Genomic DNA, 72,089 nt, shown 5'->3' on the forward strand with positions numbered 1-72,089 from the left:
CTGTCAGTTTAGTGTGTGTGTGTCATAATAAGACGAATGGATGTTTGCCTTCGTGACAGTATGTTGGTGGCCGTCACCGCAGCAGTAAGCAGGATTTACCGCCAATGTCATAATGAGGGCCTTATTCTTTTGAAAATTCATATCTTGACTTGTGTATGTTGGATTTTTTTCATTTTGGTCTTGTTTGGTTTAGATAAATATTACCTATTTTTCTAAACTAGTGTGGTGTCCATTTTTTAGTGTTTTTACTGTATTACTGTATGTGCTGGTACAAATACTTTAAAGATTTCTTCTGAAGCCTGCCTGCTCGTGCCAAGCTACCAAGTGGGTGAGTGGGGGTTAACTGAGGGGGATTCTCCTTTACCCTGACTAGAAAGAGGGTCTTTGCTTGGATAGGGGGTAACCTGGCTGCCAACCAAAGACCCAATTTCTAACAGTTGTTCAACTACATCATGACTTTTTAACAATTTTCTCTTTTGATGATTGAAGGAAGTCCCTTTAGTTTGTCAAAAGCTAGCAGATTGTTAAGCAAAATTTTGTACCCAATTCCTTTATCAGAAAGTTAACTATTAGCTGGACACACTAAAACGTCTGGTAAATCTGCCTGACACAATACAGACAGATCTACTCAATCTCCGTTCCAACATTTTGGCCCTCATTACAACATTTGTGGTAAAAACCGCCAACCTCCGCGGCGACGGCCACCAAAAGACTGTCGCCGCGGCTATCAGCCAACCGCCATATTATGACCTCAGCCAAATTTCTGCCAGAAGGATGGTGAAAATCAGGCAATGGCCATGCCAGTGGATGGCGGTAAGGTGGCGCTGCTGTCAGCAGCAGCGCCATGCCAGTAGACCGCCGCCAGCCATATTTTGAGAATTCATTTGACCTGGAAGTGTTCTGCTGGCAGATGCTGCTGCTGGCAGCAACGCCCTGTCCCGTCTCCTGCCGGAGGACCCCCTGGACACAGGTAAGTCGGTGTTCCGACAGGGGAGGGGGTGGGGGGTGTTGTGTGTGTGGGGCGGTGTATGTCTCGGCGTGCGTGTGTGCAGGTGTGTGTTGCATGTTGCATGTTGTATGTTGTATGTGTGTGCATGTTTGGGGGTGTCAGTGCGTGTATGTTGAGTTGTGTGAATGCGTGTCTGTGTGTATGTATGTAAGGGTGTGCAGATGTGTGTGTGAATGGATGTATGCATGCGTGGATGAATGTGGAAATGGGTGTGTGTTTGTGTGTATGTGTGTGTGTGAAGGGAGGCGTGTGTATGAAGGGGGTGCCTGGAGAGGAAAGGGGGCTGGGGGAACCTGTCGAGGGAGGTGGGGAAGACCCCTATCAGTGACAGGGAAGGGATTCCCTGTCACTGATAGTGCCTACCGCCGTTTTTGTGGTGTTAAGGAAGCCATGAAAACCATGGCATAGGCAGGGTCATAGTCCTGCAGGCAGTACAGTGACTGCCACCGGGTTGAAGATTGATGTCTCCAGCCCGGCGGCTGTTACCGCTGTGGCGGTTGGTGTGGTACATTGGCGGTTTAGCTTCAGCCAAACCGCCAATGTCATAATATGGAGGAAAGTACCGCCAGTCTGTTGGCAGTACTTTCCTCCATATTACCGCTGACCGCCAGGGTCGTAATGACCCCCTTTGTGTACTTGATATAAACTCTTAATATTTACAAATTCACATCTCCTTATGGTAGACATTTTTACTCACTGACAGATGATAATTTTTTCACAGTTTCGGAATCCTGCAACAAAAAAAATATTTTGTTAATTTACAAGGGTAGTACAACATACTTTTTTATTTAATCAGAAGGTATTTACTTACTGGATACATTAAAAATGTTTAATACTTCATCGGGGTCAACTAAAATGCAGAATTTATATCACTTTTGACATTTCCGACCAGAAAAACGTGTGAAATGATGTGGTGGATGCTTAACATTAGATTCATACTCGCTATACAAACGATAGCGGCGGCCATATTCTTTCATGATGATATGAGCCTAAGTTGCCATACGATTTTTGGGGTCCATAGCATCACTAATTTTTTTACCTTATTATTTCGCCTTGTGCAAGGTTTCATGTTGGTATCACACTTTTCGCGATTCGAATACTAAGCTACCTCACTACATGGCGTTCTGCGAAGTTGTGTCCTCCTCGCGGAGAAGGCGGTGGGACAGAAGAGCTCTGTGTGTGACGCATTACTGGTTGCATCAGCACGCCATTCCAGAAATAGTTAATTATTGTTCAGGATTATTGATAAGCATTTATTTGCTAAGTGATGATTTAATTGGTAAATTGGTAGTAATAAATTTACACTTTGGGTTAGAGAGAGCTAATTTATTGTTAGCATTAGCCAGAATAAGGATCATTTTATAGAGTGATATGTAAATGCTGTAGTATAACTGACTGATATTAGTGGAGTTGTTGTATACTAAGGATTGAGATTCAACAGAGGTCATGATCTGATGTTAGTATTACGAACAAACGTATTGCTACCATGAATAACCTGCTGTCCCATCTAAGTTGCTGGCAGTGACTACTTAATAACCCTGCAGGTATCAGGGCAGGTTGGCTGTCTCAATTAGGAAAAAGCAAGTTTATGATTCATTCTATGTTTCTAAATGCACAGGCAGACAGGCATAAATGCTATGCTAGCTCCATTACTGACAGCGTATGGAGTGGGATAATGTAATACATTCCTCATGCTGTGTAACTCCATTTCCAAAATTAAAAAAAATCTGCACACAGAAGTTCCCTTTTCATACCTCCTGCTGCTATTCCACACTCATATCAACAGTGAAATCAGTAATACTAGCAAAGTTACAAGTGAGATATAAATACTTTCTATAGCAGATGCGCTTTAAGTAGCACCTTCTGAGCAGAGAGGTAACATGATTTTATTGTTCAGTATCACGGCTTTGGATGAAAAATTTTACTGTTCTTCTAAGGAGATACTACTTGCAGCAGAACAACTGCACACAATTTATTAACTTTTACCATTATATTTCGCGTTAGTACCGTTAATAAGGTAATTCTGTGTGAGTACTCGCTGGAGCCGCGAATAGCGACCAACTTCATTACATAATTAGTGAAAAATATAGTATGATTGTATGGTAATAATGTTATATTGTGAATACATTCATAACAAATAGTCACTTATGGTTTGTATCTCATTAGCCAGCATTGCATTTTATCTTCCTCCAGGTTCTGACCCCAATTGCAGGACAATTGGAGCACCTCTTGTGGAACATTACCAGAGCCTACAGCATAACAATGATGACATAAAGTGGCAAGTGACTGAACATGTGAGGATGGGACCAAGCGGAGGCGACATTGATGTTCTTCTATCCAAGAGAGAGCTGTTTTGGATGGACCGGAGCAACACAATTTCATGAGGATTGAACACATTGGAGGATTGGAGACAAGCTTCTGCTACATAACAGGATCATGGACTTTATCACCTTGGCTTGTGAGATGAGCTTTGACTGTATTTTGGTTATACGTACCACTGATTTTGACTTTATTAAGTATAACAGAAGGTACGAATTCATATAATACGAACATATATACAACTCTTTTGGATGGTTCTATTATGGGAACTAGGAATACAATATTTCAATCAGGACTGCATTGCCAATTCAAGGGATCTGTTTATTTAGCATCATTTGATAGCAAATACCCACATGCACTGTGAACTAAGTATAAGTCCTCGTCTACCACATGATGGGACTTTTCTTAAGAGTTTTCAAGCCAAAAATATCTTTAGCAATGAACTTGGCCCTAGGGTAACTATTAGCCGTCAAAAACATATCATTAAGAACCATTACAGCTTGGATAAAATCACAGTCGGTAATTAATACAGACAAAACCTTAAGATGCATTCATGAAAATGGTTTAGTATAGAATCATAACATACAGGTTTATGTTTTATCACTACATCATTTTAGTTTTGCCTCCACTGTCTTTTTGGCCGAAGTAATAGAATTCTTATTTTGTTTTTCATAGACTAGAAAAAGAATAGCCATTATAACACTAGACTTTCCTCATTTTATAGAGGAGCAAGCTATTTTTTTACCACTAGATGGCAGCAGAGGCTATCCTCATGCACATTACGCAAGGTTGGCTTCCTCATCTATAAATAGAACGAGATAGGCAGCAGGCTCTAATGGATTCACCGTGCTGCTAAACTACCAGTCAAGTAAGTAGATGGAATCAACAGGATTGCTTCAATTTTTAGCTGGCAGAGACTCATTTATCTGACTTCATTATGTTTTGTTTACTTTCTTCCAAAGAATAGATCATATAACCTGATTACATCAGGTCTGCAGATTCGTAACTTTAACATAGGACCAACAAGTTTTTAAAAAGGACTTTAAACACTTGGCTCATTTTCATTGAACGATCTAAGACCTCCCTGAAGCCATTGGGTAACTATAAAGCAATTTTCAGGTTTATTTTCAAACCCTATACAGTAGCCTTGACCTTAGAAACAACAAGACAATTAATTTTATGTATATATATATATATAATTTTTCTCTAGATGGCAAATTAAAAAAGTGGTATTGTTAATAACACACCAGGGCTACATGAGATGGAAGACAAATTGGCATAGTTTTATTGTTAACATGACTAGGATGTGTCTGAGTATAATCAAATAGGGGTTAGTACATCTTCAAATTATTTTATTTTCTAAATAAATTAGGTACATTTTGTTTCTATCTCTTAAGAGGTCGACTAACTATTGCATAAAGAAGTAGTGACCTCATATTAAATATGGATTTGATAATATAACCATACAATATGTTGTACTGTTAAATTAATAGATGCTGGCCAGATGGAAGGCAAAGTACTGATACATTCTTTCTGTATTGCATTCTAGGTGCTTCCTATTTCAATATTGTGTCCTGATGATGACCCGCCTGAATTAATTTCTTTGATTGGGGTCAAAACGTCAACATTGTATTAGAAATTGTGGATTGACTTTTTAAAAGTTCAGCAGGTTCACCGTACCTATGGTTATAGGTGCTTATTTGAGACCTCACGCTTTGAACCACAGTTTGGTTTTAGTTTTCATGTAAATAGCACTGCAACAATTATACTAACTCATTATTCACTCACACTGCACCGTTATACAGAGAACCTTGATTACTTTACTTTAAATTGTTGAATTTAAGTTTCTAATATATGTGATATATTACTCACAAACCTCATGGGTACAGAAAGTTCTTTATGGTTCAACCACTGTTGTGGAGGTTAATTCATGGCCAGCTTGCTAAAGGCAGAAGTGACCTTCGGCACCCAGTCACACTTGCTAGCCAAGAAACGCTACCAGGTCCCATGACAATTCGCCAACTCAGCACACATACAAGACACAGAAATTTCCCATAGCAACAACCAGACTCTCAGTCTGGTCTCGGCTATCTGACACAGAGACCCAATGGCAGGTGGGACACTACAATGCATCCAATCAGTACTGGTGTCGTGACTCAAAAAGTAAGGTGGCTCCTGCAACCTCTTATCCCGCACAGACAACCAATGGCAGGTGGGACACTACAATGCATCCAATCAGTAAGGTGGCCTCCCACAACTTCCTATGACCAATGGAAGGCTTCCATTCCTGGACTTCTAGGAATTGTGTGAGAATGCATCTGGCTGTTCAAGTGGAGCCTGGTGGAGGAGAACAGAGCTGGACAGTCTGAAAAGCCACAGGAAAAAGTTTCATGAAGGAGGCCCACTCATGGGCAGCACTCCAGAGAAACCACTTGAGTAGACCGCAGTAGCGAACTCCATAGCAACTTGTCGTCATTTCAGGTCTGTGATGTTTTCCGTAAAATTGTCACCCACAACCACCTTGCGTCATCATAGATTCTACCTACTGCAGACTCTGGGACAAGTGGTCAATGTGCCAGTTTGGTGGCTCTCCTCCTCCCCCCTGTGCCAGGATTCAGCCTAGGGCCCAGCTTTCCTGGAGAGAGAGCAGGCCTGCGCTCATAACCATATAAGGTGCTACGGTGTGTATTTAGTGTCAATGAGCTGGTGCTTCTACTCAGTGGTTTGTCTCAGTGGGGTCACTTAGGTCGGCCACACTGGATCAGGTGTAAGGGAGAATGGGGATACCAGAGGGCCAGCACCTCGATGTTGGTCAGAATAAAGAGCCAGTGCTCAGATGGCCAGGCTGGTGGTTTGTGGGTTTTGACTGTTCTAACACCAGGATTCCCAGGTTTTAAGAACTGTGTAATCATTAACAAATCATTGCATTTTCCTGTGCCTCATTTCACCCATATGTCTGAAAAACATCTCTGACAACCCTTTGTGCTGTGCCACACCCTCTTGGAGCACCCATCCCTCTACTGCCGGCCTGCACCTCTCCCTCTGCAACAGCTTGCTGCTGATAGTAGAGTCACTGTGGTGTAGGCTGGTCTCGGCCTTGTCATTTGTCATTCGTTTAGTCCACTCTGGTTTTCATTCACTAGAGCTGTCCAGGGGCAGGGAGGAAGGCAGGGAAACGAATTCTTTCATCCGTGGTACTTGGTGTATCACTGCTCACAGCCTCGCCCTCGGAGACCTTGTGGTCACATGCTGGGGGGTCAAAGAAATACGGTTCTCATCATGGGATCTCTGACAGACCAGGGGCTTTGTCACTTTCCTATTTTTCTCAATTACCGTGTATGCCCTTCATTAGCTCTGTATCTTGGGTCCGACAATACTTTGCAGAAATTGGTCACCTATTGCTCATTTTGTAGCCATCTAACAGATGAAGGTGAAAAACAGCAGTAAAACGCATAATGATGTTTGCTCTGGAGTAACAATTAATTGTACTATACATATTGTAAATCAATAACAATAAAGAACACAATACCACATGAATGTTAACAGAGAACGCACTTAAAACATTTAATGAAAATAAAACACCATCGATCACTGTATGATCACGACAAGTGAAACATGTTCAGTTAGCAAGAGCAACAAAAATAAAGCTGGGCCCTCTGATAAACATTATCTTTAATATACCTATCACTTAAACATTTCAAATACTGATACAGGGCTTGACACTGATGAACATGGTGACAATCTCTTTGATGCTCCAGCAGGGTTTGGGGCAAATTTAGAAAGTTGCCACCCTTTTCTCCAGCTCTCTGGTGGCCATTCACAGATGCTGGCCACAGGACAGCCTTCAGCCCTCCGTGGTAAAAGTGTGAATGATTCCCAGGAAAGTAAACAATAGAGGCCTGTTGTTGGAAAAGGTGTCACCTTTCCCTTGAGGGAAGCTACATAGAATGTGAGCCCAAAATGCAAGCTTCAAAGGAGAAGCTACCTTTGAATGACAAATGATAGACACACATGAGAGAGTCTGCCCTTTGGTACTGGTAAACAGGTTGCCCTCGGGAAAGAGAGGGGAAGACAGTTGCCAAACCTCCTTCTTCTTTGTTTACTTTATTTGGTGCAAAAAGACCATAAAAGACATAAAATATATAAATAACATACAGATTTCACAATCATAAAAATTTCTAAAAGCGTTGTTAATACATTTTCCAAACACCAAAAGCAGCGTGTATAAAATTTAGTACAGCCTGGATTATGTCCATATTTCCCAAATCATGTAAGTGGGAGTAAGCAAGTTGGCTAGTTCTAATACTGTTAGACTGAAATAGGGGACGTAAAAATATTTTTCTTGGAGCAGTATATAAAGTGCAAAAAAGCATAAAATGTAATGTACTTTGAGATGTCTTTCCATCGCAGCAACAGGGAGGAAGGTTCTTAAACCAGGTTCCAGCAACTGGGAATGCTACCAGATAGTGTAGGGTGTTTAGACATAGTCTTGTGAGTAAAAACCTTTGTCGCTCATGATTAGTGATGGTCAGATACAGCTTTGGTTGAAGTTGTTGTGTCTCATAACTTGTCCATAGTCTCGTTGAACTAGAGACTGGGTCCATGTCCTGATTTTTCTGCCAGAATATGTCTTTGACCTTCTTAATGTCCTGTCTTGTTAGAGTATCTGGTTTGAGGAACAAATCTCCTAATCCTAATGATAGGAGAGAAAGATAAACATATCTAAGCCAGGGTATATCTAGAGATCGTGACAGAAGGAGACAGTCCTGTATCACCTTTCTACATAGAAGCGCTTCAGGATTAGTCCAGATTTTTAGCCACAGTGTAAGAGGTTGAAGTTTTATATAGCTAGATATATATCTTAAACCTACTTCTTTATGACAGAACTTTACTGGTGTAGATTGGGGGGCTGATAGTAGTCTTCTTAGAAATTTATTTTCTATAATCTGGAGCCCTGAACATTCTGCAAGCCCCCAGACCCCAGCTCCAAATGTTGCGACAGAGAGGCATTTAGAAGTGAAGACAGTCATCATTTCCTTGACAGGTTTATGCCGAAGACTTCTTGCAAACCTAAAAACAGCTTCAATGGTTTTTTGGAATTGTGTTGAGCGTATATTAACTAAAAACTTCCAGTTAAAATCAACATCAATAGGGACCCCCAGATACGTAAAATGTGGGACCTTAAGTATGTCATGCCCATTTTGTTTTTGCTAATTTAGGACCGCACTTCATAACAAATGACTTAGTTCTGTTAATTTTAAGACCAAGGTTCCCCATAAAGGTATTAAAAGCATTCAATAAAATCTGGAGGCCATTTGCTGTCCTTGAAATTAATACTGCATCATCTGCATATAAAAGTACAGGAATTGAGGAGTTATTGATAACTGCGGAATCTTTCCCTAATTCGCAAAGAAATTTCTCCAGCCCATTTATATATAGGAGAAAGAGGAAGGGGGCAAGAACACATCCCTGTCTGACCCCTTTTAGTGAGGGGAATTTCTCTGTCAGGCCTCCCTCCCGGGAGTAACGGACCCGAGCCTCTGTGCAGGCATGGAGTTTACTAAGTAGTATAACTATGTCTTTATCCACGCCCATACCCAGCATTACCTTCCACAATTTCTCCCTGCTGACTGTATCAAAGGCGCAGGAAAGATCCATAAATGCTAAGTGTATACAGCCCCTTTTGGCTTTAGTATATTTCTGGACTATAAGTGTCAAATTAAGAGTTTGTTCGACTGTGCCCACCCCTGGGCGAAAGCCAAATTGTATTTCTGAGAGGGAGTGAGTATCAGTCGCCCATTCTTCTAGCTTATTTAAAATTACTCGGCCTAAAATTTTGACTGAACTGTCCAGCAAAGAGATTGGGCGATAGCACAGGGGGTCTGCCCTATCTCCCTTCTTGAAAATCGGGACGATGATCGCTTCTTTCCAAGAGTCTACTAGAGGGCCTACCACAGCCAATCTCATGACATTGGTTAGCAGTGGACCCCAAAAAGTCTTGAAGTGCTTTGTATAAGTCAGCAGGAATTCTGTCTGGGCCTGGGGCTTTCTCAGATGGACTATCTTGAATTGCTTGTTTAACGTCATCCACGCTTATAGTATTACTAAAAGCCAAACTTAGCTGATCAATGCCTGCAGGTTTTAGACAAATTAGTATTTCTGATTGGGTATTTGTCTCTATGGTGAAGGTTTTTTTAAAATAGTCCACCCAGGTCTTGGCTGGGATGACAGTGTCCATGGGCGTCTCATATTTATCGCTCAATAGTGGAGAGTTAACCACACGCCAGAATGCAGTTGTATCTTTGGTTTTGCTTGCAGCCATCAATTCCTCCCACGCAGATTCACTTAGTTCAACTTTCCTTTTGGCAAGAACTTCTTTATAGTTTTTCCTGGCAATCTTGATTGCTTGTAGATCTTTGGGAGATGCTTTAATTGTTTTTTTTAGCTTGCTTAGGGATGTGGTACATGCGTGGTTAAACCATCTTGGCCCATGGGCTTTATTAGCTCGTTGAGGCTGTAGTTTCTCCGCCATATATTTTGTCAGAGAGGAGAATGCACAAATAATTTCACGTGGGGCCTTATTTTCATCCAGGGACGTCATAACGTCTGGCCATTTATTCAAAAATAAATCTCTAAAAAAAATATTACTGTTTATCTTCCCCCATTTGATTGTAAGCCCTTTTTGGGATGAGAGCTTCATGGCAGGGTATTGCTTCCCTCTTCTTGAATCATTTGTCAGATCTAAGTTAATCACAATGGACAAGGGATTATGATCACTAAAACAGGTCGGGGAAACCCTGAATTGTCCTGTCATAGGGGACAATTCTCTAGAGTAGATAATGTAGTCAATAGTGGTGTGAGTGTCCCCCCTTACAAATGTTGGTATACCTCTAAAAGCAGGTGTGAGAAAGGACAGAGAGTTTACTGTTATCAAATAATTAAGAGCGTTCCCGTACGGGGAATGTTTGAAGTGTTGAATGGGGTTGTCACTCTCATCCAGGAGTCCACAGCAGTCAAGGAACTCTGGCTCGCAGAGGTGGGCATTAAAATCACCAACCCAGACTATTCTTATGTCCTTTTTACTGGATACTGTTACCTTATGTATTAAGGTCTCCAAACTACTGACCACGCTAATTTCCGAGTTATCAAAGGTGTTGTTATAGTAGTTGATCAGTAGTATATCGAATGGTTCTTTTAGTTTCAGAGATAGGGCCAGAAAAAAAGGCGATATGCCTACAACACGTGCCTCCATCCCTCCAGACTTCATAGATAAGAAGATGACCAGACCGCCCTTAGCTCTACCTGCAAGGGCCTTGGTTGCAGGAATATAATATGTGATATAGCCATTAATATGTGGTGGTTCTGTGAGCCAGGTCTCCTGGCAACAAATAATAAGGTTTCCCATCACTAAATCTATCCAATCAGGGTTTCCAATTTTTGATTTTAGACCTGCAACGTTCCGTGAAATGATCCCTAGGGGTGTCATACCCTGTATATCACGTATATCAGGGACTCCTTTTGATTCTAAGGGGGACTGTGGGAGTACGTTTGTCTCCAGGGGGCCTTGCAAGGATGGCTCAGTTAGTGATGGTCAATCTAGATGCTCTAGTGAGGTCAGGGTCTCATACCTATTAGATAATGTCAGAGCAGTGTCAGAGGGGTTAGAGAGACCAAGGTTGCTGGAATTCTGATTCCCAAAGTAGGTTGAATCAGAATAGCATGGGTTTGATAGTGGAGGGATAAACTTAGTGAGACGTTGGACTCTTCTAGGCCCTACAGATGATCTCATAGTTGAGAGGTGGTGATACAAAACATTAACAGTCCAGGGGGTTCTAAAGTTTATTATTATACAGTCCCCAGGTGATGTTTTAGTGGATGAGCCAACCCAAGGTACCCTTCTTACAGTTAGAATGTCCCTGTGGAAATCAACCCGCCCTCCCGTGTGTTTTCCTACCCAATGAGTCACCTTATTCAGTAGTGACATATGGGACTCGTGGAGGGTACTATCCAATATAGGGGCATTTTCCAAAATTAGAACGTAGGGGGCACATGCCAGTGGTATCCTTGGGCAGGCTACCTGAGTACTTATATTCTGCTGGCCCAGCCGGCCTTCCCGTTTGATTGTGCCCCACTGATACTGTAGGTTTGTAGAATCCTGTGAAGCCTCTACGTTCAGAGGTTTTTGGGTTGGGTTCTGGGCAGGAGATATTCTAAGGTTCTGGTGCTGATGAGTAGGTGGAGCTGGTAAGCATTCAGGGATGGAATGGATGTTCTGAGATTCTGCCTTCGGTGGTTTAGATTTTATATTCGTTATAGATTCAACCTTCTGCTCGAGAATGGCCACTCTCTCCAGAACTGATGAGCATAACTTTTTGATGTCTCTAAGTTGATCTTCAATTTGCAAAAAACAGGTTTTAATTGGATCCGAATTTTTACAATCTTTTGGTTGTTTCCCAATAGTTCGTTTTATTTTTTGGGTTTTAGAAGGACATTTGCTCTTGGTCTTCTTAGTTCCTGATGAGGACTCTCCAAAGCCTTCCCTATCTACAGGAGATCCCACTCGGTGTATGGGGGTTGCTGCCGTATGGGGGAGAATTATTTGCCTGCTTTTTTTTGAGGGTGGACTCTCTGGAGTTGTAGGAGTAATTAGATCAATTAAATCAATTTCTGTTATTACACAAGGGTTTCTTTTCTTAGTCTTACTCGGCAGCAGTGTTGCTGGCGGATTCCGTCCCCCGTCCCCAGCCATTCCTGCTTTCTCAAGGGACGACTCTAAAGTAGCTTCTACCCTCCCTATCTCTGTCTCGATGGCACCCATTACAGACGTTAGGTAACTTGTTATTAGCCTAGGTGGGGGGGCCTCCTGAGTGGGTTCCCTTCCCCCGTTGTCTCATTTACGTTTTCCCATTTTGACAGGCTAGTCCCTTTTATCCAAGATAGGGCGCCGCAAATTTCTTTAACGGATATATCAGAACCTACTTGGTTCAAATGTCCAGTCATAGCCTTTTACCACACCGAGTCCCCTGCAGTTGCGGAGTGGTAGGCCTGACTTACGCCTTACGCGTAGTTCGCCTATGTCAGTCCTTACGTGAGGGGGGCGCGTCCTTCAATTTAGAAATCAGTACTTCTTCACAGCGGCACCAAAAACGCACTTCCTGAAGACCCTTTTTTATTTTAGAGAATAATCACCGGTACAGTGCCTTTAGGTAGCCATGTACGTTTGGGCTGTCTGGTCCAGACGTCTTTGGATCGATGTCAGGGGGGTGGCCCTGCCCTGCATCTTCCTGGCAATGACGGGCAAAGAACGGGTCAGATTTTTAAAGGGCTCCTGCCCCTCCTCTCCTCACAAATCGCTTCCCGCGGGGCGGGAGCGCGGTCAGATTTTTAAAGGGCTCCTGCCCCTCCTCTCCTCACAAAGCGCTTCCCGCGGGGCGGGAGCGCGGTCAGATTTTTAAAGGGCTCCTGCCCCTCCTCTCCTCACAAAGCGCTTCCCACGATGGCGGGAGCACGGTCAGATTTTTAAAGGGCTCCTGCCCCTCCTCTCCTCACAAAGCGCTTCCCGCGACGGCGAGAGCGCGGTCAGATTTTTAAACTCACAAAGCGCTTCCCGCGACGGCGAGAGCGCGGTCAGATTTTTAAAGGGCTCCTGCCCCTCCTCTCCTCACAAGGCGCTTCCCGTGACGGTGGGAGGGCGGTCAGATATTTAAAGGGCTCCTGCCCCTCCTCTCCTCACAAAGCGCTTCCCCAAACCTGTTTTCCAAGGGCATTTAGGCCTCACGTAGTCATGCCTCTAGGTTGGGCTACCAAGCTTCACACGCTGAGAGCTGTTCTGCTATCTTTGGAGTGGGCAGAATGTTATACTCTGGGATATCTAGGTTCCACACATCACATGAAGTTATCATCAGGCTAGAAGAGATCTGGTTGCCTATTGACTAGTAACCACCACGACCCCTGAGGACACTTGCAGGGAATAAATATAGACCTACTGGCATCCAGACTTCAGATCAGGTGTGCACTGGAGAGAAGACCACAAATGGCCTGCACTGATGATCCCTGGACCTGGCAACAGAGGCTGCACCATCGTCTCCACAGCACCTGCTGAGCCTTGGGCAAGCAAAGAGAGGACTGTGTCTGTAGTGCCTGACTCATGGAAGAGCCATCCCTGAGTCCCAGACTGAAGAAGTGAAGTACAAAGTTCAGTTTACTGACTTCCTTTTACAGCTACAGAGCCACAATGGTGGAGTAGCCCACCTTGGCAAGTCAGTAGCCACAGGCCATTGACCAGCACTGACTGACAATGTGCAGTCAGGGAGGCCAGGTCCTGACACTGAAAAGTTGCCCCTGAGTCCACAGGACTTAGGAAAATAATAACAGTGCAGTTTAGATGTCCAAAAATTACTTTTTTGCCACCAATGGGAGCAACTGGTTTCACTGTGACTGGGGACCAGTAGACCAGTGATAACTGGACTTTTGCTGGACCTACCACAACTTGGTGAGATTTCAACCTGTGTGGCCACACTTTTTCCACCATGACCCGGGACCGAGGAGTATCCCAAGGAAGCCCCCGTTGACCGCATAACATCCTTAGTATCGATTAACATCCTGTACCGATTGCTTGGAGACCACGTCATTAAAGTCTATTTATTGCTGAACCTGAGTTCACTGGATCTGGCAGAGAGGTGTTAGGTCAAAGTTTGGCTGCTCAAGTAGGACATTTGCCGCCACCAATGGAAATCACTGGTATTGGTGTAACTGGTGATCACTACACCAGTGGCACTGGGACTTTAGTAGGACTTATAAGGACTTCAAGGGACATCAACCCCTGTGGCCAAAGTCACCCTACAAGGGACATGTGGTAGTCATGAGAAACCTGCACTGACCATACAGCATCATCAGCGTGTTATATCTTGGTTTTAGTGGTTAAATATATATATATAGAAGCAGAACGTGGTGGTGGAATGTGGAGTTTTGGAATGTGGGGAGGTTTCGTGTAACTATTCATTCGAGGGTGGAGACGGAGGAGAGAACAGGACGTTTGAGCTTTCAAAAATAAACTTTGTTTGCTTCTACCACTGTTTCTGGATTATTACAGTGGCGACGAGAGTTTGAAAATATTTCCTTGGTCTGGCGAACAGATAGTGACATTTGTCTCTCGCGCGTCCTTAGGATTTGTTTTCCGACTGTAACTTCGTTATGGAAAACTTTGGAGCCACCCGACGGCACCTGGCGGTGATATAAAGCTGTTCTTCGATGTGGTGACTATAATTTATTTTCTGACAGCCTCCTATTTGTAGAGAATTAGTGCTACGGAAGTTTGAAAAATTCTGTACACCGTTAGTTATACGGCGACATTTGTAAGACGCCGCGCACGTGCTGTTCTATCCCGCATGGCATTCTTCTTCATTTGAAATTGCAGCTTTACGCACTGCGCGTCTTCATGTTTGAACAGATGGTGTGAATAGATTTCACTTGCGCGCTAAAGCAATTTGTTTGCACAGCAAACAGGAACAGTTTACACAGGAATTGCTTACCTTTGTTCCTGTTGGATCGTCTTCCCTGCACTTTTAATCTTTTATTGACTTCCTGTTTCCTGGCTAGCGTTGACATGAAAAAAAGACTATAGGAAACTATCTCAACAGTGATTTATTTCATATATATGGAAGAAAGACCCACGCGTTGAACTGTTTTATTTTTTTATAATTTGGATTTCAAATTTTTAAGTACTTTTGTCTTATTTTGTTGCAGGGCAAAAAAAAAAGGATAATAACAAAATATATATATATATTTCTCAAAATTTTTGATTCCTGGTATTCAAAATGCAATTTGAACCGCCAGCAAAATGTTTGCAAACCAAGGGAGATCCACCAATGCCTTGGACTAGGTGGAAGGAAGAATTTTTGAGCTTCATGAAGGCTATGGATGACGAATATGTCTCAAGAAAGAAAAAATAAAAATTTGCTGCATTGTTTAGGCTCGGAAGGTCAGATGGTATTCAGAACTTTAGCGCCTATTGTTATCCAAGGACAAGGTGATGGAGAATTGGATGTTTTTAAGGAGGCATGAATGAGATTGGAAAATAGATTCACGCCTACACCGAGCATAGCATTGAATAGATTCAAGTTTTACACTAGAGTACATCATTCTGAAGAAACTTTTGATGATTTTCTGACGACACTGCGAAGCTTATCGGTGCATTGCAATTTTGGTGAAATGACTGATGAAATGATACAAGATCAAATTATTGTGCATGTGAAAAGTAGAAAGATTCAAGAACATTTGTGGGTTATGGGAGACCCTAAGTTACAAGATGTTATCTCAACAGCAAAAGCCTTAGAGCAGTCAGAAAAATGGATGAAAACGATACAAGACTCTGATAAAGCAAAAAATGTAGATTTGGAAGTTGTGGGTGCTGTGAATGGTAATTCCAATAGTAATTTAAGTGCTAGTAACAGTGTAGCAGGGAGAAAAGAAAGGTACGACAAGTTGGATAAATTATCATGTTTTTGATGTGGTAGTTTGAACCATTTAGCATCGTCATCTCAGTGTCCTGCAATTGGGAATGATTGTAAGAAATGTGGTAGAGTGGGGCATTTTGCTAGAGTGTGCAAAGATTTTAAAAGGAATAATAGCATCTCGAAAGGAAAGATGGCGTGGGTGAATATTAGGAGATGTGAGGAAGACGGGCGGAAGTGTGATGTGAGGGGTGACGAACAAGGTGGTATGGTGTTGTCGCTTAAGAGTGGTGATGGTGAAAAGGGCAGTAGGGCAAAACAACCTATGTGTGAGGTACTAATTGGAGGAAGAAAGTTGGAACTTATGGCGGATTCAGGATCACCTTGGACGATTGTTGTGCAGGATTACTTTGAGCGAATATTTGAAGGAATTTGGAGCACAACTGATCTAAATGAACCTGACATTTTAGCTGAGAGTTTTGATGGCACAACTATTGATCTAGTGGGGTTTGTTGAGACGGAGATTGTGTTCAAGGAGAGACGAGCTAATATTAAGTTGTATGTGGCGGCAAAAGATGTGAATGTTTTAGGTTGGAGAGACCAAGGTAAATTGGGAATAATTTTGAACCCCAGAAGCAGTGAACCTGGCTTGGCTGTAGAAGGTTGCAAAAATAGAGAGTGGATTATTTCCAAGTTTCCACAAGTCTTCACCAATAAGTTAGGCAAATTGGTGAATTACAGCCACAAAATAAAAGTTAAAGCAAATGCAAAACCTGTAGTGCAAAATCTCCGGAATGTGCCCATAAGTGTCAGAGAGGAATTAAAACACATTCTATCAGAGATGGTAGAGGAAAATGTGACAGAAGAAATTGAATCCTCAGAATGGGTTTCTCCAATTGTGTTGGCCCGTAAACCTGACAAATCCTTGAGGTTGTGTGTGGATTTGAGAGAGGTGAATGCTAACATTATTGTAAATTGCCATCCTTTACCTAAGATCAATGAGGTGATTAGTCTGCTTGTGGGGGCGAACATCTTCACCACCCTGGACTTAAGGTCAGTATATCATCAAATAGAATTGACAGAAGACTCAAGACATCTCACGGCTTTTATTACTCCACAGGGTTTGTTCCAATTTAAGAGAATGCCTTTTGGATTAGTGTCTGCTGCATCAGTTTTTCAAAGGGCGATGTTTCATCTGTTCAAGGACATGGATAAATATGTCAAATGCTTCCAAGATTACATTTTAATATTTTCAAGAAATCAGAAAGAACACAAAGAGCATGTGATAAATGTTTGCAGTGTTTTGAGTGAGAATGGCTAGACCCTAAAGGAGAAGAAGTGCAAGTTCTTTTCCGAATCTGTTGAATATTTAGGTCATACTATATCAGGAGAAGGAGTAATCCCAAAAAAATCTTTAGTGGATGCCATTGTCAATGCTCCTGCTCCTGATAATCGGGAGAAACTGTTGTCATTTACAGGCTTGTGTTATAGTAAGTTTATTGAGAATTTTGCTGCAAAAATGGAGCCGTTGAGGGAACTCACGCGGAAAGGAGTCCAGTGCATATGGACGGAAAGACAGAGTTAAGCTTTTGAAAGAATAAAAAGGGAAATTGTGGGGGCCCTGTAGGAGGCTGGCCTGTCTTGTAGTGGTACCAAGGGGTACTTACACTCAGCACCAGGTCCAGTTATCCCTTATTAGTGTAGAAGAGGTGTCCAGCAGCTTAGGCTTATAGAAAAGGGTAGCTTAGCAGAGCAGCTGAGGCTGAACTAGGAGACGTGTAAAGCTCCTACTATACCACTGACGTCATATGCACAATATCATAAGAAAACACAATACACAGATATACTAAAAATAAAGGTACTTTATTTTTATGACAATATGCCAAAAGTATCTCAGTGAGTACCCTCAGTATGAGGATAGCAAATATACACAAGATATATGTACACAATACCAAAAATATGCAGTAATAGCAATAGAAAACAATGCAAGCAATGTACAGTCACAATAGATTGCAATGAGAGCACATAGGTATAGGGGCAACACAAACCATATACTCCAAAAGTGGAATGCGAATCACGAATGGACCCCAAACCTATGTGACCTTGTAGAGGGTCGCTGGGACTGTAAGAAAACAGTGAGGGTTAGAAAAATAGCCCACCCCAAGACCCTGAAAAGTGGGTGCAAAGTGCAACTAAGTTCCCCAAAGAGCACAGAAGTCGTGATAGGGGAATTCTGCAAGGAAGACCAACACCAGCAATGCAACAACAATGGATTTCCGGGCGAGAGTACCTGTGGAACAATGGGACCAAGTCCAAAAGTCACGATCAAGTCGGGAGTGGGAAGATGCCCAGGAAATGCCAGCTGTGGGTGCAAAGAAGCTGCCACCGGATGGTAGAAGCTGTGGATTCTGTAAGAACGAAGAGGACTAAGAACTTCCCCTTTGGAGGATGGATGTCCCACGTCGGGAAGAAGCTTGCAGAGGTGTTTCCGTGCAGAAAGACTGCAAACAAGCCTTGCTAGCTGCAAGGGTCACGGTTAGGGTTTTTGGATGCTGCTGTGGCCCAGGAGGAACCAGGATGTTGCCACCTGCGTGAGGAGACAGAGGGGGCACCCAGCAAGACAAGCAGCCCACTCAGAAGCAAGCAGCACCCGCAGAAGTGCCAGAACAGGCACTACGAAGAAGAGTGAACCGAAGCTCACCCGAAGTCACAAAGGAAGGTCCCACGACGCCGGAGGACAACTCAGGAGGTCATGCACTGCAGGTTAGAGTGTCGGGACCCAGGCTTGGTTGTGCACAAAGGAAATCCTGGAAGAGTGCACAGGAGCCGGAGCAGCTGCAAATCACGCGGTACCCAGCAATGCAGTCTAGCGTGGGGAGGCAAGGACTTACCTCCACCAAACTTGGACTGAAGAGTCACTGGACTGTGGGAGTCACTTGGACAGAGTTGCTGAGTTCCAGGGACCACGCTCGTCGTGCTGAGAGGAGACCCAGAGGACCAATGATGCAGTCTTTTGGTGCCTGCGGTTGCAGGGGGAAGATTCCGTCGACCCACAGGAGATTTCTTCGGAGCTTCTAGTGCAGAGAGGAGGCAGACTACCCTCACAGCATCCACCACCAGGAAAACAGTCGAGAAGGTGGCCGGATCAGCGTTACAAGGTTGCAGTAGTCATCTTTGCTACTTTGCTGCAGTTTTGCAGGCTTCCAGAGTAGTCAGCGGTCGATTCCTTGGCAGAAGGTGAAGAGAGAGATGCAGAGGAACTCTGATGAGCTCTTGCATTCGTAATCTAAAGAATTCCCCAAAGCAGAGACCCTAAATAGCCAGAAAAGGAGGTTTGGCTACTTAGGAAGGGGGATAGGCTAGCAACACAGGTAAGAGCCTATCAGAAGGAGTCTCTGACGTCACCTGCTGGCCCTGGCCACTCAGAGCAGTCCAGTGTGCCAGCAGCACCTCTGTTTCCAAGATGGCAGAGGTCTGGAGCACACTGGAGGAGCTCTGGGCACCTCCCAGGGGAGGTGCAGGTCAGGGGAGTGGTCACTCCCCTTTCCTTTGTCCAGTTTCGCACCAGAGCAGGGCTGGGGGATCCCTGAACCAGTGTAGACTGGCTTATGCAGAGATGGGCACCATCTGTGCCCATCAAAGCATTTCCAGAGGCTGGGGGAGGCTACTCCTCCCCAGCCCTGACACCTTTTTCCAAAGGGAGAGGGTGTAACACCCTCTCTCTGAGGAAGTCCTTTGTTCTGCCTTCCTGGGCCAAGCCTGGCTGGACCCCAGGAGGGCAGAAACCTGTCTGAGGGGTTGGCAGCAGCAGCAGCTGCAGTGAAACCCCGGGAAAGGTAGTTTGGCAGTACCCGGGTCTGTGCTAGAGACTCGGGGGATCATGGAATTGTCTCCCCAATGCCAGAATTGCATTGGGGTGACAATTCCATGATCTTAGACATGTTACATGGCCATGTTCGTAGTGACCATAGTGACACTATACATACGTCGTGACATATGTATAGTACACGCGTGTAATGGTGTCCCCGCACTCACAAAGTCCGGGGAATTTGCCCTGAACAATGTGGGTGCACCTTGGCTAGTGCCAGGGTGCCCACACACTAAGTAACTTAGCACCCAACCTTTACCAGGTAAAGTTTAGACATATAGGTGACTTATAAGTTACTTAAGTGCAGTGGTAAATGGCTGTGAAATAACGTGGACGTTATTTCACTCAGGCTGCAATGGTAGGCCTGTGTAAGAATTGTCAGAGCTCCCTATGGGTGGCAAAAGAAATGCTGCAGCCCATAGGGATCTCCTATAACCCCAATACCCTTGGTACCTCAGTACCATATACTAGGGAATTATAAGGGTGTTCCAGTATGCCAATGTAAATTGGTGAAATTGGTCATTAGCCTGTTAGTGACAATTTGGAAAGAAATGAGAGAGCATAACCACTGAGGTTCTGGTTAGCAGAGCCTCAGTGAGACAGTTAGTCATAACACAGGTAACACATACAGGGCACACGTATGAGCACTGGGGCCCTGGCTGGCAGGGTCCCAGTGACACATACAACTAAAACAACATATATACAGTGAATTATGGGGGTAACATGCCAGGAAAGATGGTACTTTCCTACAGGCCCCCACTTTGAGACTTTTCAGGGTGGGGGCACAGTGTGTTGTGACAGTGGATGCAAGTATGTATGGAATTGGAGGTGTGTTGTCACAAAGATGTGGAAAAGACAGGTGGAATGTCTCATTTGCCTCACGTACGCTTAATGACGCTGAGAGAAGGTACGCTGTGATTGAGAAGGAGTTGTTGGCATGTACTTGGGCTGTTGAACATTTTAGGAATTATATTTGGGGTGCGAATTTTATTCTTCAAACAGATCATAAACCCTTAGTGGGTATCCTTTCTCCAGGCGGGGGTTGGAATGCCACATCTGGTATTGCCAGGCTTGTGTCTAGGTTGCAAGAGTATTGCTTCAAAGTAGAGTTTGTGCCAGGCAGGAGTAATGCCGTGGCGGATTGTTTGTCGAGACTTCCACAGAATGGGACAAAGGAGGATGACGCATTTCGTGAGGTGTTGGAAAATGAGGTAGTTTCTGCTGTGTTAGGATACATGACGGTTGAGTTTCGGAGTATTAAAGAAGAAGAATGGATGGATTGTGATAAAAATTATTGTGTCTTGCAAGAAGTGAAGAGGTATGTGAGAGATGGTTGGCCTGTCAGGAGTAGGGTTCCGGCGGAGATAGAACCTTTTGGAAAGGTTAGAGATGAACAGGAGGTGGAAAACGAGATGTTGTTTAAGAAAGGGAAGTGCATTCCTTCTAGAGGCATGCAGGAAACCATTTTGAGACTAGCTCATGAGGGGCACCCAGGAATGTCGTCTATGAAACGTTTGATACGTACGTGTTTCTGGTGGCCGGGATTGGATAAAATGGTGGACAGAGTTGTCAGAGAGTGTGATGTATGTGTGAACGCAGAAAACATGTTGAGAACGGTGCCTGCTCCTCTGGTACCTGTTCCATGGCCGAATTCTCCTTGGCAGAAATTGGGATTTGATATTACGGGTCCGTTTCATTCACTTCCGGCAGATGCACGTTATGCCTTAGTGCCGATTGACTATTTTTCCAAGTGGCCAGAAGTAAAATTGGTTCTTTGTGTATCATCGTATGTCATCATAGAATTTTTCAAGGAAGTATTTGCAAGAGAAGGTTTGATTTCCGATAATGGTGTTCAGTTGGTTGCTAGGGAAATGCAGAGTTTTTTTAAGTACAGTAATATCAAACATGTTACCACTCCATTGTATGAACCACAAGGCAACGGACAAGTTCAGAGATTTAACATGGGTTCTTAAAGATAGCATAGTTTGGGCACGTGGATTTGGAGGATTGTGGAAGGAGAAGTTGAGAGAAAGATTATGGTATTATCACATTACTCCACAGTGTACGACAGGTGTAAGTCCTTTTAAATTTTTGAGAGGAAGACATCCCGTGTCAAAATTATGTCCATGGTGGTTCAAGAGAAAGCAATGCAAGGAATGGGAAGATGTGTCTCTGGAAGAGGTCAGAGAAAGGGTGAGGTGCAAACAGAAGAAGATCAAGGAGATTTGTGACAGAAAGTGGAAAGTGAAGGAACCTAGTTTTGTCGTTGGAGATTGGGTTAGGATACGTAAGTCTGGGTTTGTGAGAAAGGGTGCAAGTAAATTCGGAAGAGCTCTCAGGGTGGTTAAGGTTTTGAGGAATAGTGTGGTTACGCAGGATGGCAAAGTGTGGAACGTGAGAAGAGTAGCGAAGTGCTGTGGTAATGGTAATTACTTAGATGAAGGAGAGGGTGTTGATCATCTGCTAGCAGGATGGAGTGGTTTTAGTGACAGAGGTGCACGGTCTATTGAGTGTGTGGAAAGTGAAACGGATTATGAGCAGTCTATCGCTAGAGAGGTCTCTGGTGAAGGAGTGATTGCTGATAATCAAGGGAGCAACAAGGATATTGTCATGAACAAGGATTCTGTTGCTTCAAGGGTGAAATCCAATGCGAGAACACAATGTCTGCCTTTCAAATTTAGAGATTGTGTTTACATTTTATGGTAAATTTTGTACCTATAAGCCTTCCTTTACTGTGCTGTAGTTGTTACACTATTAGTTTACCTGTGCATATGTATTTTATCTTATCTTTAATTTTTATTCTTTCTGCTATTTTTAATTGTTCTGTTAAAGGGAAGGAAATGTGTTATATCTTGGTTTTAGTGGTTAAATATATATATATAATAGCAGAACGTGGTGGTGGAATGTGGAGTTTTGGAATATGGGGAGGTTTCATGTAACGATTCATTCGAGGGTGGAGACGGAGGAGAGAACAGGACGTTTGAGCTTTCAGCAATAAACTTCGTTTGCTTCTACCACTGTTTCTGGATTATTACACAGCATTCTACAGCATCTTCAGCATGCTGTATCCCTGGCTTCAGGTCTACAGAGGTTCACCCATAAAGCCAGGGACTGGGCTGGAGATTGCTTTGGTGACAAGTTAACTGTGCTGCAACTCCTTACTGGCCATCTTGACCTGCTCCGTGCCAGGGTTGGTCACCAAAAGCAGAACGATAGACCCAAACACAAATCTTCAAAATGGTTGCAAAGTTTCCAAAGTTTCTGCTAACAGCAGTAGTTGCTAAAGCTTGTTTGCATTTTCAGTAAAAAGCTGTGATTCACATTCTACTTAAATTCTGTACTTACAGAGCCCTCTTGTTGATTTTGTTTGCTTGGGTGTATAAAATGCATAAAAATAATATCCATTTATATAAATATTTGGATTTCTTTCATGTTGTGTGACTTTCTTATTTTGTTGTTTGTTAGTTATAAATGCTTTATACTTGTTCCTTTGTTAAGCCTAAACTGCTTGAAGCCACAACTCCAAAGGGTTGAGCTAAGGTTTTTCAAACAATCCTGACTTTACCCAATATGATCTTGCCAGTGTATTACACCGTGAGGTCCTACAACCACCCCATATAATAAACCACATTCCTCGTAGGGAGCTTGCATCAACCCCTCCTTCAAGAGGCAGAGAGACTCTGTAATAGGGTGGCCATGCAGTACTTAGAAGGGACTGAATCCTACCCCCTTCTGAAGCACTTCCATGTAGACAAACAACAGGCATGGCAAGAGGGTGTTCCTAATAATCCTCAAGGGTTCTGACAGGCCCATAATAATGCTTTTGTGGGTCTTGTTGAATCTCTCAACAAGCCTATTACTCCTGCGATGGTATGGTGTGGGGAAGCTGTAGGCTGTCCCACACTCATGTTAATTGACTTCATGTATGCTGAGATGAAGTTGATGCCCCTGTCAAACACAAACTCCTTGAGGTAAATATCACCATCACTGCCCTGGCCACCGCAGGTGCAGTCTCTGTCCTCAGAGGTATGGCTTCTGGGTACCAGGTGGTGTGGTCCACCATGACCAGGATAAACCTGGTGCCCAGGGCAGTCTTGGGGTCCAGAGACCTTCACAATTTGACGTCCATCCTCTACAATCGGGTTCCACAGATTAGAAGTGGAGCAGGGGATTCTTCCACTTTACCTCTGACTTCCTACAGGTCTGGTAGGTAGCTCAGGACCTACAGAATGCATCTCTTGTCACTCTCATACAGGGCCAATAAAATTGGATGATCAAGTCTGCAAAGGTTTTTGCTTGCCCCTGAACTCCTGGCAGGGGACTTCATAAGCCAGATCCAGTAGAATGGCCCAGTAGCTCTGGGTGACTACCAACACATGGGTAACCCACATCTGAGGAACGTTAGGTTTGCTCTACTGGAGACCATTCTCCCAATAGATGAGATGATCACCAAAGGGGTCTCCATTTGCCTAGGCGACAGCCCTGTTCTGCACCTGGAAAAGCTGTGAACAATGTGAGGCCTCATTCAGCTTGCCTTCCAGCTAGTTCTGGTAGGTCTCCTAGGGCAGCAATATCCTCCCCTGTAAGTTCCAGGACATCACCCTCAGGACCAGCAGTATCCAGACTAGAGGAATGTCTGGTGTGAATTTCCTATGCCCCCTGCTCTTCCTCTTCCTGGCAGGTACCTGTGCCATTATTCCAAGCTCCAGGTCCTTTTGACTCATTTCTTGGGATGCCATAGACTGTGTGGTCAGGCACCCCCCTCAGGCAATCATAAAATCTCCAAGAGGGACCACAGCTCCACCTCTTTTCAGATAGTGTACTCAGGTTATTTCTTAGTAGGTGGCCTACAGGCATAGCTGGGCTCACACCTATTCATAGGGACGCTAAGACCCGCCCATTCAAAGAGACCCAGAGCCACTTGATATTGACTCACCTGGTTGTCCTCTGTCACGGCCTAATGGAGTACATTAAGGAATACCTGTTCTGAGGAACCAGATGACATCTAACAGTAGCCATACTGGCTCCTGTGCCTCTCAGACCCTCTACCCTCTGTGCATTGATGGTGATTCACTGTCTGTATTTCTTGGTATTGTCACGCATGTGAGCTTTTGGCACCATATCTCTTTCACCCAAAAACTCTAGGGCAACCTCTGTACCCCCGCAACAGTAACTGGGGCCACCTCCTTCCGGAGAACTACACTTGCAATCCCAGGGGTCGGCCCAGTGGTGGGGGCTTATCCCTGCAGGGACAGATGGTATCCGCCTATAAGTTCCCATACTGATGCCACTCATGGCATTTCAGCTGAAAGTGGCACTGTGGTTTCTTTTGGAAAAGCTCTCCTGTCTTTTGATCAGGGTTGGACTGAGACTCCCTTTTTTAGAAATTCTCTAGGAGTCATTCACTGTTTATTACCTCCTTCACCTGGGGGTACCCTACCCACCTTTTGTGTGGTTCCCCCAGGTACCTTCTAGTGGATCCTGGAGCTGAGCTAAGGGTCTGCTTCCTTGGAAAGCTCACAGGATACAGTGAATTTGGAATCAAAGAAATGTTGATGTAGCTTTGCAAAACAGACAAAGATTGACCAGCTCATCATAATTGCTCACATTACTGCCATTCACAGAGCCATCTAGTGCCTTTAAGGAGTAACCCAGAAAAAATCCAACCACGACCAGATTAACGGATTCTGGCTTCCCCTGAACTTTAACCAGTACTTCTCAAGGGTCAGGCAATATTTCCTGATAAGGACTTCCTTCATAAAGAGATACTTCATCCAGTCAGTCATCCTTCCCTAGAGCCAACACATAATCTGTTCTCTCAGCGGGTGTATGGCTCCAAAGACTGGCTCCCCAATCCTCCTCAGGGACCCTATGCATCTCTAGAGCTACCTCATAGGCTTCAAGTTACTTGTATATGTCACCCCCCACCACAAAGCTAAGCACTAGGTCCTTTGTTATATGGACCCTTTTGTCTCCATTGAACACTGGATTGTCGCTGCCACCATTGCTGCTGAACTCTGAGAGCTGATCGGCTTTGAAGACCAAAGGCTTCTGACTCATTTCATGAGCCAGAAATAATTTATTTTCTTCCAGGGCTAGCTTCCTTTCTTCCAAGGCCCTCGCAGTCTCACCCTTTTTCTCTGCCAAGGCCCTTTTTATCCTCTGTAGCTGCTTTCCTTTCCTCTACAGCCTAATTTCAGCTGGACTAGATGTGGTCTGAGGTCTTTGTCAGGTCTCTTTTCCTCCAATTCTTCAGGGAACTGGTTCTAGCAAGACACACTGTTTCCTACTCTGGATCCAGCAGGGCACCGTACTCCTATGGCACTCCTCTACTCTAAGGCCATCGTCAGGAGGTCCTCCATTTCATCCTTTGTTTCCACATCATGCTCATCCTCCTTCTGTAGATTGCAGCCAATGGGCCTCCTCCCAAACTATCAGGGCTATCTTGTACTCCTGTGTCTTGAAGCCTTTTGCCACATGTAGGGTGCTCTCCTTGTACAACGTTTTCTGGTCCACCACAGTGTAGTATTCTATGTTGCTGAGACCTATTTCCATGTTTGCAATATAGCACAGGTACAAACACATGAGAAAGTAATTACATTTAGAAAAAGGAAAAAAAGTCCAATAAAGGAAAATGTGAAAAAAAATCAATTCTGATGTCAGGTTATCAGAAGGGATTTTTGGTTTTCCACAATTGGGACTGCAATTATTGGATTGCACAAACACAAGTACTATATCTCATCATTGAACACAAATGTAAGAAATTGCCTTATTAGCTGAATAGGATGGGAGTCTCACTCAAGTAATAAACACAATCCTTGTCAGGGTAACCTGTGCTTAGCCCTTGGGAAGCCTGGCACAAAAGCAGTTAGGCTTAACATAGAGGCAATGTGTAAAGTATTTATGCTTCACTCAAACAATACGAAAGTGAAAACACAACACAAGACAAATCCCAACCCAACTGAGATAAATAGTATGAATTGTGATAAATCAAATTACACCAAAATGACAGAAATCCAATCTGTAGAACCGGGGTTCTACATTTTTAAAGTCTCAGGTGGAAGTAGCTTCAAAAAGCACAAGGTGTCATTTTAGCTGTTATCTGGTTGTGCTGGACAGGGTCAAAGTCACAAGTTCAGGCCAACTATGATGGAAGGAGGGTTAGATACAAGAAACAGGTGTGACCTGGTGAAGAATATACCTTCACAAAGTCCAAGTTCATCCAATGAGCTGAAGCTTATCATTGACAGGAGCTGCTAGGAGATTGTTGACAGTGTGAAGAGCATGTCACTGCTGGAACTTTGCTGTGGAGGGAGACATGAGCTGTCACTGCTGGCGCAATGAGTAAGTCACCATTAGACCTCCATTTGGTGGGAGATGCAGGAGTCATTGTTGGCACAAAGTGTCCTCTCTTGGTCATGAAATGCCAACAACTTCTTGATTTTCACCTGTAACTCAGTCTTTGCACTTTTGCAATGAGAGTTGTACACTCTGATGCCAGTCAAGGGTCCAGGACCTGGTTGGGCACCTCTTGAGAATCAGGGTTCACTCAGCAGAGGCCAGCAGTAGGATTCAGGCAATTACAGTTAGTGGTGATCAGCTGAGAACTAGTTGGGAGGACCTCTACAAGCTAGTTGTGTCCCTGTAGCTCAGACAAGAGGTCAGCCAACTTACCCTTGCAGTATATTTCTGGGATTTAGGATACATGGCAAGTAAATCTAGTCTTCCTTCTTCAGACGGCAGGTAACATACCGCTCTTCTGAATCATCCAGAAGTCCAGGAGTGTTCTGAGGGTGTCACATGTATACCCCGTGTCAGCCTGGTTGGGGGGGGGGGGTCCTTTATTTGCAACTCTTAAACTGGTTGAGGTCAGTTTTGCCCCAGCCCCTGTAGTTGGTACCAAACTGCCTAGGGTGAGAAAGGCCATGCAGGCCCAGGTGTCAGCTGCATTTGCCAGTAACAGAGCAGGCAGCTTCAGAAGTCAGGAGGAGGATGTGCCCAGCCCTCAGGCTATTCTTTGAAGCTCAGGAAGGGCTGAGTACAACCCCTTGGCCATTCTGCTCAGGAAAGAACACCCTTCCCCACACCCCAGGCCTGTTTGTCCTTGGTCAGGAAGGAAAGCAATACACACCAAAGAAGAGCCATTATCAGTCATGTGACCCTGGACTCTGGCAGAAAGGCACATTTGGTTTAGGCAAACAAATGGCAACTTACTAAAAAAGGCATTTTGAGAATAGTAACTTAAATCCAACTTTGCCATTAAGGACGATTTTAAATGACAATTCAAATGAGTGGAAGTGGTATTTATGTATCTCCTCCCAAACTGAAGTTGTTACATGTTTAATGTTTTAGTGTAACCCAGTGTTAGTGTAGGCGAGAGGTAGCCTTACTGCAGTGAAAAATGACTTCAGGAGTTTTCCCTTATTGGGATATGTAAACCGTAAACAAAGGTGCCCTACTTTCGAAATACCATGCACCTATAAGACTTCAGAGTCTTCCTTAGGTGTGACTTATAAGTATTAAAAAGGATGTCTTAGGCCTGGCAAAATATTTATTTTTGCCAGGTTGAAATGGCGGATTAAAACTGAACCACAGGCTGCAGTGAAAGGCCTGAGACATGTTTTGCAGTTCTACTTGAGTGGGTGGCACAACGAGTGCTGCAGTCCTTTGGTAGTATTTAACTTACAGGCCTTGGGTAAATGTAGTAGCATATAATAGGTACTTATAAGAAAGTTAAATTTATCAATTAGGTGTACACCAATTTCACTATGTTTAATGGAGAGAGTAAAATCACTTCACCACTGGATAGCAGGGTCCCAAAGTCAACAAATGTGGTTTCAGCAAAAACAGGGTTGGGAAGGCAAGAAATCTAGAGGAATGCCACACCAAGGGAAACAGGTCTTAAAATTACCATTTAACGCATGCATAGAGACTATCACTGACACTGAGAGAGGACATTCATTTGTGCTTTAGAGAGATGAAAAAGAACAATGCATGTGATTATTTGGGTTTTATATAAAATAATGCAACTTCATCAAGTTGAGTTTAAGATATCAAAAGCAGGGTCTCTGGAACGATGCGATCTTGCAGGCAGAGCACTGTCTGCATCACTGCAGATTTACCACATAAACCATCATCTGCTACATAATTTGCAGTTTAGATGACGGATATCTTACTACAAAAGTATCACAGGTGGAGCTGCGCAATGCAGACCCTTAGCAAAGGGCAGCTAGTCACCTTGTGGCTGTAGATTGCCTTCTTTAGGAGTTAAATTGGCACTAATGAGGTGAAACTTTTGCCTAAGCTATATTATTCGTCCTTCAATTCACAAAATAGTGACGTAATACTGCAACAGAACGTGTCATGTTATGCCACATAATGGCCCTCATTCTGACCTTGGCGGTCTTTTCGCGAGACCGCCGAGTTACCGCCGCGGTGAAGACCGCCGACCGCGGCGGTATGCCGCTGTGCGCATTCCGACCGCTGGGAGCGTTCCGCCGGGGAACCGCCAGCAGCCACACTGGCGGTCGGCGGAAAAGTGGAGACTGGTCAACCTCCATCGCCACGCCAGCAGAACACCGCCCACAGAATTACGACCCACATATCTGTGTGGCGGTCTTCTGTTGGCGGTGTTCTGTTGGCGGTCACCTCCCCATGGCTCCCGTCGCCTCCCGGAGGACCAACGCACAAGGTAAGTTGACCGTCCGTGAGGGGAGGGGGAGGGGGGGTGTTGTGTGATGTGGGCGTGCATGGGGGTGTGCGTGTGAGTGTGTAGAGGGGGTGTGTGAGTGCGTGTATGCGGGCGGGGGTGCTGCTGTGTCTATGGGTAATGTGTGCTGTTCGGCAGGTGCGCATGTCTGCATGTATGTGTGCGGGTATGTGTCCCCGTTGTGTATGTGTGTGTAGGGGGTGTGTATATGTGCATGTTGGGGGTGTGTGCATGTCGGGGTGCATGTATGTGCATGTCGGGGTGGGGGTGGGGAGGGGGTTCGTACCACCTCTGGGGGGTCGCAGGGGGGTGGAGGGTGTGGGGGGAGGACTCTGGTAGTGGGGGGTGGGGGAGACCCCTATCAGTGCCAGGGAAGGAATTCCCTGGCCCCGATAGTGCTTACCGCCATGGTTCGCATGGCGTTTCCCGACTGCCAGAAACCGCGGCGGTAGGCAGGGTCATGATACCGTTGGCGGTCTTGGGACGACCGCCGGGCCGGAGTGCGCAAACTTCAGCCCGGCGGTCATGACCGCCGTGGCGGTCGGAGTGGGGAAGTGGCGGTCGATCGCGGCGGTGACCGCCGCGGTCAGAATGCCATTTTTCTGACCGCCGGTCTGTTCGCGGTCTGAGCGCCGCCTCTCCGCCGACCGCCAAGGTCAGAATGAGGGCCAATGTGTGTTTTCTTTCCACATACTTTAATCAATCCTTCGATATAATTTAGGGCCAGGTGTAGCAAAGGTTTTTCCCCATTCTGTGTCTGTGGGAAAAAGTGTTTGTACATATGGCCCTTAGTGTTCTTTTGCTGCATAATTCCAGTGGCCATTATTTTAAGTCGCCTCTGAGTTTTGTGCCTCTAGCGTTAGGCCTTTAACCACAAGCATTAGAAGACACAGAGCACTGCAGGGACATATAATCCCCACAATGAAGGTTGTGATTGAAATTATATTAAAATTGCTCGTGATCATAGCTGTGCATGTATTCAAAACTTAGATGAAGAGAAATTCAATGTGTTATCAACTCCTGAATTCACAATTCCACACACAGCTATTTCCTTCATGTTTGCATGAGTTGACTCTCACGTCCAAGAAAATATTTGTACCATATGTAATGATTTTTTTAAATACAAGAAGCTAATTAAGCACCCCGTTTTATATAGATGTGTGTCTGCTGCATCAGGCTTACCTATAATTATTTTTTACTGTGAAGAGCAAAAATGTCCACAAAAATGTTGTTTTAATGACAAATTATAGATGTTTTTGCACAAAACAGGCAGTGACGTTGTAAACTCAAGAGAAAGCCAGCATCTGATCTATTAAACAAAGCTAGAAATATCACGAGAGAGGTGGAGAAGTTGCTTAGAAAGAAAAGGTCACTGCTGGCATCTTCGATCATAACATGTTCTTGATTACCGAGCTGCCTGTCAGCATGTGAATGTGTGGGATGGTAGATAGTTATACACATAAACGATCATTACATGATATCAGCACCAGCACCCGAGTCCAGGGGCGTTGCTTGGTCACTAAGATTGGGGGTGTGGGTTTCACATTTCCCAACAATCACTTTAGGATATCTTTCAACGTACATTATAGACAAGCAGGACACATGAAAGGGGTTTAGGGGCAGTGGAAAGGGAGAAGAAAACGGATTGGTAGGGGTACTAAGTGAGAGAAAAAGCAATATTTGGTGAAATAACCACCATTTATGAAAACTTTCTAAACGGAGAGAGAGTAAGTGAGCGTTAATGCGTTTTAGTCTGTGCGTGTATGGCATAATGCCTTGGGAAATGCGACAGACACCTCACCAGACCCGACTGAGGGCAGCTGCATCCATATATTGAACGGGAAATACACTTATCAGGATGGTGCAACACCCCAAGCATCGCCCTTCCCACCACAAAGCTCCGCTCCTGCCTGAGTTATCGGTATTTAGACTAGTAGTAATGTTGGGATGTTAAATTACCGGATGATTATATTAGGGACTATGATTTTTTCCCGAAAAATGGGAAATTAATATATACATTGGGATTGCTGCACCAGATCGAGCGGAACCAGAGGGTGTGGAGAGAAGGATGCAGAGATTGGATCTTCCTATGTGTAGTGCCCCAGGGTATATTCTATGAAAAGCTTCTGTGTCTGTATGTGAGCATGTCTGTATGAGTATTCATGTGCGCCCGTTTGTGTCTGAGAATATGCTTCTGCCTTTGTCAACACGTGTCAAAGGCAGGGCCGGTTTTAGTTCTGGTGGAACCCGGTGTGGCAATCATTTCTGGGTGCTTTCCCCACCCTCTTTGCACCCCCACTATCCACCACACCACTAATGGCCTCCTCCATTGATTTCCTCACTACCATGCTCCAACAGTGCCCCTCATCCTTCCATAGCCCCCTCTCACAAACATTTCCTTAGTTTTAAAACACTTGTTAAGGATGGAGTTACTAATAGGAATGTGTATCTACTAAATGAACGCTTTTAGCAACTCTAGGAATAGATAATGAAAGACCGGGGAAAAAACGTAGCATACCAACCTGTATTATGCAATTTGCATGCAGCTATTTGATGCCAGTTTATAACCCATGGTTCTATATTACGTCTGTAACTTATGAACTGCTGTAACCAAAGGATCAAGTTGACAAAAGCAGTAATCCACTGAGCTATCCATTTAATGAACAGTTCTGTGATCTGCACGGTACACGTGATTTACAGTAAGCATATTTACACTCTGTGCTATTTTATGAGGCAAACTGTCAATAGGGAAAACTCCATCTCTGTCCAGTAGGATCGTTAATCAACAGAGTTAGCTTGACATTTTATTGCTGCCTTAATACTGCTGAATGCACAGGAACTTTGCAACAGTTGCTTTTAAAAACATAAGTTATTTTTAAACACAGCACTGCCCAAGGTTAGCGCCAAAGTGCAGCTGCACGAGACGGCCCTGATCAAAAGCCACATTTCCCACTACAGACAAGGCCATGGGAAAGGTAGGAGATGACAACACAAAGACCTAGATTTAAGAGTGCCTAGAGCCATTCCACTGCCACCTTAGTGTCTTTTACTTATGCTAATGTGGCGTTGGAAGGTCAAAAACGTCACTCCATATTTACAAAGTGGCGCAATGCATGCATTGTACCACTTTGTACCCTTTTCGCCACATTATACCTGCGCCAGGCATAATGCATGCAAAGGGGGTGTTCCCCCATTGGGGGGGGACAAAAAAATGGCACAAGCATATCTACGAGATTTCATTGCGCCATTCTTTTGCACTTTTAACACCTGCTCAGAGCAGGCATTAGAAGGAAGCTTCCATTGATTTCAATGGGCCTCTGGATGCTTTGCAGGATTAGCGTCAACATTTTTTACGCTAATCCTGCAAAGCGCCGGACTAGCATAAAAAATTATGATGCTAGTACCCCTGACTACTGCCATGGTGGGCCATATTTTAAATATGGCACACACATGGTGGCGTTTGGGGGGCACTAAGGGGCGCAAGAAAAGTGGCACTGCACTAAGTGCAGCTCCACTTTCCATAAATCTTCCTCAAGAGTATTTCTGACCTAAACATTCACATAAGGACCTTCCTGTTAAGTCCTGTGAAAGTGAGAGAAAACGTTCCCCTCGTTTATGAATTAATTACAAAGGCGAGAAGTTTATTAGTTTTCAATGAACCAGCGGTTGGGTACAGATATTCACTTAGCATCAGTGATAAATAACCAGACCTTTGTAGCAACTGCCCCCAGCAACTTGTACGTAACATAAAATAATAGCTGAGAATGTGAAGGGGAAAGGGCAAATGTTTTGATAATATTGATAATGGCTCCTTTTGAATGTGCAGAAGCACGCTGGCTGGCCAACAAGGACAGCTTTTTTTTTTTTTACAGCACTACTAATTAAATTCATGAAAACCTTCACCAATGATCCAGACGACTAAAAATATATTTTGGGAGCAGTCTTAGGAGTTAATTACGAGATGACTGGAAACTGTATAGGGAGATTGCCACCCAGAATTAAGGATTCCGCCTTGCATCTCGCACCAGTTTCAATCCATTATGAATTGTGGTACCAAAAAAGATTGTGTCAAATATCCAGATTTTACCTTATTCCATCCTCCAGGTCCTCCAGGTTCTTTTCTGTGGACATTTTCCGCGTGCACTGTATACGTGGAAACTGCCTATAAAAGACTCCGTTAAACTGGGCCGCCGCTCTCACATCTGCTAATCACGGAGCCTGGACACTATGCCCTCAAGAGCACCCAGGGCATATCCCACCTCCCTTTGTAATGAGAAACCTGGTGCTGAGCTGAGACGCTGGCAATGGTCTTTAGAAGGCCATTCCCTGAAGACTGATTTTGAGCTATGTTTAGAAATTGACTTCCTGATATAGACTGAAGAAGCCTGCCAATAAATAGATTGTCGGAGAATCATAATTATTTGAAATGGGAATTGACATTGTGGGAGCTGAACTCCAATAATCTACTGAACAACATTATTCAAAAGACCCCAAAATTTACATTAGGCAGTTCAGCTCCACCAGCCTTCTCATAGATCTACTGTAGTGGCAAGAGACGACACTTCCTATTAATACACAAGCTTAGCGGAGTAAAATCACAATTAGTAACTGGAACCACTCGAAGGATTTCTAGATATAAATAAAGTTTATAAGGTTTAATACATAATCATCAAAAATAAGCAGTACTCAGAAATTTGCAGATTCTGCAGTGAAGGCTCAAATACAGAATACAAAATCATGAATCATAACAGAAACCTTATCAATCTAAACTCTAAGGTCAAACTCGTAATGAGAACTAACACCATCCTAAATAAAGAAAAATCTAAAAATAATCAGACAGAGTTTCAGGAGGAAAATGGAAAGTCTCCCCCCTGTAGTTCAAAAGAAATTTATGCACATTAAAAATAAAACTGCAAACTGAGCATGGCATGGTCATGGTTAGGTCGCATTGACAAATCAAGACATTTTTTGTAAATTACTTAAGGTAATAGATATCTTCCGCTTGCTTCCTCAGCAACTGCACCCCATCTATATGAAACATTTTCCTAACAATAGCTCATAGAATTATGTTCTTCTACATACCTTTATCAGAACTAGTAGTGGATATCCTTCAGAAAGATACATTAGGTACATAATGAAGGTGTTATTCACAATACATGCTTTCGAACACTACAGTACACTGACGTCATTGCTTCCCATGTTCAGAGGAAACTGTAGTGATAGAAGTCTTGCAGTGAGAAACTGATTGGGAGGCGGGGAACAATCAAATTGGTAACTCACACAAAATATTTTTCAACCAAAATTGCATATTGGAAACAATTTTGACAAAATCTGGAGTATAATTTTTTTTACAAAACAGACATTTTACATTTAGAGCGCCTAAACATGCCAAACATGCCAGAACATTTCCCAGTTGTATCAGGATCACAACAGGATTCACCATCTAAAAAAAGGAAAAATGATTAGAGTGTAAATAGCAGCTGTGCATAATAGTTTTACTCATTCTCTCTACCTTAGTCTTTCACTCACCCTCTTCCTCTCTTACTTTTTCTTTCTTTTTCATTTAATCCAAACGTTTCTCATTCTTCTCTTGCATCTGTATCTCATCCCTCTTCTTCCTTTTAGTATGTCCTGGTTCTCCCGCTCCCCTCCTACTATGCACACTTTCACCTCTTTGTCTTTCTTATGGCTTCTCGTATACCCTTTCCCTCCTTCATTCTTTCCTCTTTCCTTTTGGAGCCAGTAGCTCACTCATTCATGTTTTCTTCTCTGAAATCGTGTCCTTGTAGTTTTACTCATTCTTTATGAATGAACACTACATGTACCAAAATGCAAGGAAAAATGCAGAAAACAAGAAACACACTCATGACTTATTACAACTAGAGACTACTGTGCTAGTCATAATGAATATCTTGCTGTCAGTTGAAGGCCCCGTAATTAACATTATCTAGAGCCTTCAAGTTACATAATATTTTCATCTGCCTCATTCACCTACACTGAGCTGTCTGAAGAGAGGGATAGAAAGGGAGAAAGGTGAGGAGAGAGTCGAATGTGATGGGTAACAGGAAAAGAATGTGGACAAATTAAAGAGGAATAGGAAGCAAACAGAATGCAAATGGTGTCATTTAGCTTGGACCAATCCCAGGGAAGAATTCAGGAATAATGGATGGTGCAACACTAGTTCCCAACCTTGGCTTTGTGTTGGGGTGAAGAGGTTGAAAAGCAACAATTCTGTGATGACACACAATTCTTTCTCATTCTCAACTCTGCTGGTGCATGCTCAGCATCCCACAGTTGAGGAAGTGTGTTAGAGATGTTCTAAATGGGTATCTCAATCTGCTCATAAAATAAATCTGTTAGAAACAAATATAGATGTTCAGCATCTTGAAAGGAGCAGTTAGCTTATAAATGGGATCTGCAGTACAAATTGTCTTAGTGAGTTAGGGCCTGATTTAGAGTTTAGCTTCTGGGACACTGTGTCACAAACGTGACAATGATCCTGTCAGCCATGTTGCAAGGGCCATAGGATATAATGCAAGTTTAATTTGGTGGACGTGATGCTGATGATACTGAAAGATGCTCTGGGTGCTGTGCCTTCAAAGGGGGTCTTCCTGGGGTTACTCCTCAGTCTACAGGTGAGGTGGTGCCACTTTGGTCTCAGGGGTCAGTGTCCTCAAAGTACTCTTTAAGCCAATAGAAGCCTTGCAATGGCTGGGCTACTGGTCTCCGGTCACATCAGGCCCTGTGATTTCCTTTGTTGAGGGCTAGTGTTCTTTGTTGGTGGTCACCCTGTATACTGACATCTCTCCCAGGTAGGCCGGGCTCAGGTGCAACTTTTGAGCACTGACGGATGACCTTCTTGGCTGCAAGTTGGCAGTCAGCAGCGAGCTTGCAATAGCAGCTACAAACCAGACAAAACAGGCTACTTCAGCTCTTATGGCCCTGGAGCTAGAACAGGGAGTCAGTCAAACAACTTTTAGTTCACCTTTTTGGGCTGAGTATCTGGAGTGACTTTCATAGGAGACAGGAACCACAGGTCCATTCCTCTCTTTGCCAGCCCAAGGAACAGCAGGCACAGTCCAGTGGTTGGTGCAGCCTCTCTTGCAAGGTCCAGGGATCAGCAGGTCAGTCCTTCTTTGATCCTTTCTCCAGACCAGATGTGATCTGAGGTTCCGAGTGTCAGAGTTCCAGGGGTACCATATTTATGCCCAGAAACTACCCTGGGGGGATGATGTGGTTAATAGTCATTAATCTACCGGGATCCGTCCCACCTTATGATGACTTCCTGCTGTGTGTGCCATCTAGCAATCCCAGAGCGCACTATTTTGCCCACTCTCAAGATGTCTGAACCTCTCCTCAGCTGTGAGGAGCTTGGTAGCCTAGCCTGGCAGCATGGCTACCTGTGGGCTACACACCCAATGAAAAAACAGTTTGGCAACTCGTTTCCTCTCTCTGTTCCCACCACCAGCCCTACTACGTGAACAATGGGGCAGCCCTCCTCAAGTATGGTTGCCATTTGTCCATCAAAGGTGGCTTCTCCTTTGAAGCTCACCTTTTGGGACAACACCATGGGTGTCTTCCTGCAAGGAGGAGGTAATCGCTCCCTCTGTTGTCTAATGTCTTTGAGCAGGGAAGTCATTTACACATCCCTCCAGGAGGGCAGAAGTCTGTCTAGTAGCCAGCAGCTGCTAGTGGCTGACCCCCCCTGCAGAACACGCACATCACAGAGTGGCCCCCACACACTGGACTGCAGCAGCCCCACATGCAGCAACTGAGGGGGTGGCTGGGAGCCACTGATTTGCCTTCTGTGGGATTTGCACACCCCACTTTGGCCCAGCGGGGCTAATTGCGCAACGACCACAACTAACAGCAGAGGAAGTCATTCCCAGCCCAAGAGGCCATTGCGACCAGCTACACAACTTTATCCAGCACTGGGCCACACAAAGGCAGTTCAAACTCTTGGAGTGGGGTATTTCTGTCTCCAGCCAAACCTGAAGGTGGACACTTACCAGCCAGCTCCCCCTACAGCAGGCCACCCACCCTTCAGGCTTCCTGGAACTGCAGTCATGGGCAGGTTGCAATCAACTGCAGTTATGCAAGAGCCACTGGCCACCATTCTGCCGACAGTGGTCCCTGACACCCTAGCCGCAGGGGAGCCACAATGCACACAGACAAACTGAATACAGTTTCAGCGCCCATAGAGAGCTCCCTGGTCTCTATGGAGACCACGCTGGGCTCCCTCTTGGCTGAGCTGGGATTTTGCCGGGATGACCATGAAAACTAATGTTGTAGGCCCTTTTAGCACCTAGGTTAGACACCCTTATTTTACCTTAGGTCTGCATCTGCATTTTATTCATTTTCATGTTTTTTTAGCACAGCCAGCTTTTAGTTTGTTATTTTTATATTTTAACCAGCAGCCTCTTTCTAGGAAGACAATACACATTTTATCAAGCCATTGTATAACGTTCACTCTATGCCCTGCTCAAGGCTATCATGTGCAGTGAGTGATATTCTATCTTGTAATACCAGCCCAAGAGCCAGTCCCTATATTCTAGAGACATATGTACAACATGCCTGTTCTTAGAACCCTGTATGTGTTACACAAACAACACAGAGGCCTAAGGGGGGGAAGAAGGCATTCAAGTCATGACCGTCCTGTGAAGCACACCATTCTACAGACAGCTTTGCTGATCCTAGTGCTGACTCTTGGGTTTTCTGAGAGGATTGCCAACCAGACAATGGGCATACCCTTGCCAGCCTATTCAGGTATGAGATCGGGTTACTGCCTGAGATCGAAACAGCCAGAAGGGTTACAACCACTATGCTCTTAGATCTAGACATAGAATGTAGGCAGGAATCTCTAGGCTTCCTACAATCATATAAAATGGTGGGCTTGTTCATCTTCGTTATACTGGATGATTATCATACTATGCTTTATTTGCCTTATTATCATTTGTTTCAATAAATATATTGAAATCCAGTTTGCATCTCATGTACTCCCTTGGCATGCTTGGATCACTGACAAATTGAGTGAAAGGGGTATGATGAGTTTCCAGGACTTCCCTGAGGACTTGAAGTGTAAGGTTTAGGTTGCTATAAATTACCTTCCCCATTCCAGGGTTGACTGAGGCACTGTAGGCTGTGGGGCTGACCCAGTCTCCCACACGCAGTGGTGCTGCTGCCCTAAACATGCAGTCTTTTTACCATAATGGGAACCACACAACATGGTGCTACCAACATCTCCTCGCATGTCAAAGATACCCAAATCATTTTTTATACAGCAACGTCTGTGGTGTTAGGGAAAAATCCCCCTTAACTTAATAGGTAATACCTATCTTAGGGCGTGGTTTAGAGTTTGGCAGAGGGGTTTCAGTGTCACAAATGTGAAGGATATCCCATCCACCGCAGTACAAGTTCCATAGGATATAATTGAATGGTAATGTGGCAGATGGGATATCTGTCGCCATTGTGACTGAGTAACCCTGTCCGCCAAACTCTAAATCAGGCCCTTCGTCAGTAAGTTGTTCAAGCTTAAACCTTAAAAGGATACCCCATTTGGAGCTTCTAACTCTGAATTTTTCCATTTAAACATGTCACAACCAGTGTTAATTCCAGTAACTTGTAGACAACCCGTCACACAATATTTACTTGCAAATGGGCTTGCTAATGGGGGTGGAGATGTTATGTTCATAGTAGAGGCACACAATGCATACAGAACAGGAATTTCTACTCATGGGTCACTTTTCCTACAGTTGATGCAAATACAATCACTTTTCATACCTACACGATGGCTAACACACCTGCACAGTATAGAGTTTAGCAATATCTACAAATACCATTAAAATATCAAGAGCACCGTAATTGGTTTCAAGGTGCCCTTCCACATGTAATTGAGTACATTATATTAGGACCCCTTAGTAATGATGGGGCATCATGTCTGGTTCCAGCAGCCTACACACCATTTCCAAACATACAAAATGTACAGGCAGAGGATCTGCACCCATTATATAATAAATTAGCTAGAATATAAAGACGCTAAATACAATTCATAATGAAGACTTTAAATATAGCCCCAGCGAAGGTAGCTCCAGCTGCTAAAAAATTGGCTACACCAGGGATACATCTGGTAATTATTGAAGCAATTTTGGGTAAGGCTCCCACCGAATGGAAGAAATTCTGTTTTGGATTGCACAATAAAATAAATCAGCTGGAAGTAGTGTTTCTCATGTAGGACCCCAAGACAAACACAGAATTCTCATAATATGCTTGCCATTTGGGTTTCCTCCATTGATGACTGTGCAACTTAGGGTACAATATTTACTGCAATTTATACCATAACACATGGTACACCGACAGTGGCAAATTTACCAGATGTGTTAAAACAAATTCAAAATGAACATGAGGCTGCCCCTGCCATGTATATGGGGGTGAAATTAAAAACTACAGTCTCCTCAATTAATTTAGGTAATATTAAAGAGGAAGCAGCAGTATTGGCAATGCACCAACGACTCACACCAGTTCCACTGATAGACCAGGAACACGAGTTACCAAAGATTATTTCCAATACTTATACCAGTATAGGCTGGATAGTCTGGGGCCAAACCAAATAAACTGCAGCTTAAAGGCAATTCCAAGAAGAATACTGCCAAGCAAGCGCAGGAGGGATCTAAAAACGGTAGGACAAACAAAATCTAATAAAGATAAAATAAAACAAGGAGTAGAATCTCCTCAGTCAGAGTCCTCGGAAAAGCCCTAAATGTAAGAAATTAAGACAATTCGAAACCTCCTAGAAGGTATCAGTATATTCTCGTACCTTTCAAGACTCATCCAACAAATGGACAGAAAGAGGTGGGAAATCAGAACACTGAAACCAGTAAGTGAAACCAAATAAGGACTCACAGCGCTCATCTGATATCATGATAAAAAAGGAGGAGAAGCACCCACAAAACAAACCTCAATTTAAAAAGAAAAAGGTTGCAGAATTTTCAGCTAAGTATGCCACACATATTGAAAACCCTTCTGAAGAACAGAAGGTGGGCAGTGAATCTGCTATACAGTGAGGCAGAGATCACAATAGTTTTCACCAGAATTCACCAGAATTTTCAATAGCTTCTGAAGGTCACAGCAACTAATGACTACTTTGAAGTCGAGACCCCAGAAAAGCGCTTCACCCCACCTGACAGGGTTTATAAATTAAAAGTTCAGATTGAGGAGGACATTAAGCATGCAGTTAAATTCATTCAGAGATTAACGCTAAGCTATGACATTCTTCTTGCGGAAAAAGATTGCCTGGCAGAGTTTGTCCTAACGCTCCCACAACAGAAAGATGTCATTTTGCCATCTTTTTCAGTCCTAGTTCCAGCTCCTGTAAAGAAATCATGTGCCGCAGATTGGGATCTGGCACAGGCTCAAATGTTGTACCAAACCCACAACGCTTTGGATAAGGACTCTCCGTATCACATCATATCTATATGGTTCAATTCACAAGTACAACCTCAGTATCCAATAAACCATAATGCTCAAGCCTCAGCAAGGAATATTCTCTCACAATTAGAGTACCAGGGAGTAATTGAACACTGCGTATAACTTATGATTAACCCTCTGTTTCACGTAGCTAAGCCGGACCATTCCTATAGAATAGACTTAAATTACATACATTTAAACAGTCACACACGCCCATTTACAATTCAAACTTCACATAGCACAGCTTATATTAACAACATTGAGCACAAAAATACAAAATGACCCTGGATTTATTCAATGGGTTTTTCTGCCGAAATCTACCACCGAAAGCTAACATTTAAGCACATTTTTCTACATTAGGCTCTCAGCGTCACTTTGCTGAATTCCCCAAGGGTACAAGAACAGTCCAGGATTGTTCTCATCCCGTGTGACATCAATATTGCATGGTATGGATCCTGAGGCGGCGTCCTATGTAGATGACATTTACCTGACACACAACAACCTCAACATACAACTGGCCAGGGTAGATCACATTGTACTGGGATTTGCCAACCATGGCTATAAATTCAACTTTAAGAAAACAAAAACTGCTTTTCTTAGTGCCCTACTTTTAGGATACAAACTATCAAATGAGAGGAAAAGTCTGGCACCACACTTTTTAGAGAAGTGTGCACAACTACAACCACCAAACAACATTCCAGATTATGCTCAGTGAATAAAACCATGTTATGATTGATCTGTCCTGATTTCTCAAGCAAACATGGGGCACCACAACATACATAAATTCTCAGATCATTACAGATTGACATGCTTGAAGCAAAACACACACACCTGAAAACTAAACAAATTTGGTAATCTGTGTCATTCCGGGTGCCTTAAGATTCACATATGTCACACTCAATGAAGGTGATACAGAACTCATAGTGTACAATCACACTTATAATCCAATGCGTTTTGCACCAACAGATAAAATAATGACTGCAGTTCAGATACCGATCATCAAGGGGAGGCCACTAGCCTATGGGAAGCATGTTTTTGTTGATACCCTGATCCCTGCCCTTGAGGCGGTTACTAAAGCCAGCATTCCAAACACAAAAGCTTTACATCCACGATGGATACAATGGGCTACCTCCTTGATTGCCACTGATGTTGATTATGTTTTTGATTCAAAACTTCAGACCCAAGAGTTTCTCCAAAATGAAATTGAGTACCCCAGGGCCAAATGTATTGTCTCTTGACCATTACAGAATCACCATTTCATTGATTGTTCAGCTCAATCAGCTGTAGGTACCAAACACCAATACTTTGTAACCTGCACAGACATTTGTGGAGTTATGAGGGATAGCAACTTCTAACCTATACAGACCTACGCACAGTCCCTAGGGGGTTACACAGCCCAATGTTTTGAGCTTCAATCATTGCTTTTGGGGCTGGAACATATGTATCCTGAACTTCATACACTTACTGTACGTGATTTAAATTATTGTGTCCAGTCCTTTAATAAAAACTTATGCTACTGGTGCCTTAATGGGTTCAGTTATTCCAAAGGAAACATCACAAAACACACATTTTTGTGGGGGAAGCTTGTAGGTCTTAAGGACAAACTGCCACAGGCTCATGTGATACATACACTGGACAACCAACATGTTGGAATACACGTTGTAGGAAATTAATTGGCTGATGACGCAGCCAAACCTGCAGTTACTACTGCATCTGTTGCTGCAAGGAAAAATCATTGTCATATAAGGATGGATGATGACATTCTGGCTTCTGTGAATGCTTCGGGTAATGGCAAGCCTCTACCAAAAGTATACTCAACCAAATATTCCTTCGACTTAAGTGCCCAAATATTTGCCTTTGTAGCAATACCAGGGGTGGGTGATTGTGTGATCCCCACCAAGATTGTAGGCTAGAAGTAATCAAAGCAGCCCATGAGGGTGTTGCTTCGGCCCATGCTGGTGGAGTGGCTACCATCTCCCTTCTACAGAAATGCTACTGGTGGCATAGTCTATACAAACAGGCCAATTATTATGTCCTTAGCTGTGACATCTGCCAACAAATTAAAGGTTCCACCAGCAAACAGCCACCGCAGGCACCCCTCTTAATATCACACAAGCCTATACAGTGTGTGTACTTGGACCATTGCAGTCCGGTGGTGCATACAAATACATTGTACTTGCAGTAAACTTGTGCTACAGATTCCTATGGGTGTGGCCAGACTGCTTGGCTGACTCTCGAACTGTTATTAAAGATATGCAAGTCTTTATTGGGACATATGTAGTCAAAGCATTCCATTCGGACCAGGCCCCTGCTTTTGCCTCTAGGTCATACAGGGATGCCATGGGAATGATGGGTATTATGGTACATTATTCTAATCCCTACTATCTGCAGGGAAATTCAGCAGTGGAGAGAAAATACCAGAACTTAGAGCAATCCTTAACAGCAAGAGTACTAGGATCAGGTCGTAGCTGGATCTATCACTTGTATGAAGTCCAGAGAGCATTAAATAATTTGCCTTGAAGATCTTTGGAAGGCCGTACTCCCTACGAAGTCCTGTTCGACATCCCTATGTATGTCCTAGATTTTGATGGTCCTGGCGTGGTGGCAGCAGAAACACCTTTTGACATAACTGACTGTGTCAATGTCTTACAGTAATTACACACAATGGGATCATTGTCCAACTCCACCAGTAGGGAGTTCCAAAATATGTGTAGAAAAATTCACTAAGTTTTCTAGGCATGATGCCACAAATGCTGAATCATAATATTTCATAATGCTTGCATCAAAAGCAAGGAAAACATTGCTAACTGACACTAAATTAATTTATTTGGATTAATTTGTTTCCCAGTTGGCCATGCAAGGCTATGAGTATTGGAAAAAGTCAATATACTTAAAAACGGTTTGGGGAACAAAAGATTGGCAGACACAAGTCATGGAAGCTTTGGATTAGCAAAAGTCAAATAAATTAATATGCCCAGTATTCCCTCCATAGCTAAATTTGACAATTGGCAAACAATTGGGAACTTTTCAGAAGACCAGCTCAATGGTATGGCTTGAACGGTACCTTTAATTCATTACTTTCAGGTTACAATGAGTGGTTATTGGTGCCAGTGGCACAAATGGTTGTTGTGCGCATTTTATAAACTCCACATGGAGTTTTAGAGTGAGCAGACGGGACCCTAATTACGTCATCACACAGCGCTCAGGTATCATCACAAGATACAGCGTGGGCAAATTATGTCAGCAATGGTTGCAAACATCCACATTAACATTTGTAAAAGAATATCTCTCAGCGCTGATGCACGAACAGCTGAATAGGAACATGGCGGCTAGCTACTGCATGGGGCAGGATCTCTCAGGCATTAAGATCCACAGCTACATTGGTAGGAAAATTCACATACCTCGAGGATCTCAGGCAGCTTCTGGGGAGGCACTGCACAGTCTGTATGGGCATTCAAGCCTTGGACCTTCGCCCTCTTCACCACAGCGGAGCAGGGACGCTCCGACTTTCGTGGTTGCAAGCAGATTCAGGACTAAGCTGGGACCACCATGCCCAGATAAGATTCTGGTGATCTGTGTGCAGTTATAGCACAAGTTGCCATTTTCATTCCTCTGCCTAGTCCGCAGATATAGCAAGAACCACATCTCAGGACTTAAAGCCACTGAGACATATGAGGTACATCCGGGCTTGGGGTCAAGAAAAGACGAAAAGGAGCTGTGAAATCTTCCTCAATTTCGAGACAGGTTCCCAGCAACAGAACAGGCCGGCAGGGCTCTACAGGCTCTGAATGACCATCTGAACCTGACACGTAAGCCCTACAGGAAAAAAAAGAAGTGTTAGTAGGAGTGACCAGACGGGCTTAGGACCAGTACAAAATAAGAGGCAGGAGCCTGGAGGGATGTAATCAAATAGGTGCAGCAGTAGATTCACACAAAGAGACCCAGCCACATTAAGGACACTGTGATAATGCTAGGGAGGAAAGTAAAAATCAGGCCCGCCCTCAGATCTTTTTTCAAAGTTCACACCACTTAGGAGTCTCAAGGGTGACACTCTTTAATCTTTTCTGATGGGGTCACAGCTATGCATTCCCCCTGACATGGAGCACCTTTTTCCCACTTTAGCAAGCTTGGGTGAGGTTCCTGGGCCTCTCCTTACAAATCGATTTCAATCACTTGCTAAGACTATTGAGGGAGTTGGGACAGCAGCACCTTGTGTATTACCTCAAGAAGACAAGTGTAGGCCACTAGATACTCCAGAGACTACTGAGAGTGAGGGCACAGAACTCTTATTGCGCTCACTGATGGAGGATGTAGAGAAAAAAGTTTCGATATCTGATTTCAATCAAACCGAAATATAGAGGTCCTGTGACAGTTTGGATCTCAAAATTACAGAGCTCACTGAGAGATTAAGCACTATGTAGGCCTCCTTAGGGTCACCACCGGGATAATCGAGAACAACAGATAAGAAATACAAATATTGAAACAGGGGGAAAAAGTATTTAGAGACAGGCTAGAATCCTTTGAGAACCACTATAGACAGAGGGGGTCATTACAACCCTTGCGGATGGCGGAGAACCAGCGGTAAGACCGCCAACAGGCTGGCGGTCTTACCTCGGTGAATTATGACCGTGGCGGTTACCGCCATGGTCATCCGCTGGTTCTCCGTCCCGCCCGCCAGGGCAGAGATGACCGCCGGGCTGGAGACCTGGGTCTCCAGCTCAGTGGCCGTCAGTATACCGCCGGCGGTATTTGGACCCGGCTTACCGTCGTGGATTTCCAGCGGTTTGAACCGCCATGAAATCCATGGTGGTAAGCACTATCAGTGATAGGGGTCTCCCTCACCCCCCACCCCCCAGACTCCCTGCCCTACACCCCCACCAACCCTGCCACCCCCCAAAGGTGGCAGGGCCCCCCTCCCCACCCCGACCCCCAACATAACATTACTCACACACACCTGAGATGCATGCAGGCACCACCAACACACACATGCACACACCCCAACATACATGCCTACATCCACACACACAGTCAGACACGCACACCCACATTCAAACATACACGCACACACCCATACAGCCATACCCACAGCCATACATGCACTCATTCCCATACACACAACACCCCCGCAAGCATACACGCACCCACACACCCCCTCTACATGCACACACACACATCCCCATGCACGCACACAACACCCCCCCACTCCCCTCCCCAAACGGACGATCGACTTACCTGGTCCGTCGATCCTCCGGGAGCCATGGGGGCAGCTCCGCCAACACCACACTGCCAACAGAACACCACCACAGGACGTGATTCGCTGGGCGGTGTTCTGTTGGCGTGGAGGTGGAGGTGGAGCAACCTTCACTTCCCCACCGCCCACAAGTATGGCTGTTGGCGGCTCTCCGTCGGAATAACGTCAGAGAGCAGCCAACAGTCATAATACGCTGAGCGGCAAACCGCCTGCACAGGCGGTCTTCCGCACACCGGTCCCTTGGCGGTCTTGCAAAAAGACCGCCGAGGTCATAATGACCCCAGAATATTTTAAGATTTCTGAATATTCCAGAAGGAGTAGAGGTTGGTAATATAAACAAGTTTATTAAAGCTTAATTAAGGAATATTCTGCTGTGGTTACCTCCATTAACCTCGATGTGGGGATACAGAGAGTGCACAATGGTCCTGTCAGAAGAAACCCTGGTAGGGATAAACCTAAGAAAACCATGGTCAGTTTTTTTTCCTACTCTGTAAAAGAACAAATTTTCTCATTTTCCGCTCTCATTTTCTGTATAGGGTCCGATATCTTCAAGGCAACCGTAAACCCCCAATGAGAGCTGGAGAACTACATATGGGAATTAAGATCGTTAGGAGCCATACCACAATTGAAATTTCTAGCCATTTTAAGGGTAATGAGGAACAATAAAATGTTCAACATAAGGGATCTCCCAGAGGTAGCGAGTTTGATAAATCAGATAAAGATGAAAAGGTAGGCGCACCGTAGAGGTGGAACTCGCAGGGTATGTTTAACTACTCATTTTGGATAAGGGGAGGGCTCCCCAGAGAGGGAAGGGTGGGGGCACTATTGGGAGGAAAATATGCATCAAGTGTCATTGGAAGGATAGCTAATCACTGGGTGGGAAAAATGGCGGGGATAATAAAGAAAATATAATAGTCCTCATCTATTGCATTTGTTTTATGAAGATCCCTTTCGAGGTGCTAGGAACATAATGAGTGACTTAAATAAAGTACATAGCCTGAAAGTTGTAACGTAGAACATTAATTGTCTCAGGGTAGTTAGTAGGAGGAGAATCCTAGAATTCCTGAATCAGCCTGTTAATGATATTATTCTACTGCAAGAAATGTGTTTATGCCAGGAGGAATGGGGCAAATACTAAAAAGCCAGAGATGAATCAGTCAATATGCCTGTTGTGACTAAAAAAGTAACGTGAAGGAGGAGGTTACTAGAATAAAGAAATCGCTCAAGTGTGTCTGGAGAAATTTACAGCCGACCCTAGGGGAAGGTGGCTGAGTGTCAAACCTAAAATACATGGCATTGGTTATACCCTTGTAGTCTATTATTATGGCCCAAACACACATGATCCAGCCCCACTGATGGAACTTTATATTCAGCTGGTGGTAAAAGAGAATTATATAATAATGGGTGTTGACTGTAATGTTTTGTTAGATCCAAATCTGGAAAACTCTGTCACCAGACCAACAGTTAACTCTCCAAGGATGCCAGAATATATTCATCATATAATGAAGAACTTGGGCTTAACAGATGCCTGGCAAAGGTGAGCCGGTCAGATAAGGGGCTATACCTATTACAACAAGAAATATGGCCACGTCTCCAGGATAGACTTTTTTCGGATTGATGCCAGGTTGGGGAATAAGATTCAGGGAATAACACATCAACCAGAACATCTCTCAGATCACTCTGCAGTACAATTGGAGCTTGTTAGATCTGACATCCTTAGGGTGGTCTTCTCCCAACATTTTGCCTGCCTCCCTCCATTTTTCTGATTTTAGGACTCTGCACACTTTACCACTGTTAACCAGTGCTCTCTCCCCTAAATATGGTGACATTGGCTCATAGTCAATTGGCATATTTTATTTACCTGTAAGTCCCTAGTAAAGTTCACTAGATGTGCCCAGGGCCTGTAAATGAAATGCTACTTCTGGGCCTGCAGCACTGATTGTGCCACCCACATATGTAGCCCATTAGCCATCTCTCAGGTCTGACATTGCTAGGTGTTTTTATGCTGTTTCACTGCTACTTCGACTCAGCATTGAAAACTACTTGTCAAGCCTTAAAATCCCATTTTCATCCATATAAGCCACCTGCAAGGTTGGCCCTAGGTAACCCATAGGGCACTGTGCTATGTAAGTAAAAGGCAGGACATGTACTTGTAGGTTTTACATGTACTATAAGTGAAAAAGCGCCAAAGTCGTTTTTAATTACTGTGAAGCCTGCTGCTTTCATACGCCAACATTAGAAATCCCCTTATATGCTTTTAAGTGGCATTTTCTGATCTGAGACAAATATATATGTCATATTTGGTGTTTTTGGAATGGTAGTGAGAAATCCTACGTACTGGTGGAGTTGGATTCTACATCACTATTTCAGAAATGCCACTTTTGGACAGTAGAAACAATAGATCATGTTCTTTTTACTTTTGGAAAGTAGGCATTTCTCTGCACTTGCTGCCATCTGTGCCTTACAGCCTGTTTTCAATCCACATCTGGTCTGAGCTGATTGAAAGCTCCCCTTTTGCATTTGTGATGCTATGTGAATTTAACCATCAACTCCATCTTGATCATTGACTTCATTTTGTGCAGGTGATTCCATGTTGTGCCCTGCTGCCGTTGCAGGGCAGCGCAGGTGTTTTCCCTCACAGAATTTGTTTTTCTCTTCACTAGCACGAAGGTTTGGACAGTGCTGGAACATGATAAGAGTTCACAAGGCTGAGATTGCTTTATCAGAGGAATGTACGAATCTGTGGCAGAACAAACATTGGGAGCCTGGACAGCTTCTATGGATGTTTTCAATGCAGATGAAGTACAGCCAGTGTTTAGTTTTGTAACAGAGGGGAAAGGGTTCTAGAACCTTTTTCTTGAGGTGTTTAAAGGTATAAAAGATGGGGAGACTTGGTGAACAATCGGGAGCGCGCATTTGTGGAGCTGAAGCACTGCCCAGGATCTGGTTCATGATCCTGATCAGGTCTTGTGCTTCACTGATTTAAGGGCTTCCCTAGTCACACTGGCAAGGGTGATGAATTCATCTCAATTGGTGAAGTATTTTAAATCTTGATTATTTAGTTTATGTGTAAATGCTCTGTTGATGCATTGCCTATGTCTTTATTTATCTTAACTACTTGATAAATGCATTTATCTTTCTATGTACACGTATTCAGCTGCACTTGAGTTCTAAGCTTATTCTCATACATTTATATCACTTTTATTTGATTTGATATTTTGGAAGTGCCCTAATTCATTATTTAGATTAAGAATGCTGAATTATTTTGGCATTGTGTCCTCTTAGGTTAACTGAAAGCAATACATATTGGCATCACAAATAGGATACAACGTAAAAGATTAAAGTGAAAAATGTTTGACAAAAAGACAAAAGCAGTTTCCCAGATACCAAATGAAATACCAGGGTGGGTACCAGCCCCTTTCCATATGCTTGTGCATGAGTCGTCTCACTGTGCTGGCTTGAATGAAAACTGGAATGCATGTATGGCAGAAGCAGAGCCATCAGTTGTATTAGTTTGCTTGCAGAAAGTACCAAATGATAAAAGAAAAGAGCTTACTACTTTAGGACGAAGAGGCTGGATCCTCTTATGTGTTTATCATAAAATGCAGGAGAAATATGTTCAGTTAGAACAGGAACCTGGGCAGATGGAAATGTAGTTAGTAGAAGCCAAAAATACTTCCACAATGTTATCATGTCAGAATAAATTGTTACAAGTTAAACTTGACATTTACCAGACTGTGGCTGAGCGAGCCGCAGTGCGCATGGCACAGAATAAATAGAAGAAGAGACTGGGAAGAGTTAATAAAAGGAAGGTTCATTTAGCCATTGCCAAAGCATGGCTAGACTGGAATCCTGAGGAATGGGATGGTAATATTTGGGTTCATTGGAGTTTTCAGACTCTGGGGCAGAGTGTTGTCAAAATAGTAGTCAGGATGAGCCAGAAGAGCAGGAAGTGGTCAGTGCACAACCCATATTGATGCACTCCCTAGAAGATTGTTCTCAGCAGGAAATCAATGATATTATAGATAGGTTTTGGCAGAGACGAGGGAAATATTGCTCATATAGATAGTGCAATTGTTGGACACAGGAGCTTTTGGGAGTGATGCTGGATGTAGGAGACGAATGGAAGTTCTGTGCACTGAGCACTGATCCCATTATACAGGAGCAATTTAGAGATTATTGGGATGAAGTAGCAACTAGTTTGTTACAATTAGCGGTTATAGGGTGTAATCAAATATATCATATAGAGTCAGACTGGCCACCAAATGATAAGCCCTGGTACACATTGAGAGAAGCTATGCAGAGATTCAAGGAAAAAGGTATGAAAAGTGCTGTCCTTCCGAATTAGGTTCTCAGTTTGTTAGATGAACCACTGACAGTGTCCTTATGAAACAAAATAATTAATTTAGCTCCCCCAGCTTACAAGCAGGTGATAATGACTCTGCTAATTACCAAACATGACACGTATTGAAAGATGTAGTTGAGGCAGTCCGTGGGTTGAGAGAGTTCGGAGGATGGATAAAAGGATATCTAGGAGAGATATCTTAATTTCATTGTTGAAGGATGGCATGAAGAAAGAACAGATAGATGGAATAGATACCAAGAGTCTGTGGGAAATGTATCGAAAGTAAGGGCTGGAAGGAAAAGAGAGGAACAGGAAAATGAACAAGCAGGATATGAGGAGATGAGTAAGGTCAAGTCAGAAGTTATGAAGGAAAACAGAGAGGGAGAGAAAAGTGAACCCTCAAGGGAAAAGGAGGAAGAATATGTGGACACTGATTGGTTAATTGAGGAGAACAGGAGAGACGAGGACATTGAGTTACATGTGACAGTTCAGGGGTAATACGCAAACTGAAGTATGTGGCAAAAATAGGGAAGAAAAAGACCAAAATGTTGCCAGATGTTGGGGAGCAGTACACTCCATTTGAAAAACAGATACCTGTGTGTTATTGGGCTCTGGTGGATACTGAACAGATGACAATAGTGCACAATGTGATTCTGAGGCCCGAGATCCCGGTAATGCAACGAGTGATGAGTTCACCCAAAACTCACTGAATAGGGCATGCAAAAGAAGCAAGTGTCATTAAGTGGCAATGGTACATACAGGACAGGGCCCGAGTGAGGCCAGTGGGAACTGTGGCCCTACATGAACAGGTGGCACAAGTCCTGTGGAGAATGAAGAGGTGTTATTGGAGGTGCCAGAGGTAAGAGAGTCACCAGTGAAGTTGGGTGAGTCATTTCAGTCCTTGTCCCTTGAGGACAGGAAGCATGTATGATTCACCGATGGTTCAGCCAATTACGTGGGGGGCCAAGAGAGTTTGGAAGGCAGTTTCATACAATCTAGTAACAAAAAAACTTCTTTCTACTACTGGAGAATGAAAGAGCAGTCAATATGCAGAATTATATGCTGTCTATCAAGCTTTAAAACAATAATTACCCAGGAAATGTCAAATTTATAATGATTATTCGTCTACTGCCAATGGGCTAGCTACCTGCATTCCCAATTGGCATGCACATAACTGGCAAATACATTCGAAGGAGATGTGGGGCGAAGAATTGTGGCAGGAAATTTGTGAAATATTACACCAAAGTATTGTCACTGTATATCATGTAGACGGCCACTGTCCCACACTGATTCACTAGAGCGATGGTTTATTTTACTTGAGGGCGAAAAAAGCCAAAATATTGGAAGCAGAAGTGTCAACACAGGATTCTAACTTGTTGGGGATGGCTAAATGGTCTAACCAAAAATGTGGACACCTGTGAGAGAAGTTAACTAACAGGTGGGCAGGGATTAAAGGGATAAACATTTCCCTAGATATAATTAAAACTGTGATCATGCAGTGTCCCATTTGTCAACACACACAACAGAGATCTGTCCCGCAGACCATCAGAGGTCTGTTGGGGAAAGGAAAGTTGCCAGGGCAGAAATGGCAGATTGATTACATCGGGCCAATGCCAATTAGTCAAGAATGTCAGTATGCATGCACAGTGATGGACACTTATTCTGGCTATTTGATAGTGTTTTCATGTAAACTTGCTACCCAGTTCAATATAATTAAGACACTACACTTTTTAATGTTGTACCACGGAGTTGCACTCCAGATCCAAAGTGATAACGGATCCCATTTTAAAGGTAAGTTGGTGCAAGTCTACTGTTCGCAGCACAATATAGCGTGGATTTATCATGGTCCATATTACCCACAATCTGCGGGATTGACTGAGAGAATTAATGGATTGTTGAAGTCTCCGTTGAAGAAGTTGTCATATGGCTCATTGAAAAATTGGAGAGATTACCTAAATTACGCATTACAAATACTGAACAATAGACCGTTTACAAATGCAGAGACCTTATTTATGAAAACGTTAACCTCAGCATTGTAAATACAACCCCATGTGGCAACTAATAATATTATGTATTGGGAAACAAAGACAGGAGTCTTAGCTTCATAACGAGCAACACCAGAAGCTGCATGTCTTGATTTGTATGCTTTGAACATGTACAGACTGAAACCAAGAGGTATGGTACACATTGAAACAGGAGTCGGGATACAAATTCCCCAGAACATTTCAGTTTGATTGCTCCTTGATCTGGGCTGGCACTCAGGGGTATTTAAGTCTTGAGGGGAGTGATCGATGCAGGCTATCCGGGAGAAATCAAGGTGATATTATTGAATAGTAGAGACGCTGATATGATAATACAAGCTGGAGACAGAATTGCTCAAATTGTAATTATTTTAGGGTATAGAGGAATAGTAAAAAAGGGGACTGCCCCAGCCCTTCTCAGGAAGGCTTTGGCTCCACCGATAGGAATCCCGGTGCTAAGGTGTGGGGGGAATCCCTGAATCGCCGCCCAAACCAGCAGAACTCATAGCAAAAGAAAAAGACAATGGGGGTCATTATGATCCCGGCAGTTGGCAGTAATATGGGGTAAAGTACTGCCAACAGGCTGGCGGTACTTTCCTCCATATTATGACATTGGCGGTTTGGCTGAAGGCAAACTGCCAATGTGCCACACCGACCACCACGGCGGTAACGGACGCCGGGCTGGAGACTTCAATCTCCAGCCCGATGGCCGTCACTTGCCCGCCTGCGGGATGTTGATCCTGCCTACCGCCATGGTTTTTGTGGCATCCTTACTGCCACGAAAACCATGGCGGTAGGCACTATCAGTGACAGGGAATCCCTTCCCTGTAACTGATAGGGGTCTTCCCCTCTCCCCCCCAGATGTCCCCCTTCCTCTCCAGACCCCTCCTTCATACAAGCCCCTCCCTTCACTCACGCAAACATGCATACACACACCCATTCCAACATTCATCCACGCATGCATACATCCATGCACACACACATCCACACACACTTACATACATACACGCAGACACACAGTCACACAACTCAACATACACACACTCACGCTCCTAAACATGCACACACATACAACATGCAACACACACACACATACATGCATGCACAGTCATACACACACACCCTCACACACACACACAACACCCACCACCCTCCTCCCCTATCGGAGCACCCACTTACCCTAGATCCAGGGGTCCTCCGGCAGGAGATCAAACAAGGAGCTGCTGCCACGAGCAGCGTCCGCCAGCAGAACACTGCAAGGCCGTATTAATTCTCATAATACGGCCACCAGTGGTCTACTGGCATGGCGCTGTGGCTAGCAGCAGCGCCACCTTACTGCCATCCGCCGGCATGGCCACAGCCGGATTTCCACCATCCTTCTGGCGGAAATCCAGCTGTGGTCATGATACAGCGGACGGCTGGTAGCCGAAGCGACAGTGTTTTGCCGGCGGCGCCATGGCAGCAGGTGGTATATACTGTCAAAGTCCAAATGAGGGCCAATATTCTGTTAGTCATGAAACCAGGACAGGAACAGTGGGAACATCTCCCAGCTGATAAATGTTACTTGCGAAAATAATCATACTTGTCTCTTTTACAGATCATACTACAAGGTGCCTTTGTGCTTACTGCAGTCAGTGGTGTGTATTTGGTCATGTCCAAATGGGGTTGGGATGGACCGAGGGCCACCAACCCTGAAGTGCCGTTCAACCCCTCTGCCGCACCAATCAGAAAACGTATGGATGTACCTGCCACAAACTGTGCTTAACAGGTCTGACTTCTGCATGACAAATATGAAAAGCACCACAAATGTCATCTCCACCTGCCTAGCTGCCATTCAGCTCCTCCTAGTGTTTTGCTGAAAATATTTAACATTACTAATGCAGATAGGGCAGTGGAGGAAAGTGATGTACAAACTCATTTCTCTCTAAATGAGGATTGCCAGTTTTGCAAGAAACAACTGATGATAAGTGGAATAACCTAACACAAGTGATCACCTACAATATCATCACAGGTGACGTGTGTTATAATTTAACTTGTAATGCCAAATACATCAGAAAATGTGCTCAAATGCATCTTGAAGTGACGACTGTTCCCCCTCAAGAGATCTCGTGGGAACAACAAACTGTCAGAAAAGAAACAACTGAGTGTGAAAAAATGTAAATAATAATAAGTTCTGCAAAAATGTAGTGTCTGCTGCTAGTCATATGAAGTACATTAAGTTGTCTGTTGGATGGTTATTTTCTTGTGGTAATGTTACTTACACCTATATCCAAGCAAATATAACAGGAGGGCCGTGTGCTTTCACATGGCTAGGACGTATGACATTTCCATTGTTCCCAGCATTACAGACCCGAAACACAAGGGAAACAGTTCAACTAAGTAAAGACTGTGACTCTGGAGTTCAGTTATTATCTAGAGCAGAATATGTAGGCTTAGGTCTTTCTATTCTAGGAGTCCCAGGATTAGCTATCTATAACACTCAAGTTATTAATAAACAAGCATGTTTAATGGTCAAAAATATTAATCACACATCTGTTGCTTTGGCAGAACTATTACTAGATTTGCAAGGAACCAGAAAAGCTGGTTTACAAAATAGAGTTGCAATTATTATTTGCTTTTAAAACACGATAATCGATGCTCAAAATTTGAAGCAATGTGTTGTTTTAACCTGTCAGTCCATTTTGAGTCTACCCAGTCTCACTTTGGAGCTTTACATGAACTGGTCAAGGGAGTGAAACAAGATGTAGACAAAGGGTGGTGGGACTGGTTACTGGGATGGTTACCTGATTTTGGTGAGCTTTGTTCTCTTTTAGGTGAGATAATTATGGTAATCTGTATTTAAATAAAGGTATATTACTGTGTGTAATGCGTGCCTAACTTAATATCCATGTTTCAACCTAACAAGATTAATTTCAAACCAGTATCATGAGTCAAAGGTCAAAGGGTGGGTGCGATGCTATGTGAATTTAACCATCGACTCCATCTTGACCATTAACACCAATTTGTGTGAGTGATTCCAGTTTGTGGCCTGCTGTAGTTATAGGGCAGCGCAGGTGTTTTTCCTCACAGGACTTGTTTTTCTCTTCACTAGCATGAAGGCTCAGTCAGTGCTGGCACATATTATGTGGAATGACGACTTGATAATAGTTCACAATGCTGAGACTGTTTTATCAGAGGAATGTATGAATCTATCTCAGAACAAACATTAGGAGCCTGCCCAGCTCCTATGGGTGTTTTCGATGCAGGTGATGGACAGCCAGCATTTAGTTTCATAACAGAAGGGAGAGGGTTTCAAGAACCGTTTTCTTGAGATGTTTTAAGGCAAGAAGACTTGGCGCATAATCAGGAGCCCAAAGGTGGAGCAGACGCACTGTCCATGATCTGATTCATGATCCCAATCGGGTCCCCTGCTTCACTGACTTGAGGGTTCCATCAGTCACACTTGAAAGGATGATAAATTCAACTGAATTGATGAAGTATTTTAAATATTGATTATTTAGCTCATGTGTACATGCACTGTTGATGCAGTGCACATTTCTTTACCACTTGATATGCATTTATCTTTGTATGTTCACATGTTTAGCTACACTTGAATTATAAGTTTATTCTCATATATTTGTATGAATTTTATTTAATACTTGCGATGTGCCTTAATTCATTATTTAGACTAAGAGTGCTGAATTATTTTGGCATTGTGTCCTCTTAGTTTAAGTGAAAGCAATACAGCATTCTACCTAGACAGCCATCAACACAGGACACTTAGCTACATCTGAACTAATTTGCATACAGGCGGGTTTCCCTTCGCAGGAAGGGTGGAGGGCCTCTCTCTTACACTTCAAAGGCCAGTGGTCTGCCCTCACACTAAGGAATAATAACACCCCACAGAGCTCCTGGCAGAAAGGGCTGGGTTGAAAGGGGAATGTGTGTACTTCAAAACCACTCTTTGAAGTTTCCTCCAATTCAAAGGCACTTTTCTGTGTATATATACTGGGTCTGTGACCCCACCAGATCAGGAACTTCTGGACCTACAACTGGACTATGTCAGAGGGACTGCCTAGCTGCCCAAAGGACTCATCTGGACTGCTTTGCTGGAAGGACTGCTGGCCTGCTTGTTGTACTGCTGCCTGCTGACTCATGACTGTGCTGGAAGGACTCTGCCTTCCTCCTCAAGTGCTATCCAAGCGCTTGGATTGAGCTTGCCTCCTGTTCTGAGGTTGCAGGGCAATCAAAGTATTCACCAAAGAGAAGAAAATCCAGCGCATCGTAAAATTGACATCGACCTGCTCCGTGATTTAAAAAATCACTGATCGACACAGAGCCTGTTGCCTCTGCTTAATACGTTCTGTGTTTCCATGCATCATCCCTGGGCATCAAAATATGCCCGCATTGAGGTGAGAAACCAAGGCTGTGCTCCTGGAAACCGATACATCGCCTTCCAGTGTGGAAAAAAAAATGCACTACCTTTGCTGCGCCGTAAAAGTTGACAAATCGCTTTACTTCTCCTCCACTGCGGCTCCTCTGAATCATTATTTTTGATGTAGCTAAAAGGGTGCAACCACTGATTCTTAAGTATTGAGACTCATTTAAACCTTCAAAAAGTGACATATGCATATTGGCTTTTTGTTGTTTTGGTCTTATTTTATTCAGATAAATATTATCTGTTTTCCTTAACTGGTGTGGAGTACTTTTTGTTGTGCTTTCACTGTGTTACCGTATGAGTTATTTCACAAATACTTTACACATTGCCTTCTAAGTTAAGCCTGCCTGCCCTGTGCCAAGCTACCGGAGGGTGAGCACAGGTTAATTTAGGTTGTGTTGTGACTTGCGCTGATTAGGATTGTGGTCCCTACTTGGATAGGGTGCATACCTCTGCCAACTAGAGAAATAATTTCTGATAGAGGTCTTGTTGATCAGCCCCTTCACCCTCCCAAGATGGACTCTAGACAGATCACTACTAGGACAGCAGTAACTTTTCAATCTATTGAAACAAGATACCATAGGGATACATAAAGCCTTTATTTGGGGGAAACTGATCAGTCTCACTGCACACAGGAAGAAAAAAAAACAATAAACTGAAGGAGTTTGAGCTAAAAATTGTTGAAGCCCTTAAAGCTCTGAATAGCTGTAATGACCCCTCTAGAGAGGTTATACTACAAAACGATAATAAAGAATTAAAGTGATCTCTACCAGAAGTGTTGGAGGGAATTATATGGAAGAAATGGGAAGCTAGCACATTATTAATAAGTTGAGGGATGTGGGAAGTTACTGTCCTGGAAGTTCAGGACAGAGAATGTCAGAAACATAATCAAGTATATAGTGATTAAAGAGACCAACGAATGTTGCTCAGTAGATCATGATATTAAAAAGGACTTTTCATAATTTTTTAAAGACTTATACACTGATGACTTAGTTGTTTCAGAGGATCTCATAAACAACTGGCTCAAGGAGAATGCTGTCCCCACACTAGACTTAGATTCACAGCAGCTTCCTAAGCAACAGATTAGTATGGTAGAAGTAGAAAAGACGGTTAGGGGCATTCAGACATAGGGAGGCCCAGAAAAATGGCACAGTGAAGCTTACTAGATTTCACTGCATCATTCTTAGCGTCATTATTAATGCCTGTCTAAGGCAGGTGTTACAATGATGATCCCATTAAAAACAATGGGCCTTCCTGTGCTTTGCTGCATTAGCACCATAATTTATGGCGATAATGCAGTAAAGTTCCACATAGCGCCATAAATTATGACGCTAATGTGGACATGGCTACTATGGTGCGCTGTATGGTAAATGCGGCACACACATGGTGTCATTAAAGGGAAGCAATGGGGTGCTAGAAAAGTGGCACATCATGAATGTTTCATAAATATGTCTCTTAGTGGGTTAAAAAAGGGGAAGGCACTACATCCAGCTGGTGTACCAAATAAGATATATAAGGTATTAAAACATGAGCTTTCTCCTGACCTATACAATCTAATAAATGCTTTATATGTAGACGCCTTTCCAGCTCCTGCCTCTCAGAATTAAGCCACTATAACTATAATTTTACAGCTAAATAAAGATCCAAAAAGGTGTGAATCACAGAGACCCATACCCTTGCTTAATAGTGACTACAAGATCTTTATGGAAATCTTAGCTAAAAGATTAGAGAAAGTGATGGAAGGGTTGGTCCATGAGAATCAAAAGGGCTTCCTAAAAAACAGAGAACTACATGAGCTGACTCATGACTTAGGGGGTGATTCTGACCACGGCGGACGGCGGTCGCTGCCCGCCAAGCGGTTCCCGCCGAAAGACTGCTCCACGGTCAAAAAACCGCGGCGGTCATTCTGGCTTTCCCACTGGGCCGGCAGGCGACCGCCGAAAGTCCGCCCGCCAGCCCAGCGGGAAACACCCTTCCCACGAGGACGCCGGCTCAGAATGGAGCCGGTGGAGTGGGAAGGTGCGACGGGTGCAGTTGCACCCGTCGCGAATTTCAGTGTCTGCAAAGCAGACACTGAAATTCTTCGTGGGGCCCTCTTACGGGGGCCCCTGCAGTGCCCATGCTATTGGCATGGGCACTGCAGGGGCCCCCAGGGGCCCCGCGGCACCCCCTACCGCCATCCTGTTCCTGGCGGGAGAACCAGCAGGAACCGGATGGCGGTAGGGGGTGTCAGAATCCCCATGGCGGCGGAGCGTGCTCCGCCGCCATGGAGGATTCTCAAGGGCAGCGGGAAGTCGGCGGTACACCGCCGACTTTCCGTTTCTGGCCGCGGCTGAACCGCCGTGGTCAGAATGTCCAGCGGTGCACCGCCAGCCTGTTGGCGGTGCTACCGCCGACCTCCGCCATGGCGGTAATTACCGCCAGGGTCAGAATGACCCCCTTAGTGAGTGTGATAGATGTCACAAAACAGACAACTTTCTCTCTGTCCATAATGACAGCTAAGGCTTTCAGTTTTTTATATGCAGTTATTAAGCAGAATGGGCTAGGAGAGAACTTTCTCAAGGCAATAAAGATCATTTAGAAAACACCATCCACAAGGATTTTGGTTAATGGTAACCTCTCACCACAACTTCAAATTAGTAGAGACACATGCAAAGAGTGGCCATTGTCTCCCTTATTCTATAATCAATATATCGAGCCACTGGCCAGACAGATCAGAAAGGATTGGAGGATCCTTCCCTTTCAACATCATCATTGGGTTAAAAAGAGGCCTTCTGTGCAAATGATCTCTTGATTTACACACAAAACTTTCAAAGTTCCTTCCTGGGAACCTTGAACATGTTGAACAATTATGAAGAAGATTCTGGTATGTAGTGAATGCAGGTAAAACAGAACTGATGACATGGAATGGTCCCGCCGCTAATCCTTTAGAAAAGGAGGACAAATATGCTATCCTGGTGTTCGAGTTGTTAAAGATCTGGAAAGGATAGCCTAGGTAAATCTTCAGTAGGCTTATGTCAGAATGCATTACAGCTACCTTTTAGGGCAGAATGGTTTCAAAACTACAGGGTGCATTGGTTTGTTTGATTTGGGCCAACAAGTGCGCGAGGGTCACTTTGAGAAATTCCGAAAAAAGAAAATGGATGGAGGTATTGCTTTCCCAGATTTTCAGCTATACTGTTGGGCTTTCCAATTAAAAAACTTCAGGCTGCTACTCTCTAACGGTGACCAACTGTCTTCTCCACGCTGTCATGCATTATCAGCTGACCTTTGGGATATAGCCAGCCACTTTTTTTTAAATTTGTCCATCCTAATTACTTCAAAAAGATTCAATTTAGAGTGTTCATTGCTACCTGTGAGGTGTGGTTTCAAATAAGAAGGATCTTGGAAATCCGATACTATAGGGGTATGGCCCCAATATGGAACTCTCCTGGAACTCCACAGTGCTTTCAAGATGCATTGGCTATTTCATTAATGGAGGCGGGAATATTAAGATTGGGTCAGTTGTTTGAAGGGGACACTCTGAACTCATGGGATGCTCTAGCTAGGCTTACACACAATAGCCTCTCCAGATTCAAGTACCTTCAAAAAGCAAGTTGGTTCCAGGGTAAATCTAAGTAGGTATCAGAGTGGAGTGGGAGGAAGAGTAACAGCGCACCCGGCCATTAAAGAAGGAGGTATCCAAATGGTAATGAATCTTGGTACAGGCGGGGGATGACCCCTCACATTGTCAGAAGTTTGGAAAGCGTACCTGCCAACTATGGATATCCCTCACCTTTGACAAGTATCAAGGTCTACACTTTGGTCCACCGTGAAGTCTGCACCTCTGAAGAGAAACCGTCTGTTTACTTTTTATAGGGCCTTTTGGTCTCTGAAAAAGCTTGCAAAAATGGAAGGGAGAAAGATGAGATGCTGTTCCAAGTGTGCCCTGGAGAATGCAGACAATGTTTATTTGTTCTGGCAGTATCTAGTCATCCAAACTTTTTGGCAAGATGTGGGTGAGGTATTAACTGTAGTAACGATAGACAAATAAAGGTAAGCCTGGCATTGGTCATATTCGGTATACAAGAAGGTGAGGGGCTGAGAGGATAGGTGTGGATGTGTCAGGCTCAATTGGTTTTTATATTGATATTGATTGCGCGTTGAGAAATGTGTGTTAAGTGGTTATCAAACTCCCCTCTCACTATTATGGAATGGATTAATTCTGGGAAGAGCTTGGGCAGGTTAGACTGTGTTAATGGGTCAGAGAGGCGGGTTAAGATGTGAGAACCTTTCCTTGACTATGAACCAAATGAATTAATATTGCAAGCAGAGAAGGTAGTAAACTTCAGTTGGGTGTGTCTTGCACTTCAGAGGTCCTGTGATTAAACACAAGACTCAACGAAGAAGGAAGTTTAGGCAGTCCCACCCTCTCTCCTTCAAGATGTGGAACGAGGTTCGGCTCAAGAACCTTTAACACTATGAGGGTTGGGCTGCGATTCGTACATGCACAGTACCTCTTGCCTCGTGTCAAAGAGAGGAACTTAAACAGAACTTTTTTTTAAAAAAAGAACACATATCACTCCTTTCAGAAGACATAGACTTACTAGATGTCTTGCTAGGTCCTAAAAAAACATGCTCCAAAATATTTCCATATGTAATATATAGCGAAATTTGGAAGCTTTCTCAAATGGAAGCTGCTGCACGTTTAAGGTAAATAGATGAGGAAAACTTAGAGAAAGCTTTAGCCATTGTCGATAATGGAATCAACACACTGTCTACTTGTATATACACATTAAACAACATTGTGTCCTCTGCTATTGACATTATTTGAAACAATATGTCATTTTTACAATGTGTGCAAAGTCAGCTTAGGTCCATTATACAGTTGAGTTGGACTTTAAAGGTTCTAAAAGCGAGTCATGTGCCTCGGAAGAAAGTTAACTCCAAAGAATTATTTCCCGCATTCAACCTTCTAAGTAAACAACAGATAATGGCAATCCTGCTTAATATAGGAAAACTGTAAAAGTTCCCTTTTACAGTAGCTTAAACACCGTCCTCAATGTGATTAATACATGGGGTGATAGCCCTACTGATATCAACATTCTAATTTACCTTGTGTTTGAAACACTTTCCTATTGGTAGGTTTGAACATCTAGGAGATACTGTAGTTACATCCATGAAGTGTGAGAGCTGCCCTTTTATTTCAAATGTATGAGTGGTGAAAGGGAGGATTTTTTTGACAGAAGTGAATGTGAAAATTCTGTGAGTCATTCAATGATTTTCAAACAAGTGGGGTTGCACGGCACTTTCAATGCTTCAGTAGTAACTTAGCTTTCTACTTGAAGTGTAATCCTGTCTCTGAGATTGGCCTGGTATTGCAAATAGTCTCAAATGGGAGCTACTTCATGTTGAGCGTTCAGGCTGTTGTAGGATAAGACCAGGTGTCACATATGTGATTTCTGTTTTTCAAATAGTGATCTGCTGTTGAAATGTACTTTTCCCTCCCAGATGAAAGTAGCAAATGTTTCCCCTCCCATTGTTACTTATAATGTCAATTTTCACAAGCTGAGCAGACTTAAGGCACTGTTGTTTCAAAAACATGTGCTGCTCCCATCTGCCCTTGAGACATACGACCTGAAAGTCGCAAGGTCATAAACTGAGATACAGTCTCTTTAAAAACAACATTTCCAGGACACTTTGGTGAATTGGTGAATCATGTTTTTAATGCATCTAACACCACAGGGATTGTACACTTTTTTAAGGCTGTTGGATCTGGATTTGTAAGAACATGACAGAATGTCTGGAGTAATACCTTCAGCCATTCACTCACTTTTTTTGAGTATTTGTGGAGATTTCCCAATTGTCTTGCCCTTAATTGGTGGTATCTTTCTATTGCTATTTTTAATGTGCAATGGCTGACCTATCTCAACTAAGAGGAGATATGGAGCTCCCAACAGCCCAACTGTGCCATGAACTAATGATGCAGTACTTTGGAGCATCACTATTGGAAGAACTTGACAAGGAGTGCTCACTATCATTTCAACCAGTATCCTGCTGTGTTCAGACTATTTTCCGTTGCTTATAGTGGTCTTTCAGTCATGCACTGGAAGTATGTCTTGTCCAGCTCCAAGTACTTTCTGGAGACATAAATCTGATGATGTTCTCATTGAGGGTTCATTGCTGTAGCTGTCCCATGAGATTGTGGTTGCTTCGTGATGCTTTCTTTGAGCCGGCCTTCAAGGATCAACTCACTTTAGCCTCGACAACTGGTACAGCATATAACACTGACCCCTGGGTTATGTTAATGGTTGAGGCTACGGATCACATGTGCTTCCTAAACCTTTTCAATGAGGCTCTGGTGGTTTTATCATCTGCCAAAGAGGGGTCTTTCATGGATTACATCTCTATTGCCTTGTTTAATTACCTCTTGCAGGATTTCGAAGACTTTTAATTGGCACTACTTGTTTCCAAACAGTGAATTATTTCAATTCTGCATTATGTCATGGCTTGTTCTGCTTCTCAACATGGACATCCTTTTACATTTTGGTTTTAGATTTTATAGTTCATATTACTTTCAATTGCTTTAAGATTTTTTATATATTTTGTGTTAATACTAGTTTTTTTAGCTACTAGACTCTGCACTCCTGTTCCGGCAAGTAAAGGGTGTTGTACAACACCTTTAGCACCTAGGTTGGACACCCTTATTTTAGCTTAGGTCCGTAGATGCGTTTTATTCATTTTCATGTTTTTTTAGCACAGCCAACTTTTAGCTCAATTTTTTATATTTTATTCAGCTGCCACTTTTTAGGAAGACAGAGTTTGTGATGCAAATTTTATCAAGCCATTGTGCAACGAGCATTCTGTCGCCTGCTCAAGGCTGTCATGTACTGTGTATCATATGATAACTTGTATTACCAGTCCAGGAGCAGTCCCTACTTTCTAGACACATCAGTAAGTCAAGCCTGTTCTTAATAATAACCCTGTATGGTTATTATATAAACAACACATAAGCCCAAGAGGGGCAGAGGGCATTCCAGTCATGACCATCCTGGGATGCACGCCATTCTACAGAGAGTTTTGCTGATCCTGACGCTGACTCTCCAGCTTCCCAAGAGGATTGTCAGCTAGGCATCAGGCAGGAGTTAGGCCGACAGATACCAAAGTGGTGTGGGGCTGGCTCACTCTCCCACACCCAGTGATGCGGATGTCCTAATCATGCAGTCTTATTACCATAATAGGAACCGCACAACATGGGGCTACTAACGTTTGGTCAGGTACTTTGCTAACGGATCTCCTGAGTATCTCTCAAATACTCTCAAATGCCATACATACCCTAATCACCTTTTATACAGCAACATCCGTTGTGTTAGGGAAAAATCCTCCTCAATTAGTATCTGTCAAAGGGCCGGATTAGAGCTTGGCGGACGGCTTACTCTGTCAAAAATCTGAAGGATATCCTTTCTGCCGTATTACAAGTTCCTAAAGCTATAGTGGAATTGTAATGCAGCAGATGGGATGTCTGTCATATTTGTGAAGGAGTAACACCCTCCACTATACTCTAAATCAGGCCCTTAGTCTGTAAATTGTTCAAAATTGAACCATAAAAGGATACCCCATTTGTTGTTTCTATCTCTGAATTTTGCCATTTAGAAATGACACAACCACAACCAGTGTTATTTCCAGTACATTGTAGATAATCTGTCACATAATATTTACTTACAAATGGACTTGCTAATGGGGGTAGAGGTGTTACTTTCATGGTAGAGGCACATGATGCGTACAGAACAGAAATATTCTACTCATTGATCACTTTTCCTGCAGTCGATTCAAATACAGACACTTTTCATACATACACTGTAGCTAATGCACTTGCACAGTATAGAGCTTATGAATATCTAGAAATACCAATAACATATCAAGAACACCATAATTTGTTTCAGGCACCCTCCCACGTGTCATTGATAACATTAGATTAGGACCCCTTAGTAATGCTGGGGCCTCATAGCCAGTTCTAGCCGCCTACACACCATTCCCAAACATACAAAATTTGCAGGCAGTGAATCTTCACCCATTATATAATAATTTTGTTAGAATATAAAGATGTTTAATACAATTCGTAATACAGACTTGAAATACAGCCCCAACGAGTGCTGCAGCAGCTGCTCAACAACTGGCTACATCAGAGATAAATCCAGTAATTATTGATGCAATTATGGGTAAGGTTCCCACCAAACACGAAGAAATCTGTTTTGGATTGCACAAAAAAAACAGCTATAAGCTGTGTTTCCCCATACGGGACCCTAAGACAAACAGAATTCTCACAATATGCTTGCTATTTGGGATGGTTCCCTCCATAGACAACTGTGCCACTTGGGGTATAGTATTTGCTGAAATTTATACCACGAAACATGGTACACCGAAACTGGCAAATTTACCAGATGTTTTGAAGCAAATTCAAAATTAACACAGGACTGCTCCTGCACTGGATTTAGAGCTGTAATTAATGGGCAATTTTACGACAGTCTCCTAAATTATTTTAAGTAATATTAAAGAGAAAACAGCAGCATTGGCAATATGGTTCCATAGATAGACCAGGAACGATCAAGATAATATGTCAGTAGCTTTCAATACCCTCCCTGAGTGGGAATTATACTCCTGAATCTGGTCCCAGGATGCTTGTTTCCAGTCCAGGGAAGACCTGACCTGGAAGTTCAGGCTGGACTGTTCCCATGGGGAACAGGGTCAAGCCAAATTTGCATATGGCTGGGCCCAAACTGGGAGGGCATGGTGGACAAAAAAAAAAAATGGCTTAATTCCATATCTCTGTGACTGGGGGTGAATGTTTGCATTGTTCGGCATTCTGTCCATCGTCTGTTTTTTTTTTTTTTTTTTTTTGGTGACCCTAAGTGAGTAGGGTATGCCCAGACATGGGACCCATGCTCACTGCACCACTGGATTCAAGCTAGCCTGGCTGATGAGTGGTGATACCCTGAACACTGTCCCAGGATGCTTGTTTTCAGTTCAGGGAGGACCTGGCTTAGGAGTTCAGGCTTTATTGATCCCATGGGGAACCGAGTTAAGACTGATTTGCATACGGCTGGCTCCAACCTGGGGTGGTGTGGTGGGCAAAAAAAACATGGATTCAACCTTTTTTCGCTTTTGTCAAATAGAGTGTTAGCACGCCTTACATGAGCTGCAGTACCCCTGTCAAGGGTAAACCCATGCTGACAAGGCAAGACACACAGCCCATAATCCTCCCCATACGAGTAGCCAGAATCTTTGAATAAAGCTTAGTTTTCGAGTTCATCAAAGATATTGGTCTATATGACCCAGGCTTTTCTGGTTGCTCCCCTTTTTTCCCAATAACTACAATGTTGGTTTCCTGTCAAGCCCAAACTTTCAAAGGATTTTTTAACTCTTCCACTGTTATGGGCAATTCTAATATAATACTTCAGATTCCCCATTGCATAAAACGTCATAGACATCTGATTTCAGAAAATCATTTAAAGGCCCCCTCGAGGGGATTCTCGTCAGCTTTATATAGCCTTGCATAATATTCATGAAAAAGGTTTCCGATACCCTCTAGAGGAGTATCCTCTCCACCATCTTTCCCTTTGATTGAATTGATCATCCTATTAACCTCATACTGCCGAATGATAAAAACAAATAATCTACTAACTGATACACTATATTCATAAGCCTCTGATCTATGGATCTGAAACTTCTCAGCAAGCGTTCTTGAAAAGTAGCTCTTGATCATTGCTTTTTAATATCAATGTCATGCTGGATCTCAAGTCCATCTTGACCTACCTGTATTAACCTCACATGATGTGCTCTAGATGAGCCAGGTCTGCATTTAATTCTCTGATCTCCAGGTCATTCTGCGTCAGAGAATGAGCTACAAAGCTAATCACTCCTGACTTAAAAGAATCCCATACCACACCTCTAGAAGCAATATACATGTTGATTAAAAAAAATCTGCTATCCATTTTTTCATATGCTCTACATAATTCTCATTTAGCAGGAGTTTTCTATCAAATGTCCAGCTTCCAGGGAACTTTACTGCACCCAATCTTGTATGTTCCAGAACTAGAGGGTTGTGATCTGGAAAGATCCCCAGAAAATTGGCAATCAGCACAAAAGAAACGAGAAAACAATCCAGGTGAACATATTTCCGATGTGGGTGTGAGTAATATGTAAAACCAGTATCCGGAGCATTCTTCCTGTCCCAGATATCTATTAAGCCATGTGTTTCCTTCAGCTGATGTAACGGTCTGATCACTAGCGGCTTCCGCCCCTCGTACCTACTGACCTTGATATCAGCCATACCAACTGCCATATAAATACTAAAATCTCCACGTACTATCAGAGGTGTTGGCAATGCAGCTAGCTTGATCGTCAACTCTTCCTAAACTGTAGTTTTATCTAAATTGGAATCATAAACCGAGCAGACTATAAGTATAGTACCTGCTGCCTGTACTTCACTAATAGCCCAACAATCATATTTATTCACCAGCTTCCACTTGACCACAACCAGGTCTTTTTGACCAATAGCCTAACTGCCCTGTTGGATACACTCTGAATGGTATGATCTGCAAGAGAGTAACCCCTCGTCTGCAGCAGCTCCCTCTTTAACCAGGGTATGTGAGCCTCCTGTTCACAAATTATGTCTGGCCACCATGTTTTCAATATTTCACCCATCCTCAACCTTATAGTCCTCTCATTCAAATCACAAACATTGACTGAACATATCACAAATTTACCCATTTACATTATTATCTGGGGAAAAAAACTCATTGTCACCTTGCAATCTTGTTGAGTTGATCACTATTGAATTCCATTTAAACACGCTTCTTTTTAACCTTTTTCCTCCCCAACTCTGCAAACCCCCCATCTCAACCCACCCTTAACCTCAACCACCCTACAACCCCTTCCTCCCACCACCCCTTCCCCATGAGTGGCAACGAGATCAACCATGGGCTGCTAAAGATGGTTGAACTTCCTCTTTCTGATCCCACCGAGCTAACAGAGCCATAAACTATCATCACTTCACACAACTCAATCTAATTCTGCTACCTCCCTCCAGCCAAGGTACAGCCTTAAGGAAAAAACTAACATCACAAAATCATACTGCCAAATGAAAGGACAAATCCCCACACCCACATCCCCTAAAAAACGTAATCATTATAGGACTTCTTCACTGTTCATCCAGCATCAGACAGATTACAAAATCAGCTAACCCAGTCCAAGCTAAACCATCAGATTCAGCTCCAGAAGGGGGCACTGAAATATCTGCTAATCAAGCTACCTACACAATGTAACACATTTTTGCCTTCCACATATTCTTTAGCCTTAATCTCAGAGGTAATACCTGTGTCTTATTATTCCAAACAACCTTTAATTTTGCTGGATTATTAAAAAAAGCTTGTGTCTCTTTATCTTGAAATGACTTCATTAGTTGTTTAAGTAGCCACCTACGCTGCACTGTTACGTGGCAGAAGTTGGTCTGACAAAGAATGTGCATCCACCCATCCACTGTGCACTTTTTATCTGGGTGCACCTTTTCATAAATTGCCTGACAGAGTAAGTAATTCCTTAGATTCACCAATATAGCTCTGGGTTTACCCTGGGCCTGAGTTTTCTCCTTCAGCAGTAACGGGTTTGGTTGGCCCTCTGTATGTCATGAGCCCAGTCCCAACCGTGGAATTCGGGAAGGGCCCTATGAAATGTGTCCATCAAAAAGACCTTGCATCCTCTCCCTCCTTTCCTTCAGGCACCCCAAGAATTGTCAAGTTATCCCTCCGCTGTTGATTCGACTGATCCTCCAACTTCCATTGGATATCCACTAATCTGGCCTCATGCACCTCAGTGAGCCCCTTAGCTGCATCCATATCTGTTTCCGGTGCTGCAGTCCTTAACTCCAAGTTCGTCCTTCTATCAGCAATTGTGGAACACATCTTTGCTACTTTGAAGACAGAACTCTACAGTTTATGGGTCACTAGTTGAGCTCTCTGACTAGCTGCGTGTTTAATGGAGGCAACGTGGCCCTGTGAGGCGGCTGAGCAGAGCTCTCTCTTACTAGCTCCCTTCAAGTCACCAATGCTGCATGCTCCTTGCTGCCAAAGTCTGGTTGGAGATATGAGGGAAGTCTGATCAAGCCGCCAGCTTTCCATTTATCGTATGTGCATTGGAGCATTTGGGCATTGCGGTCAGGTGACACTTGCTAACTTCAGAGTATGTGGCAGGACGAATGGGTCCCAAGGCACCCGCCAGGAGCGGCAGGAGAAAAAGGCATCTACAGGTGTTCAGGCTGCTGAGTTGACACAGGGGTCAGCTGGATAAATGGATGCAGCTGCTTCAAGACTGAGTGGATGGTGGGGGCAGGCAAATTAAAGAGCGACGGGTAGGAGAATCTAGGGGTCAACAAGGAAGTCCTTGCTGCCCACGCATGTCACCCTCAATTATTGTGAAGTCTCTGCGGCAGCCGGCGAAGGAGAGCAGTCTACCTGCTGAGCCTGGGGTAGAGGTGAGACCTCCAAGTGGCCAGGAGGAGGTTGGGCTGTAAGAGGAGACCACTGGAGTTTGTGATGGCGCCAAAGGGTCCCCTGGACCTTCTGAAGTCTGCTAGACCTTACAGATCTTGGCATAGTTTTCCCTGTCTTTTTGGCTTCTGACCTCCTTTTTTTATCCTGTGCTAAATTTCACTTTTGCTGGCTTTAGGACTCTCTGCACTTGACCACTTCTGACCAGTGCTAAAGTGTGAATCTAAATGGAATTGGTGATTGGTTTATCCATGATTGACATATTTGATTTACCAGTAAGACCTTAGTATAGTGCACTAGGTGTGCCCAGGACCTGTACATTAAATGCTACTAGTGGGTTTGCAGCACTGATTGTGCCACCCAAATGAGTAGTCCTGCAAATATGTCTCAGCCCTGCCATTGCGGTGTCTGTGTGTGCAGTTTTAAACTGCCATTTCGACCTGGCAAGTGTACCCACTTACCAAGCACAAACCTTCCCTTTTACTACATGTAAGTCACCCATAAGATAGGCCCAAGGCGGCCCTATGGGCAGGGTGCAGTGTAATTAAAAAGCAGGACATGTGTCGGTGTGCTTTTCATGTCCCGATAGTGAAATACTGCTAAATTCTGTTTTCACTATTGCAAGGCCTATCTATTCCATAGATTAACAAGGGGGTTGCCTTGAAATATCTTTCAAGTGTAATTTCCCATTGGGAGCAGATAGAGATGCGGAGTTTGGGATCTTTGAACTCACAATTTAAAAATAAATCTTTTGGTGAAGTTGGTTTTTAAATTGTAGGTTTGTAAATGCCACTTTTAGAAAGTTGGCATTTTCTTGCTCAACAATTCTGTGCCTCTGTTTGGCTGTGGAATACAAGTCTGGGTCAGGGTGACAGTTGGGCTGTTTGCAAATTCACTCTAGACAGTCACGCAAAGGGAGCTGAGGTGTACCCTGCATAACCTGATGGGTCTTCCTGGGCTAGAGTGGTGGGAGGAGCTGGCTCTTGCACCGCAATAGGGCGGTGCCTGTCCTTACACAAAGCAGTCTCCAACCCCCTGGAGTGTGTCTGGGGCCAAGGCAGGAAAGGCATGGTCCTGTGCACTACAAAGACTTTCCTTTGAAGTTTGCCTACTTCAAAAGCTGAAATGATTATAAGTATTGGACCTCTGAGACCACAACTTTAGAATCATTCTAGACTAAAGACATTCTGCCAAAAAGAAGAACTCAATGCTGTAGCAGGGACTGGCACTCTACCCGTTGCTTTGCTGTGCTGACCTACTGGTTGCTGCTTACGTCCTGGGAGTGAAATGACTTGACTTTGCTTTCTACATCCTGCTCCCAAAGGTTCTCCAAGGGCTTGGACTGAGCTTGCCTCCTGTTAGAAGTCTCAAGGACCTCAAAGACTTTACTTGCCAGCACCTGGGCTCTCTTGCTGAGAGCCCTGACTTGCCAAATGGTGTCAAATCTAGTTCCTGGGCCCTTGGGAGTGAGTTCTGGTGTAATCAAAAAGGAACCAAGTGCATTATCGCCAGAGTGACTTCAGAACCATCGCTGCTGTCTGACTTCACACCGCTGCTTGCGCCGGAACCGTGGTCCCCATTGAGTGCAATGACCACAACCAATGCTGCAGGCTCAACGCCACTGTAGTGCCTCCAAAGTCTGCCCACAGTGTGAGTCCTGAGAACTGTGTCCCTGATATTCAGGACACCTGACTCAGCCGCAGCACTTCACGTTTTGACCTGCTGGATTCATCAACCCCACCAAATAGCAAGGAACCAACGCCTCACCACCGACACCACATCAACTCCCCTGCAACCGTAAGGAACTGATGCCTCATCTTCCCTGCCTTGCAGTAAGGAACCAACACCTCACGTCCCCAGTAGCAATGTGGAACTGACACAGCACCGGCTCCAGTGACACCTCACCTCCCCGACTCCGGGCAACATCTTTGTTTCCTCATCTTCCAAAAGTATTGTACCTGGGCTCCGTGTGGCTCCTTAAGCGGCCCGCACCCCCTGTGAGTGGCATTGGGCTGTTAGGAAAGACTCAGTCAAGACATTGTGATAAGCCCAGTTGGAGCTGATATGTTTCTAAGCACTTTACTGAGATTCAATCGTTAAACATTCTTATCTTTGCTTGTGTATTATGAATTTGTTTTTCATTTTGGTCTTGTTTTATTCAGAGAAATATTGTCTGTTTTTCTAAACCGGTGTGGAATACTTTTGTAGTGTTTTCACTGTGTGTGTGTGTGTGTTTACAAATACTTTACACAGTGGCTCTGAGATAAGCCTGACTTCTTGTGCCAAGCTGCCAAGGGGGTGAGCAGGGGTTATCTTAAATGTGTGACTCCCTTACCCTGACTAGAGTGAGGGTCCCTACGTGGACAGGGTACCAATCACTGCCAACTAGATACTAAGGGCTTCATTGTGAACTTGGTGAGATGCCCTGCCGCCAACCGTGCCGGCGGTCAATGAAAGACAACCAGTGGCAGCGGCCGGCATCCCACCAAATAATGACGCATGGAGCCTCACCGCCATTGATGCGCAATGCTGGCAGTCGGTGGTGGGGTTGGATGCTGCTCCACCCTCATAGCCACATCAGACCATACATGGCCACGCCTATGATGAAGAAGTTATAGGCAGAGCAGCATCCAGGGAGCCTGTTCCCTCCCTGAGCATGTGGATGTGAGAGGTAGGGGGACCTGTATGTGGGGGTGGGGGGTGGGGGATGG

The sequence above is a fragment of the Pleurodeles waltl genome, chromosome 10 (assembly GCF_031143425.1).
Source record: "Pleurodeles waltl isolate 20211129_DDA chromosome 10, aPleWal1.hap1.20221129, whole genome shotgun sequence".
In the NCBI taxonomy this organism is placed as follows: Eukaryota; Metazoa; Chordata; class Amphibia; order Caudata; family Salamandridae; genus Pleurodeles; species Pleurodeles waltl.